The sequence below is a fragment of the Papaver somniferum genome, chromosome 9 (assembly GCF_003573695.1).
Source record: "Papaver somniferum cultivar HN1 chromosome 9, ASM357369v1, whole genome shotgun sequence".
Classification (NCBI taxonomy): Eukaryota; Viridiplantae; Streptophyta; class Magnoliopsida; order Ranunculales; family Papaveraceae; genus Papaver; species Papaver somniferum.
Genome location: NC_039366.1, coordinates 126,197,881 through 126,269,969, shown reverse-complemented (window position 1 = coordinate 126,269,969; position 72,089 = coordinate 126,197,881). Strand labels below are relative to the sequence as shown.

The 72,089-nt window shown below is 36.8% G+C and overlaps 4 protein-coding genes across 6 annotated transcripts; all 4 read left to right on the top strand.

The window, feature by feature from the left end:
* The first annotated feature begins 30,023 nt into the window (after window positions 1–30,023).
* LOC113309915 (probable signal peptidase complex subunit 2) lies at window positions 30,024–33,172 on the top strand. The gene is made up of 5 exons (XM_026558436.1): window positions 30,024–30,228; window positions 30,329–30,480; window positions 30,586–30,667; window positions 32,636–32,778; window positions 32,880–33,172. The coding sequence occupies exons 1-5, from the start codon at window positions 30,112–30,114 to the stop codon at window positions 32,974–32,976; spliced, it is 591 nt and encodes a 196-aa protein (XP_026414221.1). The 5' UTR covers window positions 30,024–30,111; the 3' UTR covers window positions 32,977–33,172.
* Window positions 33,173–34,168: 996 nt separating this feature from the next.
* LOC113309914 lies at window positions 34,169–39,623 on the top strand. 2 transcript variants are annotated; one of them, XM_026558434.1, is made up of 5 exons: window positions 34,169–34,729; window positions 34,835–34,950; window positions 36,599–36,676; window positions 37,627–37,870; window positions 37,964–39,623. In XM_026558434.1, the coding sequence occupies exons 1-5, from the start codon at window positions 34,301–34,303 to the stop codon at window positions 39,338–39,340; spliced, it is 2,244 nt and encodes a 747-aa protein (XP_026414219.1). In that variant the 5' UTR covers window positions 34,169–34,300; the 3' UTR covers window positions 39,341–39,623. The 2 variants fall into 2 exon arrangements, with proteins under 2 accessions (XP_026414219.1, XP_026414220.1); XM_026558435.1 differs by lacking the exon at window positions 36,599–36,676 and having other exon boundaries at window positions 34,171–34,729.
* A 275-nt stretch (window positions 39,624–39,898) lies between these two features.
* Window positions 39,899–43,396, top strand: LOC113309913 (titin homolog). 2 transcript variants are annotated; one of them, XM_026558433.1, is made up of 3 exons: window positions 39,899–39,924; window positions 40,153–42,990; window positions 43,093–43,396. In XM_026558433.1, the coding sequence occupies exons 2-3, from the start codon at window positions 40,393–40,395 to the stop codon at window positions 43,219–43,221; spliced, it is 2,727 nt and encodes a 908-aa protein (XP_026414218.1). In that variant the 5' UTR covers window positions 39,899–39,924; window positions 40,153–40,392; the 3' UTR covers window positions 43,222–43,396. The 2 variants fall into 2 exon arrangements, with proteins under 2 accessions (XP_026414218.1, XP_026414217.1); XM_026558432.1 differs by lacking the exon at window positions 39,899–39,924 and having other exon boundaries at window positions 40,090–42,990.
* Window positions 43,397–48,042: 4,646 nt separating this feature from the next.
* LOC113312554 (putative lysozyme-like protein) lies at window positions 48,043–49,937 on the top strand. Its single transcript, XM_026561298.1, has 2 exons — window positions 48,043–48,181; window positions 49,642–49,937. The coding sequence occupies exons 1-2, from the start codon at window positions 48,043–48,045 to the stop codon at window positions 49,935–49,937; spliced, it is 435 nt and encodes a 144-aa protein (XP_026417083.1).
* The last annotated feature ends 22,152 nt before the right edge of the window (window positions 49,938–72,089 follow it).

Genomic DNA, 72,089 nt, shown 5'->3' with positions numbered 1-72,089 from the left:
AACGCCATCCTACATGTTGTTTCCCCAAACCTTAGACATCATGTGATCTCATGCACTACGTCTAAAGAAGCTTGGGATACTTTAGAAAGCGTATATGAAGGTAACCCCAGTGAAAAGAAGGCTAGGCTTCAAAACCTTAATTCCGAATGAGAAGACCTTTCTATGGCATAAGAAGATTCGTTCGACGATTTTTATCACAAACTGTCTGAAATTGTTAATGTATCATGTGCATTGGGTAGGACAATTCCTGAAAAGGAAATTGTGAAGAAAATCCTTCGATCGTTGCCATCCAGATACGAATCTAAAAGACATGCCATCATTGAAGGAAATAACCTTAATACTCTTTCACGAAACACACTGGTCGGAAAATTTAGAATTTTCGATCCCGAATATATGGCAAGAGACAATCATCATTTGCTTGGAAACCGTGTCAGCTCTCCTGATCATAAATCTTGTCATCCAAAATTGACGAAAGAGAAAAGTAAGAATTGCTTTATTTCTACGTTGTCTTTGTTTATACAAAAACTTAAGAAGATCCTCAGACGTAGTAAAAGAAAGTCTCAAAAGGAAACTTCGTTAGTCAATATAAAGGATAAGAATACCAAGAAGAGCCGTACTAATGAAACTGGTCTTATGTGTGTTCAAGCCTCTTCGAAAAATCCTGAAACGGAGATAACTAAAGCATGGATGAATACTCTTGATTATTTTCCTGAGGAAATTTATGATTGCTCTCTCAGTCTTTTTGCTGAAAATCATTCTCATGATTCCTTCGCGACATGTCCGCCTGTGTTGGATCAACAAACCTCTCCTGATTTTGTGTTGAACTCCAGGAGTTTATCGGAAAAGAGTCTACCAAATCACTTCGTTCAATTGAGTTCACCTCAGAATCATCTTAGCACGAAAAATCAAAAACAGTCCTTCCTGGCTAACCGTAGTATGCTGAAAACAAAAAGGAAGTCTACCTTTCATTAAAAGGTGTTTTCAAAAACGGTGCAGAATTTGCAAAGATCTGCAGTCAAGTTTTATAAAACTGTGATCACAATGGATAAGCAGAAACCTAGTGAAATGGGTGGTTTCTCTCTTTGAAAAGATTATCCCAGTCCAATCTTGGATTGGAAGCCTTATGCTCAGTAATCTTGTTGAAAAATGATTCTTGTGTTCTCTTCCTCTTATACAAGAATCATAATATACAAGGGGACTGTAACATATATTTTTTTTTTGTGCTTTTTCAGGTCTTGTTCGTGAACGGCTTCAGCTTTTTTGATAACCAACTTCTGTTAGGATTTGGTAAAAAGGGTGTTTCTGGAAATTCTACACCTGTATTCCTTTTAAAAGGCTCCACCTCTTCAGCACTCTCATTTCATCCTCTCTATCATGTCCTCCTCTAGTCTTTCAAGTAAAGAAAGTTATGTATGGACAGTTCTATTTCCCTCAAAGAAGATTCGTTTCGATTCTTCTGACAATGAGATGTGCTATGACAAACATGTATCTTCTTCTGATGAGAACCCTTTTGTCTCTCAGTTTGATAAGCTCTCTCTAACCATGAATTTCGTTTTGGAACAAGTTCGTGCTCTGAAAAATGAACTTGAAGTGTCTTCCAAAAAACTTGAAGAGAAAATGGATAGTCTTGAATCAAGGATTGACCTAATCGAATATGAGCTTGAAGAATATAGGGAATACGAGAAGAATATTCAAGGTAAGTGAAATGATTGATAAGAGGTATAGATACCTAGTATGTCTTCTTTTTGGATTAGTTGGAAGAATAACTAGTGCTTTGAATAGAGATGATTGTGACTACACATAGCTATTTTTGTTTTCATCTTCTTATGTTATTTTTTAGGGTTATTGATATTAAATTCTAAAAATATTTGGAGGATGATGTTTATTGCAGTATTTTAATGGTTTGTGATATTGCAATATTTTTATGGGATATGTATAGCACTTTCAATTAAATTGATCACTTTTGTGGTTTGATTTAGTTGCGTATTCCAATTGAATTAATCATGGGTTTACTTGTGGTTAATTTGGTTGAGCTTTGGATATAGAAAATCATTCCTATGGTTTTTGGTGTCCAATAAAAAATCCATCTTTTCTTTCGAAATTAAGGTCGCTCTTGTTGTTCTTTCGGGAATGACATCAAATGGGGGAGAGTTCTTTTGAACTTGTGCTTGATGGTAATATCTTACGGGGAGTGCGGTTGTGGAATTTCATAGGGGTTATCTTGTATCTTAAAACTCCTTGATGAATGTTGTTAGCTTCGGCTATTAGATTGCATCTAAATTAAGTTGGTATGTATTTTTCTTTTGGTCATGAAATGTCTCTTATGGAAATTTCATTATGATCACATTCTTGTACCTTTGCCAATTTTATTGACAAAAAGGGGGAGAAATATTGTAGTTCACACTACAAATACATATGGTTTTCGGATCATTGTGTAAGGGGGAGTGGTTTCCATGATCGAGATGGAGTATTGACTAAGGGGGAGTGATGCATATCACCGTAGTATTATTGTTAAAGTCGTGATACAATTGGACTTTGATGTTATATAATAATAGTATTGTAGTTGCAGGAAATCCTACACTACACCCCTTACAAGATTTCATTAACATTCAACTCATTTTAGATTAACAATCTTAATTTTATTGATGAATCTTTGAACAATCTTACAAGAAAAGATAAAGGAATCAAGAATAACCACTGCTCTAGATTTTCTCTCTCCTATTTACTTACTTCTCACTCAGAAAAAGATCTCTATCTTTTCCTTCACAACTGAGCGACTATTTATAGGGAATTACATAGTGGATGACAGCTAATCTGTCCTTTATTTTCGGATATGGCTTGCGATATTCTCGCAACCTTACAATGGTTAATCTCGCAGACTCTCTAATTTTCGCAGGATCATCACATTTTTCTCATGATTTAGCTGACGTCGTGTATTATGTCATTTCTGAAATTATTCTGCGACACTATTGTGTTGTGTTGTTGATAATTTCGCTGAGGCATTATTGTTGCGAGATTCTGATCCTACATCTTGCTGATGTGATTTGTAGATAGTGGTAAAAGTGGTTCGATTCTCAGACTTGCGAAGGATAAAATATAGACTTAAATTCTAAAACTAAAATAGAAAACAAACTAAAAATTGTCACAAACTCAACCAAAGATGATATCAATATTAAAAGAACACTGAGGCTAAGATTCCACTATTTTCCAAGTTCAAAGTGATTTAATCCCAATATTTATATTTATGCAATTTTCTCGTTCAAGTTGATTCTAACTATTGCAACAAGTAGATTCTCAAAATAACAAGTGTAAATCCGAAGCATAGAACATCAAAAACCTAGGTCCAAGTATGCTCTATCAAAAGAAATAACAATTGCTTAACAAAAATCATTCAAACAATTTTCAGCCAAGGCAAATAATCATTAAATAATTGAAAATAAATAAAATAGAATATACCACTTCTTGTTGGAAAAATAGCTTCCTCTATCGCCTCAGCAATGAGGTTTAGCTCCTCATATTAATCACTTGCTCAAAATATTTGTTTATGGTTCAAAATTTGATTAAAAGATTAAAAAATATAACACTGATTATTTGCAACGATGTAATGGCGTTGCAAAACAAAGGAATGACTGTGACAAAGAAGTCACTGTAGCAACGTTACAAATTTGAGACGTTGTTCTTATTTGGAACGTTTGTTCTTCAGCAGCAGCAGCAGAAACACGGGTTTTCCTGCAACTTGATCAATTCAGCTCTGTAATGTTCTAAACTTCTCTGCGACTGCTCCAATGACTTCGTAACCCTCCCTAGGACTCGAACACACCTTTTATACTGCTCAGAAACCTAAAAATAGCGATTAAATTTATCTTTTTCTTTTCGTGCAAGAGACGGCAATAATATTCTCTGCCGACTTCCTTACGCGTTTCTAAGACTTCCAAATCATCTGAAACTCTTCCTTAGACAGAATCTCATCTTAGGAAACAATATCACGCCTTTAGTCTCCCTGAAATTCCTAAAATAATTCCATACAGTTTCCGTGTACAACTCAACCTCTGTTTCCTTCTTCCGGATTATCCAGCCCAATTTGATCGATTCAATCACCCATACCAGGCCTGTTTAGTTGATTCAAGTCCATCCAAGCAAAAAAAAGCGATTGAATCTCCCTAAAATACCCTAGAAATCCAACCCTAACTCTGGTTCCTACGCTGGACTTTTTTCCCGCCAATTTTTTTGAATTTTTGAGAAGAAAGTGGTCTCCCCCTATCAATTACGGGGGTGCGAATAGTAGATTCCATGCAGGGATGCCCCTTAGTAATTAGGTTACCCCTTATCCAAATTGAGAGTCCGAATAGCAAATTTCCTCCGGGGGTGCCCCGCGCAACTTTTCGAGCCGATTTTTCCAAAAATGTTTATTGGCCAAAAATACCTACACACATATAAAACACCATAATAAGTACAAAAATGAGCACTATCAATATATAGAATCGAGACAAATTAGACACAAAAATGTGTCTATCTAATACCCCCAAACCTATTATTTGCTAGTCCTCGAGCAAAAATAAAATAAAATAAAATCCTAACTCACTGACGCAGGCATCGTCGATTGCATTTAGCATATGCAATAAGCCTTTAAACCCCTAAGTGTCCCTAGTGGCGGAGTGTTGTCTCCGGAGGGCTTACAAGAGGTATACCCACAAAACCTTTACTCCAGACCTTAGCTATCTACGCAGAACCTTGGAAGGCACTAAAGAATCTCCTTGGTTGGCATACTTATTGACTACAGGAGGAAGTACCCTGATTCGAAATTCCAATTGTTGTACACGAGTTTGCACTCAAGCATACTAAAATTCATATAAAGTGCAAGAGCTCTACTCAGATAGTTGCACTATGGACATCAATATCCGGAGTCAAAAACTAATCACATGGATAGATCAAGAAGATGGATATTGAAAAACATAGATGGTTTTGATGTTTTCTAAGTGAACGACGTTTCCCATATCTGTCTGAAGGCCTCCTCCAAAATGAACCTATCCTAATGGATTGAGATACTAGTCTGACTAATATCAACACACTGGCATATACAAGGGAACCAGTGGTCGATAACCTAACTCTAGGTCAACACAACTGGCATGTACAAGGGTACCAGTGGTCGACTTTATTGAATTTATTCCTTTTGGTCAAATGGTCTGGTCTCAATTTTTTTTTCATGGTATCTCAATCACTCTAATTCACCCTAGCATTGGTAACAACTTGAATCGTGGGCCCCACCAAATCAGTTAGAAACATATTTAAAAAGAAAAATAAAAACAGAAGTGAAAAGGACTCAACGAGATATGGCGAAACTACCATGTTATTTCTAACACCCGAGCTCTGTGCTTTTATGAATAGACTCTTTAGATGTTTCCATCTAATCAGATTGGTTCCTCAACTCCTACGATCAAAATGCTTCCATCCACTTAGATTAGTTAGTGCGATCCTTAATATGCATAAATTTCTAGGCTCTGGAGTTTATTAATGCAACTAAAAAGTTTCTCCCATACCCTCAAACTTAAATCTAACATTGTCCTCAATGTTCTAAAGATGAAATTAAAAGCATGAACAAGGAGAAACTATTACCATTGAAGCAAAAGATTTAAGGAAAGATATTACTGTGTTGCATGAGATTGGGTTACCTCCCAAAAAGTGCTAAGTTTAACGTCTTCAGCCAGACATAAGAAATAATTAATCACCTCGTATCATAAAGTAATAGCCGAAATATCTGTGGGTCATCAAAACCAAATAGTGCTATCACAAGTAAAAGGAATCTGCAACATGCCGAGAAAATTAACAAATAAAGCGCACCCTTGTCTAGTTTCATGTTTAAGACAACTACATCTAGCTGTGGTTCAGGTTCTATGAAAGGGTCTAGATAAAATATTTTCATGCGCTGGAATTCCTCAAAGCTAAGGTCCGGTTCAGGTATTAGAGTCTGGAAAAACTCAAGTAAAAACTTAGAAGCACATAATAATAACCTAATAATTGTGGATCCTTAAAGTCAATCTGTTTTGACTCACACAGCTGACCACAATGAGAGTGGTGGTCTTCCTTAAACAAATGTGTCGACCCTAATCTCCTAAAGTAATTAGGTTTAGTCTCAAAACTTAATAATTGACACATATGAAACTTATACGTTCCCACAATCGGTTGAAAACTATTTGGTGGGAAAATAAAGTTAAACTGGATATCATAGCCTGGGTAAATCACATCAACCAAAGGATGGGTTTCTAACAACTGAACTTCCTTATGGACATCACTAGGTTCAGGAAAACGTGTATGAAGATAATCTTGTAAAATGGTTGAGGCACATATGTCAAGTCCCAAGTGAGGGACATTTATAATAGTTAAAGCACATGGAGAATGATAATCACCCCCAAACTTAGAGTTTTCAGTGTCTCTAGAAAGACTAGTCACAACTTCCCTAATTTCAAGGTCATTAGATTCCTGAAAATGGCCAATTGATTCTTCTAAGTATGGTTCATCCTCACTCATCTCTACGAGTTCACTTTCTTTGTCTAAGACTAATGTTTCTAAATCGCTAGACTCTAAAACAATATTCTCAGAAAAAACTCGTTCCTCTAAACCATTATTAGCTTCGTAATCAAAAGGAAATACTACATCGTCTAAAACGGGGGTATCTCGAGTCAAGTCCTCATCCTTTTGAATAGGTGAATAATTATTAAAATTATTTGGATTTGAACTAGAAACATTATCATTATTAAGCTCAATTGGAGTAACAAATTCCTGATCATTATGCCTACTTATTTCCAATTCTTAATCAACACTATCCTCATCATAATCATCATTATAATAACATGAAAATGGTTGAACCTCATCTAAACAAGTAGTGTTACCAATTTTATCCTCGTCATCTTGATTATGTGAATAACTATCTTCATTTTCAAAGGTACTATTGGAAACACTATATTGGAAATTAAGAGCATTTATGTTCTAGGCCTCTAACAAAATATTTTGAGTCGACTCACATGACTTCCTGATTGAATCTAGGAAAGAAAGTTCACTCGTTGCATTGCTTTCGTCCATAACTAAGTTATTCATTTCTGCTAACTTACGTGTCGACTCAGCTAACTTACGTGTTGACTCTAGTAGAGAGGAATTTTGCTCGTATGACCGGTTGGCGTGTGGATAGTAATTTGGCTCACCCATGGTATGGACCATAACCTTCAAAAGGATGATGTTCCCAACCATTATTCATACTATGGTCAAAGTAGTAACGTCCATTTTGAAACTCAGTCTGATATTCGTTGTATTGGCTATTGTAATACCAGTTCGACATTCTATTGCAGGGGTGTGAGTTGTCACACAAAATAAAACCCACTGACAGGGGATTCGTGGGTGAATAGAGTCTTACCTCCCGTACCAGACGGGGGATGAACCGTTGAAGTCGACTCAGGCCACCGACTACGATGTCAGTGTACGAACCCGAGGGGCCGAGACAGTATCGTAACTGTCGTCCTTCGCTGCAAACAGTTGATATTTAATTTTGATCCTTCTTAGGGTTTAAAAATAATGTCCAAGAATGTCCAAAAAGTCCAAAAATAAAAATGTCCAAAAAGGAAAAGAAAAACTACAAAAATAACACCCTATTTACAGTTTCTAAAAATAAAATAAAATAACTATATACAAAATCTTCTTCTTCACTCCTTTCGGATTCCTCTTTTCTTTCCTTCTTTGGCGATGCTTTCCTTTTATAACACTTTTTCTTCCCTTGTAGCTTCGCTCTAAATCTGAAAAGAATCGAAAAATACAAAAACGCGTAAAAAAGAACAAAAAATAATAAAAATAAAAAGAAACCTAAAACAAATCTAAATACAAGTCCGCGTCGGCGGCGCAAAAAATTGATGTGATTTGTAGATAGCGGTAAAAGTGGTTCGATTCTCAGACTTGCGAAGGATAAAATATAGACTTAAATTCTAAAACTAAAATAGAAAACAAACTAAAAATTGTCACAAACTCAACCAAAGATGATATCAATATTAAAAGAACACTGAGGCTAAGATTCCACTATTTTCCAAGTTCAAAGTGATTTAATCCCAATATTTATATTTATGAAATTTTCTCGTTCAATTTGATTCTAAATATTGCAACAAGTAGATTCTCAAAATAACAAGTGTAAATCCGAAGCATAGAACATCAAAAACCTAGGTCCAAGTATGCTCTATCAAAAGAAATAACAATTGCTTAACAAAAATCATTCAAACAATTTTCAGCCAAGGCAAATAATCATTAAATAATTGCAAATAAATAAAATAGAATATACCACTTCTTGTTGGAAAAATAGCTTCCTCTATCGTCTCAGCAATGGGGTTTAGCTCCTCATATTAATCACTTGCTCAAAATATTTGTTTATGGTTCAAAATTTGATTAAATGATGAAAAACTATAACACTGATTATTTGCAACGATGTAATGGCGTTGCAAAAAAAAAGGACTGACTGTTACAAAGAAGTCATTGTAGCAGCTTTACAAATTTGAGACGATGTTCTTATTTGCAACGTTTGTTCTTCAGCAGCAGCAGCAGAAACACGGGTTTTCCTGCAACTTGATAAATTCATCTCTGTAGTGTTCTAAACTTCTCTGCGACTGCTCCAATGACTTCGTAACCCTCCCTAGGACTCGAACACACCTTTTATACTGCTCAGAAACCTAAAAATAGCGATTAAATTTATCTTTTTCTTTTCGTGCAAGCCACGGCAATAATATTCTCTGCCGACTTCCTTACGCGTTTCTAAGACTTCCAAATCATCTGAAACTCTTCCTTAGACAGAATCTCATCTTAGGAAACAATATCACGCCTTTAGTCTCCCTGAAATTCCTAAAATAATTCCATACAGTTTCCGTGTACAACTCAACCTCTGTTTCCTTCTTCCGGATTATCCAGCCCAATTTGATCGATTCAATTACCCATACCAGGCCTGTTTAGTTGATTCAAGTCCATCCAAGCAAAAAAAAAGCGATTGAATCTCCCTAAAATACCCTAGAAATCCAACCCTAACTCTGGTTCCTACGCTGGACTTTTTTCCCGCCAATTTTTTTGAATTTTTGAGAAGAAAGTGGTCTCCCCCTATCCATTCGGGGGTGCGAATAGTAGATGCCATGCAGGGATGCCCCTCAGTAATTAGGTTACCCCTTATCCAAATTGAGAGTCCGAATAGCAAATTTCCTCCGGGGGTGCCCCGCGCAACTTTTCGAGCCGATTTTTCCAAAAATGTTTATTGGCCAAAAATACCTATACACACATAAAACACCATAATAAGTACAAAAATGAGCACTATCAATATATATAATCGAGACAAATTAGACACAAAAATGTGTCTATCAAATACCCCCAAACCTATTATTTGCTAGTCCTCGAGCAAAAATAAAATAAAATCCTAACTCACTGAGGCAGGCATCGTCGATTACATTTAGCGTATGCAATAAGCCTTTAAACCCCTAAGTGTCCCTAGTGGCGGAGTGTTGTCTCCGGAGAGCTTACAAGAGGTATACCCACAAAACCTTTACTCCAGACCTTAGCTATCTACGCAGAACCTTGGAAGGCACTAAAGAATCTCCTTGGTTGGCATACTTATTGACTACAGGAGGAAGTACCCTGATGCGAAATTCCAATTGTTGTACACGAGTTTGCACACAAGCATACTAAAATTCATATAAAGTGCAAGAGCTCTACTCAGATAGTTGCATTATGGACATCAATATCCGGAGTCAAAAACTAATCACATGGATAGATCAAGAAGATGGTTATAGAAAAACATAGATGGTTTTGATGTTTTCTAAGTGAACGACGTTTCCCATATCTGTCTGAAGGCCTCCGCCAAAATGAACCTATCCTAATGGATTGAGATACTAGTCTGACTAATATCAACACACTGGCATATACAAGGGAACCAGTGGTCGATAACCTAACTCTAGGTCAACACAACTGGCATGTACAAGGGTACCAGTGGTCGACTTTATTGAATTTATTCCTTTTGGTCAAATGGTCTGGTCTCAATTTTTTTTCATGGTATCTCAATCACTCTAATTCACCCTAGCATTGGTAACAACTTGAATCGTGGGACCCACCAAATCACTTAGAAACATATTTAAAAAGAAAAATAAAAACATAAGTGAAAAGGACTCAACAAGATATGGCGAAACTAACATGTTATTTCTAACACCTGAGCTCTGTGCTTTTATGAATAGACTCTTTAGATGTTTCCATCTAATCAGATTGGTTCCTCAACTCCTACGATCAAAATGCTTCCATCCACTTATATTAGTTAGTGCGATCCTTAATATGCATAAATTTCTAGGCTCTGGAGTTTATTAATGCAACTAAAAAGTTTCTCCCATACCCTCAAACTTAAATCTAACATTGTCCTCAATGTTCTAAAGATGGAATTAAAAGCATGAACAAGGGGAAACTATTACCATTGAAGCAAAAGAGTTAAGGAAAGATATTACCGTGTTGCATGAGATTGGGTTACCTCCCAAGAAGTGCTAATTTTAACGTCTTCAGCCAGACATAAGAAATAATTAATCACCTCGTATCATAAAGTAATAGCCGAAATATCTGTGGGTCATCAAAACCAAATAGTGCTATCACAAGTAAAAGGAATCTGCAACATGCCGAGAAAATTAACAAATAAAGCGCACCCTTGTCTAGTTTCCTGTTTAAGACAACTACATCTAGCTGTGGTTCAGGTTCAGGCTCTATGAAAGGGTCTAGATAAAATATTTTCATGCGCTGGAATTCCTCAAAGCTAAGGTCCGGTTCAGGTATTAGAGTCTGGAAAAACTCAAGTAAAAACTTAGAAGCACATAATAATAACCTAATAATTGTGGATCCTTAAAGTCAATCTTTTTTGACTCACACAGCTGACCACAATGAGAGTGGTGGTCTTCCTTAAACAAATTTGTCGACCCGAATCTCCTAAAGTAATTAGGTTTAGTCTCAAAACTTAATAATTGACACATATGAAACTTATACGTTCCCACAATCGGTTGAAAACTATTTGGTGGGAAAACAAAGTCAAACTGGATATCATAGCCTGGGTAAATCACATCAACCAAAGGATGGGTTTCTAACAACTGAACTTCCTTATGGACATCACTAGGTTCAGGAAAACGTGTATGAAGATAATCTTGTAAAATGGTTGAGGCACATATGTCAAGTCCCAAGTGAGGGAGCTTTATAATAGTTAAAGCACATGGAGAATGATAATCACCCCCAAACTTAGAATTTTCAGTGTCTCTAGAAAGACTAGTCACAACTTCCCTAATTTCAAGGTCATTAGATTCCTGAAAATGGCCAATTGATTCTTCTAAGTATGGTTCATCCTCACTCATCTCTACGAGTTCACTTTCTTTGTCTAAGACTAATGTTTCTAAATCGCTAGACTCTAAAACAATATTCTCAGAAAAAACTCGTTCCTCTAAACCATTATTAGCTTCGTAATCAAAAGGAAATACTACATCGTCTAAAACGGGGGTATCTCTAGTCAAATCCTCGTCCTTTTGGATAGGTGAATAATTATTAAAATTATTTGGATTTGAACTAGAAACATTATCATTATTAAGCTCAATTGGAGTAACAAATTCCTGATCACTATGCCTACTTATTTCCAATTCTTAATCAACACTATCCTCATCATAATCATCATTATAATAACATGAAAATGGTTGAACCTCATCTAAACAAGTAGTGTTACCAATTTTATCCTCGTCATCTTGATTATGTGAATAACTATCTTCATTTTCAAAGGTACTATTGGAAACACTATATTGGAAATTAAGAGCATTTATGTTCTAGGCCTCTAACAAAATATTTTGAGTCGACTCACATGACTTCCTGATTGAATCTAGGAAAGAAAGTTCACTCGTTGCATTGCTTTCGTCCATAACTAAGTTATTCATTTCTGCTAACTTACGTGTCGACTCAGCTAACTTACGTGTTGACTCTAGTAGAGAGGAATTTTGCTCGTATGACCGGTTGGCGTGTGGATAGTAATTTGGCCCACCCATGGTATGGACCATAACCTTCAAAAGGCTGATGTTCCCGACCATTATTCACACTATGGTCAAAGTAGTAACGTCCATTTTGAAACTCAGTCTGATATTTGTTGTATTGGCTATTGTAATACCAGTTCGACATTCTATTGCAGGGGTGTGAGTTGTCACACAAAATAAAACCCACTGACAGGGGATTCGTGGGTGAATAGAGTGTTACCTCCCGTACCAGACGGGGGATGAACCGTTGAAGTCGACTCAGGCCACCGACTACGATGTCAGTGTACGAACCCGAGGGGCCGAGACAGTATCGTAACTGTCGTCCTTCGCTGCAAACAGTTGATATTTAATTTTGACCCTTCCTTAGGGTTTAAAAATAATGTCCAAGAATGTCCAAAAAGTCCAAAAATAAAAATGTCCAAAAAGGAAAAGAAAAATTACAAAAATAACACCTTATTTACATTTTCTAAAAATAAAACAAAATAACTATATACAAAATCTTCTTCTTCACTCCTTTCGGATTCCTCTTTTCTTTCCTTCTTTGGCGATGCTTTTCTTTTATAACACTTTTTCTTCCCTTGTAGCTTCGCTCCAAATCTGAAAAGAATCGAAAAATACCAAAACGCGTAAAAAAGAACAAAAAATAATAAAAAGAAAAAGAAACCTAAAACAAATCTAAATACAAGTCCGCGTCGGCGGCGCCAAAAATTGATGTGATTTGTAGATAGCGGTAAAAGTGGTTCGATTCTCAGACTTGCGAAGGATAAAATATAGACTTAAATTCTAAAACTAAAATAGAAAACAAACTAAAAATTGTCACAAACTCAACCAAAGATGATATCAATATTAAAAGAACACTGAGGCTAAGATTCCACTATTTTCCAAGTTCAAAGTGATTTAATCCCAATATTTATATTTATGTAATTTTCTCGTTCAAGTTGATTCTAACTATTGTTACAAGTAGATTCTCAAAATAACAAGTGTAAATCCGAAGCATAGAACATCAAAAACCTAGGTCCAAGTATGCTCTATCAAAAGAAATAACAATTGCTTAACAAAAATCATTCAAACAATTTTCAACCAAGGCAAATAATCATAAAATAATTGCAAATAAATAAATAAAATAGAATATACCACTTCTTGTTGGAAAAATAGCTTCTTATATCGCCTCAGCAATGGGGTTTAGCTCCTCATATTAATCACTTGCTCAAAATATTTGTTTATGGTTCAAAAGTTGATTAAAAGATGAAAAACTATAACACTGATTATTTGCAACGATGTAATGGCGTTGCAAAACAAAGGACTGACTGTTACAAAGAAGTCACTGTAGCAGCGTTACAAATTTGAGAAGTTGTTCTTATTTGCAACGTTTGTTCTTCAGCAGCAGCATCAGAAACACGGGTTTTCCTGCAACTTGATCAATTCAGCTCTCTAATGTTCTAAACTTCTCTGCGACTGCTCCAATGACTTCGTAACCCTCCCTAGGACTCGAACACACCTTTTATACTGCTCAGAAACCTAAAAATAGCGATTAAATTTCTCTTTTTCTTTTCGTGCAAGCCACGGCAATAATCTTCTCTTCCGACTTCCTTACGCGTTTCTAAGACTTCCAAATCATCCGAAACTCTTCCTTAGATAGAATCTCATCTTAGGAAACAATATCACGCCTTTAGTCTCCCTGAAATTCCTAAAATAATTCCATACAGTTTCCGTGTACAACTCAACCTCTGTTTCCTTCTTACGGATTATCCATCCCAATTTGATCGATTCAATCACCCATACCAGGCATGTTTAGTTGATTCAAGTTCATCCAAGCAAAAATCAGCGATTGAATCTCCCTAAAACACCCTAGAAATCCAACCCTAACTCTGGTTCCTACACTGGACTTTTTTCCCGCCAATTTTTTTGAATTTTTGAGAAGAAAGTGGTCTCCCCCTATCCATTGCGGGGGTGCGAATAGTAGATGCCCTTTAGTAATTAGGTTACCCCTTATCCAAATTGAGAGTCCGAATAGCAAATGTCCTCTGGGGGTGCCCCGCGCAACTTTTCGAGCCGATTTTTCCAAAAATGTTTATTGGTCAAAAATACCTACACACACATAAAACACCATAATAAGTACAAAAATGAGCATTATCAATATATAAAATCGAGACAAATTAGACACAAAAATGTTTCTATCACTTGCCTCTTCTCATATATTCTCTGCGAAGTAGAGAATGATGTGAGAAATGCCGCAGCTGTCCATCTCTTCATATTCTGCATTTATCACACGTATCCTTTTTTCCATCTATTTCTTGACACGTCTTTTCGTATTAATGGTGTTTATTTCTTCGAGTAAAAAAAATCTTCTCTATATATTCTTCTTACTCTTCTTTCCATTTTCTTTTTATTTTCTCTTCTCTTTTTATTCTCTCATCTCTGCAACTCTATTGTTCTTCCATAAATTCTGCCATTGCAACTTTTTCTTCTTTCTTCTTCTTTTAATCTTTTTAATTTCTTATTCATCTCCATTCTGTTCCATCTTCTTCTATTTGAAATGGTAGGTTGTTTCGATTTTTCTTATTCTTTGTTTAAATGGTCTCACATTCTTGTTAATCTCCAGCTTGTGACATGCAATTGATGGATCTATTCCCGGTATCTCGTCCATGCTCCCTGCGAAAATGTCTTTATATTCTCGCAAAAGGTTAACAGTTCTTTCTTCTTCTTCTACATCCATCTTGGTTCCAATTCTCAATATTAGAGGTTCTTCTATAGTCCCAACGTTTACTTCTTTTGTTGGTTATGCGGCAGTGTAACTGGACTTGGGTTCTCCCATTGGTGTTGGTTCTTTTATTGTTTTCACGGGTCCTTCTCCTTCTTCCGAAATTTCGCTGGGTATTCCCCTGCCTTCTTTTGCCCTTATCGTGTACACTCTAAATTCTTCTTCTTTCTTTGCCTCCTTTGCTAACTTTCTGCGAAATTGTTTCTTTTCTGTTCGTCCTTCATAATGCTTTACTTCAATTTGATGACATAATTTCGCATTGTCAACATCTCATCTGATTTCACCTATTCCATTAGGTGTGGGGAACTTAATACATTGATGCAACGTTGATACTACAACTTTTATCGCATGTATCCATGGTCTTCCTAGCAACATATTATATGGCGATTCCATATCCACCACGCATAGTGTCACGTGTGTTTCGATCTCTCCTAGTGGAATTCGTACCACTATTTCTCCTTTAGGTTTTGTTTTGGATTTTCCAAAGCCATGAACAAGATATGTTGAACTGGACATTTCTTCATCTTTAAATCCCATTCCCCTGAACGCATGATAAAATATTATATCCATTGAACTTTCTGTATCGACTAAAGTTCTGTTCAATGTCCATTCTTCCGTGGATTTTGTTGTTGTCTCCATCTCTTTTCGTGTAATAGGCACTGTAATAACCAATGGAGATGTGTGGTTCAAATTTTCTTTTGGTATTTATGCCGCCATGAATGTGATTTTTTGCTTTTCCCAATCTTTCAAGGGTGATGTCTTTTCTACCGCCATAACCTTGATTCCTTCAAAATCTTGTTTATGTATCCTTCCTTTGATGTTTTCATGGAATTCATTAACCATTGTTTTTGTTATCATATTACACTCCAACCTTTTGTCATCTTCATTGACTCTAATCATTTTTCTTTTAACTGGTTCACTGATTTGTTTAATCACTTTCTTGATTTGAACAATCTCAACAACAATCTTCAACTTTCAATCTTCAGTGTCCCTGTTTCTAGCGTCATTATGTAGTTGCAGCAAATCCTACACTACACCCCTTACAAGATTTCATTAACATTCAACTCATGTTAGATTAACAATCTTAATTTTATTAATGAATCTTTGAACAATCTTACAAGAAAAGATAAAGGAATCAAGAATAACCACTGCTCTAGATTTTCTCTCTCCTATTTACTTACTTCTCACTCAGAAAAGATCTCTCTCTTTTCCTTTACAACTGAGAGGCTATTTATAGGGAATTACATAGTGGATGACAGCTAAACTGTCCTTTATTTTCGGATATGGATTACGATATTCTCGCAACCTTGCAAATGTTAATCTCGCAGACTCTCTAATTTTAGCAGAATCATCACATTTTTCTCATGATTTAGCTGACGTCGTTTATTATGTCATTTCTGAAATTATTCTGCGACACTATTGTGTTGTGTTGTTGATAATTTCGCTGAGGCATTATTGCTGCGAGATTATGATCCTACAACTATGACATTGTATAATAATGATCGAGAGTCTTGATTTCTCTTATTCTTATAGCTACGGATCTTCAACAACGATGGTGCTAAACTTACAACCTTTGGGATCATTGGAGTACTTGGAAGGACGAAGATTTCAAGGAACGTTGAAGATTAGACTATGGAATAGGAGCCACTAAAGTTTATCTTTTTTGTATTCCATATGTATTAATAGCTTTGTCACTAAAATTGACAAAGGGGGAGATTGTTAGAGCATAGATCGGTAAACCTCGCATGTGTTGCTATCTCAAGCATGTTTGTCAATGTTAGTGATCAAAACTATAAGTCTTTATTTCTAGCCTACATAGTTAAGTCTAGGACTAGGATAGAAAAGTGTAGTTGAGCTCAAGGACTTCATGGCGATTCATCATACAACGACGAAGATCTATACAAGGAACCGTGGAACTTCATCAACAAAAAAGTATGTGGAGACTTGAACTTATATATTACTCAAAAGTATATCTCTTCTATCTCCTACTTCTTATGAGACAAAAGTCGTATGTTATATAGACTAGATCATACACATTTGATATTTCAAGTTGAGCATTCATTGCTTATCTATTATCTCCAAATCGTGTGTTGGTAAAGCGTTTCGCTTTGATCAAGTTTATCTTCACCTAGTGACGAAAGTCATGAAAAGTTTCAATCACTTTGAGAATTGCTCTGACGTGAATCGGTCTGTGAATAACGGCTACATAGTGTCCTCTTAGAATGTCTCAATGATTGAAATAAGAGTTTAGATTACATAACCATGTATTCCTTGAACCAAAGTTTTCGAACTTTGTTGATCAAAATAAATTGGGAGGATTATGGAATTGGCTTGCCAATTCCGCGAACCCAGTCCGCAGACTCAGTCCGCGAACTTTCGGAAATTCTCGACCGAGAATTTTTGCTGGATTTTCCAAAACTCGTTTGTGTGCTAAGTCCGCGAACTGGCGGAAGTTCTCTTTCCGAGAATTTCTGCTGAGTTTGGAAAACTCAACCGATTAACTTAAGTCCGCGAACTTGTTTGTGAACTTAAGAGGTTATGATCTAAAAATGTGCTCTGAACATGAAACATTAAATTACTAAGGAATGCTTTATGCAAACCGTGGCTATAATGTTCATGAGCCGATTCAATCGAATCGAATCATCTTTGTTTCAATTGTGTCTTGTGTAGTTACATAAGATCTCATAGAAATTGAACAACTCTTTAACTAGTTCATTTGAGTCAATTGAACTAGTTATGGTGAAGAAGAACAAGGTTAATATGAAATGCTCATATGGTTAACCTTTTGGGTTACTATGTTGAACCAACATACACGTACACGTTTGGGCATGGTTTTCACGAACCCAGTAAACGTCTACCCAAGTGTGTGTGACAAGCTAAGTTTTCGATCTAACGGTTGAGAAATATTAGCTTGAACCTAAATCAGGTTTTCATCTAACGGTGAATATGGATTGCTTTGTAACTAAGGCAAAAACCCTGATTTGAAGGCTATATAAAGGAGACATCTAGCATTATGAAAAACTAATCCCCACACGTCTGTGTGCTACTAGTGCGCCCGCTAGAGTCGATCTCCATTAACCTTTGATTTTCTTCTCTAAAATCAGATTAACGACTTAAAGACTTCATTGGGATTGTGAAGCCAGACAGATACTACTTTATCGTAGTTGTGTGACCTGATCTTGCATCTTCTATCGTACGAGTACAATCGATTGATTGCTTGAGATCGTGAGAGTTCCCCGATAGGCAAGATAAAGAAGTAACAAACATCTTCGTCTCACTGTTTGTGATTCCTCAACAATCCGCTTGTGTAGTCAGGAAGGATTGTAGAGAGGTGATTGATTAATCTAGGCTGTTCTTCAGGAATATAAGACCGGATTATCAATTGATTCCTGTTCACCTTGATTTTATATCAAAAGACGGAACAAAACCTAGGGTTTATCTGTGGGAGACAGATTTATCCTTTGATAGACTTTTCTGTGTGAGACAGATATGTTTAGTATCAAGTCTGCGATTTTGGGTTGCAGCAACTCTTGGTTGTGGGTGAGATCAGCTAAGGGAATCAAGTGCGCAATATCCTGTTGGGATCAGAGGCGTAGGAGTAAAACTCTAACTTGAATTAGTGGGAGACTGATTGGGGTTCAACAATAGTCCAGTCCGAAGTTAGTTTGCAGGAGGCTAGTGTCTGTAGCGTATTAATACAGTGTGTATTCAATCTGGACTAGGTCCCGGGGGTTTTCTGCATTTGCGGTTTCCTCGTTAACAAAATTTCTGGTGTCTGTGTTATTTCTTTTCCGCATTATATTTTATATAATTGAAATAATACAGGTTGTGCGTTAAGATCATCAACTTCTCTAATCCAACTTTTGGTTGTTGATTGTAGTTGATTGATCCTTGGATATTAGTCTTTGGTACCGTCCAAGTTATCTCTCTTTGATAAAGACTCGCAGATTTCTATTTGCTTGAGTAAATATAAAATCGAGAGATTGAGATATAAATTCTTTGATATATATTTTTATTGATTGAGTCTGACTTTCTAGTTGATTCTCATAAAAAGCATATTGGAGTTTGTCCATACAGATTGCTAAGCGAAATATTGGGTGGTGTTGTTAGACCCCCGCTTTTTCAATTGGTATCAGAGCAGGCAAACACGTTTAAGACCTAACAAGTCCGTGTTTGTAGCGATCTGACTCTATGGATTATAAAGTCTCAATTAACGCTTCACCAGGTTTGAAAAACAACCGCAAGAAAAGGTCTGACAAACTGATATCTCTTCAAAAAGGGTTGGATGAACAAATCCGGATCAACTATGGTCTTGTTGTTGAAATTGCAATTCTTAAGGATTTGATATCCGGAAATACTTCCCTTGAAAGGTTGAAAATCTCAGTTGTTCCTCTCTCAAGAAAAGTCATAAGTCAGATAGTAATCAACGGCAGGATGTTGAGAAAACTGATATGACAAGGAACCAGTCAGACAATCTTGAAAGCATAGGCTCATGTTGTGGTCCATCCGATTATACCGCAAGTTTGTATGTCCTTTAAAAAGAGTCTTAATGTTGCAAGTAATCTTTGTAAGAAAGCTAAACAACTGTATGACTCTATAAAAGTTCATACAACTCTACCAGGAAACTCTAAATCGAGAAGTACTAGTAGTATGGGTGCCTTTGCTTTAAGATCTACATCTCCTTTTCAATGGTTTCTTGATAGTGGATGTAGTCGACATATGACAGGAGATCTCACTTGGTTTGTATCATCGGTTGACCACGAAGGAGGTCCTGTAACGTTCGGAGATGGAAGTTGTTGCTACATTAGCAAAAGGGAACGATCAAGCTACTCGGTGTTCCAGAAATTCATGATGTGGTATACGTTAAAGGTATGACTGATAATCTTCTTTCTATTAGTCAAATTTGCGACAAGGGCCATCGAGTTGTCTTCAATGCGAATGGATGTGACATTGTTGAAAAATCCGGGAAGGTAATCTTTCAAGGAACTCGTGGTAAAAACAACTGTTATCTTCTTGATACTCAGTTTAGCAACCGCTGCAATTTGACTAAGGTGGAATCTACTTATCTTTGGCATGAGCATTTTGGTCACATCAATTATCTCCTTTTAACTAAGATCATTAACAAAGAACTTGTTAGAGGCATTCCCAAAATCAATGCAAAGATTGAAGGTGTATGTGGTGCCTGTCAAAAGGGTAAGCAAATGAAAGTTCACCACAAATCATCACGAGATATTCTCACTAAAGCTCCACTTGATTTAATTCATATGGATCTCTTCGGACCAATTCAACAACCCACTGTTGCCAGTAAGAAGTATGCTTTAGTTATGGTAGATGATTACACCAGATTCACTTGGGTTGCATTCCTATCTCATAAGAATGAAACCCTGAGTGAATTCAAGATTATTGTTAAAAGGATCCAGAACGAACAAGGTCGCAAACTAAAGAAAATTAGAAGCGATCGTGGCACTGAATTCAAAAACACCAAGGTATTCGAATTCTGTGACGAACTGGGGATCATTCTACAATACTCACCACCAATTACTCCTCAAGCTAATGGAGTTGCTGAAAGAAAGAATAGGAACATTCAGGAAATGGCCAGGGTAATGCTCCACAACAAAAACTTACCTTTAATATTTTGGGGAGAAGCTGTCTTCACAGCATGCTACTTGATCAACCGTGTATATTTGCGGTCTAAAACCCTTAACACTCCTTATGAGTTATGGTATGGAAGGAAACCCAATCTACACTATCTCAGGGTTTTTGGAAGTAAGTGCTATATTCTGAAATATTGAGAACAGAAAGGGAAATTCGACACCAAAAGTGACGAAGGAATCCTTCTTGTCTATGCTTCTAATAGTCATGGTTTTCGAGTTTTTAATCTCAGAACTCAAGTCATGATAGAATCTGCTAATGTTATCATCGACGACATTAGTAAATTTCGTCAAGATAGTCCTCCTGCTGAATTGCCTCCAACAAAGATAATTGAGAAAGTCAAATAAATTCTAGAATCAGTTGAAGTTATCCCAAATGTTACTGATCCTGACATTTCTACTGACGAGGAGAAGAGCACTGATCAAGCCATTCCTAATGAACAAGTACGTGTTCCTCCACGACATCTTTGGGTTCAAAGGGATCGTGACCCCAACAACATTATTGGGAGAAAGGATTCTACAACCAAAACAAGAGGTCAACTTCAAAATATATGCAATTTTGGTTGTTATCTTTCGCAGGTGAAACCAAGGAATATTGATGAAGCTCTGAAAGATCCTTTTTGGGTGAATACAATGCACGAAGAGTTAAATCAATTTGAAAGACAAGATGTCTGAGAACGTGTACCTTTTCCTCCAAATGTCAATATTATTGGTACCAAATGGATATTCAAGAACAAGCCTGATGAGTATGGCACAATTATCAGAAATAAAACTAGACTTGTCGCTCAAGGATATTCACAGATTGAAGGAATCGATTTTGATGAAACCTTTGCTCCTGTGGCACGTCTTGAGTCCATTCGACTTTTATTGGCCCATGCCTGCTTTCTCAAGATTAAGTTGTTTCAGATGGACACAAAATCAACGTTTCTGAATGGAATTTTAAAAGAGGAAGTCTATGTTGCTCAACCTAAAGGGTTCGAAAACCCTGATTTTCCCTGATCATGTGATGAAGCTCAAAAAGGCATTATATGGATTGAAACAAGCACCAAGAGCCTGGTTTGAGAAACTCACTACCTCTCTTATTAGAAAAGGATTTTCAAGAGGAGGAGCTGATAAAACATTGTTTACCAAATGGAGTGAGAAAGATGTTGTCATTGCTCAAATCTATGTAGATGATATCATCTATGGATCAACCTCTGAAAATTTTGCAAAAGACTTTCAAGTCTCCCTTGCTAAAGAATTCGAAATGAGCAATGTTGGTGAGTTAAAATTTTTCTTAGGATTACAGATTCAACAACATAAGGAGGGTATTTACTTATCCCAAGAGAAGTACGCACGTAAACTTGTGTCAAGATTTGGTCTGGATAAGTCATCTCCTAAGCTGACTCTTATGCCTACTACTGGTAAATTGCACAGGGATGAGAAAGGAGCAAAAGTGGATCAAAAATTATATCGATCCATTATAGGTAGCCTTTTGTATCTTACAACTACTAGAACTGATATTTCTTTCAGTGTTGGTTGTTGTGCCAGGTTTCAGGCGGATCCAAAAGAATCTCATCTTGCAGATGCGAAGAGAATCATACGATATATAAATCACACTGTTGGGTATGGTCTCTCGTACACTTTTGATACTAATGCTGATCTTTCTGATTATTCTGATGTTGATTGGGCAGGTTGTGTAGAAGACGGGAAAAGTACATCAGGGGGCTTCTACCATGTAGGTCTCAATCTTGTAGCATGGCATAGCAAGAAGCAAAATTATCAATCCCTGTCTACATGTGAAGCAAAATATATTGCTTCCAGATCATGTTGTACTCAACTCCTATGGATGAAACAGATGCTTGCTGATTATGGAATTGATACTGGGATAATGAAAATCTTTTGTGATAACTCCATTACGATTCGAATTACTGAGAATCCTGTTGAGCACTCAAGAACAAAGCACATCTACATAAGGTACCATTTTATTCGTGATCTTTATGAAAATGGTATCATCGGTATGGAATTTGTGCCTTCCGAACAACAATTGGCTGATATTCTCACCAAACCCTTAGACACTGCAACTTTTCAACACTTGTGGCAGTCTATTGGTGTTGTTTTGGTTCATTAAAACGTTTCATTGACTCCATCCCCTATGCTTATCCTTATCTTTTGGGAAATTGAGTCTGAAACCCCAGTAGGTACTTTCAAGTTCTGTTTCTGTAGGATTGTTGTTGTTATCTTTTTAGTATCTCTTTAGTGTTTCAAAATCCTTCTTTTCTTTTGAAATTAAGGTCGTTCATGTTGTTCTCTCGGGAATGACATCAAATGGGGGAGAGTTCTTTCAAACTTGTGCTTAATGGTAATATCTTGCGAGGAGTGCGGCTGTGGAATTTTATAGGATTTATCTTGTATCTTAAAACTCCTTGATGGATGTTGTTAGCTTCGGCTATTGGATTGCATCTAAATTAAGTTGGTATGTGTGTTTTCTTTTGGTCATGAAATGTCTCTTGTGGAAATTTAATTATGATCTCATTCTTGTACCATTACCAATTTTATTGACAAAAATGGGGAGAAATATTGTAGTTCACACTACAAATACATATGGTTTTCGGATCATTGTGTAAGGGGGAGTGATTTCCTTGATCGAGATGGAGTATTGACTAAGGGGGAGTGATACATATCACCGTAGTATTATTGTTAAAGTCGTGATACAATTGGACTTTGATGTTATATAATAATACTATGACACTGTATAATAATGATCGAGAATCTCGATTTCTCTCATTGTTATGGATACGGATCTTCAACAACGATGGTGCTAAACTTACAACCTTTGGGTTCATTGGAGTACTTGGAAGGACGAAGATTTCAAGGAACGTTGAAGATTAGACTATGGAATAGGAGCCGCTAAAGTTTATCTTTTTGTATTCCATATGTATTAACAGTTTTGTCACTAAAATTGACAAAGGGGGAGATTGTTAGAGCATGGCTTGGTCAACCTCGCATGCGTTGCTATCCCAAGCATGTTTGTCAATGTTAGTGATCAAAACTATAAGTCTTGATTTCTAGCCTACATAGATAAGTCTCGGACTAGGATAGAAAAGTGTAGTTGAGCTCAAGGACTTCATGGCAATTCATCATACAACGACGAAGATCTATACAAGGAACCGTGGAACTTCATCAACAAAATGGTATGTGGAGACTTGGACTTATTTATCACTCAAAAGTCTATCTCTTCTATCTCCTACTTCTTATGAGACAAAAGTCGTATGCTATATAGACTAGATCATACACATTTGACATTTCGAGCTGAGCATTCATTGCTTATATTGTATCTCGAAATCGTGTGTTGGTATAGCGTTTCGCTTTGATCAAGTTTATCTTCACCTAGTGACGAAAGTCATGAAAAGTTTCAATCACTTTGAGAATTGCTTTGACGTGATTCGGTCTGTGAATAACGGCTACATAGCGTACTCTGAGAATGTCTCAATGATTGAAATGAGAGTTTAGATTACATAACCATGTATTCCTTGAACCGAAGTTTTCGAACTTTGTTGACTAAGAGAAATCGGGAGGATTGTGGAATTGGCTTTCCAAGTCCGCGAACCTGGTCCGCAGACTCAGTCCGCGAAATGTCGGAAGTTCTGGACCGAGAATTTCTGCTGGATTTTCCAAAACTCGTTTGTATGCTAGTCCGCGAACTCAGTCCGCGAACTGGCTGAAGTTCTCTTTCCGAGAATTTCTGCTGAGTTTGGAAAACTCAACCGATTAACTTAAGTCCGCGAACTTGTTTGTGAACTTAAGAGGTTATGATCTAAAGATGTGCTCTGAACATGAAGCATTAAATTACTAAGGAATGCTTTATACAAACCGTGGCTATAATGTTCATGAGCTGATTCAATTGAATCGAATCATCTTTGTTTCAATTGTGTCTTGTGTAGTTACATAAGATCTCATAGCAATTGAACAACTCTTTAACTAGTTCATTTGAGTCAATTGAACTAGTTATGGTGAGGAAGAACAAGGTTAATATGAAATGCTCATATGGTTAACCTTTTGGGTTACTATGTTGAAACAACATACACGTACACATTTGGGCATGGTTTTCACGGACCCAGTAAACGTCTACCCAAGTGTGTGTGACAAGCTAAGTTTTCGATCTAACGGTTGAGAAATATTAGCTTGAATCTAAATCAGGTTTTCATCTAACGGTGAATAAGGATTGCTTTGTAACTAAGGCAAAACCCTAATTTGAAGGTTATATAAAGGAGACATCTAGCAGTACTTTAAACTAATCCCCACACGTCTGTGTGCTACTAGTGCGCCCGCTAGAGTCGATCTCCATTAACCTTTGATTTGCTACTAGCATTACATTGGGATTGTGAAGCCAGACCGATACTACTTTATCGTAGTTGTGTGATCTGATCTTGCATCTTCTATCGTACGAGTACAATCGATTGATTGACTTGAGATCATGAGATTTCTCCGATAGACAAGATAAAGAAGTCACAAACATCTTCGTCTCGCTATTTGTGATTCCTCGACAATCCACTTGTGTAGTCAGGAAGGATTGTAGAGAGGTGATTGATTAATCTAGGCTGTTCTTCGGGAATATAAGACCGGATTATCAATTGGTTCTTGTGCACCTTGATTTTATATCAAAAGACGGAACAAAACCTAGGGTTTATCTGTGAGAGACAGATTTATCCTTTGATAGACTTTTCTGTGTGAGACAGATCTGTTTATTATCAAGTCTGTGATTTTGGGTTGCAACAACTCGTGGTTGTGGGTGAGATCAGCTAAGGGAATCAAGTGCGCAGTATCCTGCTGGGATCAGAGGCGTAGGAGTACAATTGTACCTTGAATTAGTGGGAGACTGATTGGGGTTCAACTATAGTCCAGTCCGAAGTTAGTTTGCAGTAGGCTAGTGTCTGTAGCGGCTTAATACATTGTGTATTCAATCTGGACTAGGTCTCGGGGGTTTTCTGCGTTTGGGGTTTCCTCGTTAACAAAATTTCTGGTGTCTGTGTTATTTCTTTTCCGCATTATATTTTATATAATTGAAATAATACAGGTTGTGCGTTAAGATCATCAACTTCTCTAATCCAACTTTTGGTTGTTGATTGTAGTTGATTGATCCTTGGATATTGGTCTTTGGTACCGTCCATCTCTCTTTGATAAAGACTCGCAGATTTCTATTTGCTTGAGTAAAGATCAAATCGAGATATTGAGATATAAACTCTTTGATATATCTTTTTATTCATTGAGTCTGACTGTCTAGTTGATTCTCATAAAAAGTATATTGGAGTTTGTCCATACAGATTTCTAAGCGAAATATTGGGTGGTGTTGTTAGACCCCCGCTTTTTCATTCTCGGCAAGAGAACTTCCGCCAGTTCACGGACTGAGTTCGCAAACTGAGTTCGCCGGACTTGGCAAAGCCAATTCCTCCAGTTTCTCTCAATCAACAAAGTTCGCAAAATTCGGATTAAGGAATATGACTTATTCACATATGTGTTTCCACACAATGCTTATATCCATTATTGGTTACATAGATCTAAACTCTCATTCCAACCATTGAAACATTCTTAGAGGACGTTATATAGTTGTTACACTATTTCTCGTCAAAGCGATTTTCAAAGTGATTGTAACATTATGACTTTCGTCATTAGGTGAATATAAACCCGATCAAAGCGAAACGCTTTACCAACACATGATTTCGAGATATAGATAGGTGAGATATACTCGGCTCGAAATATCAAATGCGTATGATCCAGTCTATATAGCATACGACTTTTGTCTCATAAGAAGTAGGAGATAGAAGAGATAGACTTTTGAGTGATAGATAAGTGCAAGTCTCCACATACCTTTTTGTTGATGAAGTTCCATGGTTCCTTGAGTAGATCTTCGTCGTTGTATGATGAATCGCCATGAAGTCCTTGAGCTCAACTACACTTTTCTATCCTAGTCCGAGACTTAGCTATGTAGACTAGAAATCAAGACTCATAGTTTTGATCACTAACATTGACAAACATGCTTGAGATAGAAACGCATGCGAGGTTGACCGATCTATGCTCTAAAAACACCCACTACATTGCTACGTAGAATTTGATCCAACGGCCATAAATCTTCCCCCATATAAATACCAAATTCCTCTTCCATTTTAACTCACACCTTCTTCCTATTTTCTTAGTTTTTTCAATGTCTCAAAACATGTATATGACTCAATTCATAGAAGAACAACATGCGGCCGAAAATCAAAGAGTTGAACTTCGAGCTAGTGTGCAAAATGAAATAAGAAGAGAAAGGAGTTGGAGAGTTGCACATCAGCACAAATTTAGCACGTTATAAGATGAATGCATCTGCAGGAATTATGTTCTTATCACTAATCATCCAATCGTTGATAGCGCATTACGTCTTATTCCGTTTTGGGGACGCGTTTTACTGAAATTTGAAGAAGAAACAACGAACCTCAAAAATCGTGATTCTATGGTGTTGAGTGCTCAGTTATCCATAATTTCTAAGAATGTTAACAAGTATATTGGTATGATAAGAGAAGAGGCTCGAAACATGAGAAGTGGTGAAACCCTGCTGGAGATTTCTAAGAATGTTAACAAGTATATTGGTATGATAAGAGAAGAGGCTCGAAACATGAGAAGTGGTGAAACCCTGCTGGAGATTGATCAAAGATGTCGTGCAAAGTGGCTCCGTGACAACGGAAAGCATTTCCGATATGGAAGTTGTTATGAAACCTTAAAAGTGTTGCCCAAATTTAATCTAATGTATCAATTTTAAGTTCTCAGTTTTAACTTAAATATAAAACTTTAAATGAAGATTATTATTTATGAAACAAAAGTACAATTACATTAACGACTTAAACAAACCACGATTCATATTAATGATCAACATTTATTTATCAAACTAACGATTACCAACTATATATTCTCATACTGTTTGATCTTGTGAAAACTCATTATTTGGACTCTGAGATGGTGGTTATAGCATCAGGTGATTCATAACCTTGATATGGTACCAAAGATGGTTGAATTGGAGGTGCTTGAAATCGGTGAAATGCTGAACTTGCTGGGGTATAAATTACGGATGTCTATGCATCCATATTTACGCCACCACCAAGAGTAAGTACAAGACCTTGGGGCATGAAACCAATAGGAGACTGGAAATCCGTCTCCACGTTTGTTGCTGCTGGTGGTAGCCGAGTCTCTTCCACCATAGTTGGAGTGTCATGATGACTTCTACGACCTCCATGACTTCCACGACTTCCACTTCCACGACTTCTTGCATTGCTATCACCAGGCATTTGAGAACTTGACCCTAACGGAGTCTCAGGTAATTCATAACTCATATTCTCCCTCTGTAGTTGCATCTGTCTCTAGTGAAAATTCTGAAATTGATTGATAAAAAGCGAAAAATTGTTCAACTGGTTCTGATACTCTTCTTGTGATGCCACCACACCATAGTATGGATAGCTCTGTTGCGGACATTCACTAGTAAGTGGAACTGTAACAATATCTCCACTTGGTGATAAAGTATGGACATCCCAAGATATTGGAGGCATATTTGACGACCCCATTTGACAGCTAGGATACGTATATGCTTCTCTCGTCGGTGGTGGAGGTTGGGATGGAAGATCTGTAAGTGGTAAATTTCCAATTGCTGGAAAGTCAATACTACCTAAGTTTTGTGGATGAACAACAATATTTAGCTTGCATACCTTTTGAAACCAACTGAAGTAATCATAGTCATCTTCTGGAATTTGGATAAAATCTTCAGCTTCTTCCCAAGGTTGTCCATTATTTATCAACTTTATTCAATCATCATGTGAAATTATAGAGTTGGAAACGAGTTGATTGCTTTTACCTTTCTTCCTTGTAGCTGAAACAGATGTCTTTCTCCGTAGTACCAAATACCCTGACCACTAATTGGAACACAAGTCGCCTAAGGCTTAACTGTAGCATGGCTTGTGCCGTTGGTTCATGGAACTCATCAATTTCTGTATACGACATTCGCGTAATGTTGATACTAGTTCTGCACAGTTGTTGCATCCTCTGAACAACAACAATATTTTGACAATCATTAATATGACCAATCCAATTATCAGCTTTGTACTTGTACACGATTGGAAAAATTAATCGTGTATCGTGAAGATCAGGTTCGCCGACCTTAAAGTAAGTATACCACTAATACTGAAAAATAACATTGACGAAAATTGATGTGTTAGTACATTCACCACTAGTTTGACAACTCGATAATAAATCTAATAAATAGAAAGGGATTGTGGTTCTTACCTCCAATACAACCCAAAATCCATTAAAGCTATCTGTCTTCTTACATCAGCAATCACCGAGACTTATGTATAGCTCAGTTAAAATTGCAGAACCCCAATCATAATTTGGCGCTTTAGTTAAATCTTCTAAAGAGACCAGAAAACCAATTAATTTCATTGAACTACCATTGGGGAAAAAAACTTGACCTAACATCCATAATACAAAAATACGTTCAAGCTCGGGATAATCTCCAGCTCTGTGTATCCCCTTGGCATGGTAACGGCTCAAGAAAGCCTTCAACCCAGACATTCTAATCCAAATGAGTGTAACTGTCTGGATTCTGGATTTCCTTCAGTATCATTTGAGTATAAGGGAAGTAATTGTTTCCATCTTCCTTCTGATATCCACTTTAATTGGTTAAATTGTACTATTTCACCCTCATTTTTTATTCCACTCAACATATACAAATCTAACGGTGTGAACCCTAAAAACAACATGGTCATAAAATTAAAGTTTGTATGTGGAACTAAAATTTGTATCAAACTAAAAAATTGAATCTTTAAAATTAAATTTTGTTTCTGAACTAAAAATTAAACTATGGAAAAATAGAACTTACCACACTCGAAATCCTAGAAAAAGAACGTATTTGCAGTGTTCCACCAACGTTCACAAATAACTCGCACAACTTGAGTCCTGTGGCTTTTGCCTTTCATGAAATATAAACGTTGCCAAGGGTATCTTCTCAAGGATTCTTGAACAGCTTCGGGGAGTAACCCAAACACTTCGGTTAGCTCAGACCACCCACCTCTTACTTTAGATAACAAAACTCGTTCGGGATGGTTACATAAATGCGTAGATAATACACCAGGTCTAATTAGTTTCCTAACATTAGCGAACTCTTGTTGTTTATCCTGAACTCATACGATATCACTATCTGCAACAGATTTTTCTTTTTCTTTCCTGTTTCTTTTCCTTTGTCTATTTGTTTTGGAACTACTCATTTTTAAGTAAAAAATCGCTTTGGTCTGCTCTCTAGAGAAGGGAAGAAAACTTCTTTGTGAATGAAAACTAAAGGGAATGTGATATTTATAGACGATAGAGCACGAAGATGGTCGATTTTAAATCGCTAACGGTTTAAACTAGACCGGACGATCGAAATGAGTCTCTAGCGGTGTAGTCTCGACCGCTAGGTGGCCTTAGGCATACGCAATGGAGTTTGTAACGCCTTGGGCGAAATGAAATCTTTCCCTTAAAACGTTACAAAGACACCCTCTCTCGCCTCTCTCCCTCTAATCTAAAGTCTAAACGCGACTCACTCGACTCATCCATTTCAGACAATCAGAAAGAAAATCTTGAAAAAGATAGAAAGAAAAAAAAAAGGAGAGAAAAAATGGCGACTGCTGATGATAACACCACCACCGCTGCTACTGTTACTAAAACCCCCAAAAAGACTAATCTGTTAGATCCTCATTCAATCAAACATGTTCTTGATGAAACTGTCAATGAGGTAAAACAATCTGGATTTATCTTTTTCAAAACCCTAGATCTCTCTTTCAATTTCTCATTATTCTAGGGTTTTGATTGTTGAATTCGATTGAATTTTGCAGATCGTACTTGCTCGTGGATACAAAGAAGATAACACGATGAGCAATATTAGATTGTTTTTGGGAACTATTATCATTGCTGTTGCTCTTGTTGCTCAATTTTACCCTAAGAAGTTTCCTGAGAACAAAGATTTCCTCATCTGTTGCATCGTATTATATCCTTTTTTTGGTTCCGTTCTTGGTTGAATTGAAGGATTTTTATGTTGTTGTTGTGATGTTGGGATTTAGATTTCTCTTTGTTGATCCTTGACTCTTCGCACATATATATTCTTGAATATAGTGTTGCAGGTGATCATTTACACTAAGGAGAAAGACGCAATTCTGTTTACTTATCCTCTCCCTGTAAGTTGTTTTTTCTGGTTTGACTTTGAATTTCTTTTGATTTTGTGTAAATGATTGTGGTAGAATTGTCAACGTGAATAAATTAGAACTTTGTTTTGGTTTGTGAACTAAATAGAATCATTCAAGGGGATTTGTATCTCGAAAACCATACTGTTGCATGCTTAGCATTTGTGAACATGTAGAATTGCACATGTTTCTGTGAGTAAAGTTTGTGATCGATGACTGAGGGATTTCTGTTTCCATAGTCTTCATGATGAGCTAGGTAGGGGAATTCAATTTCCATTATCTCCATTTAGAATTGTACATGTTTCTGTGAGTAAAGTTGGTGATCGACGACTGTGGGATTTCTATTTCCATAGTCTTCATGATGAGCTGAACAGGGGAATTCAATTTCCATGATCTCCATGATGAGCTCGAGAAATTCTTGCATGATAATTCTGCATATCTTCTTTTCGGTGTTTCTTGAAAATTGTTTTATGTATTTTGGTTTTGTTTCTCTTTCCACATCCATACGAATATGTTGTTGTACCAAACTTGATGGCTTTATCTACTTCACAGCCACAGGTTAGTTTGAGGAACATAGTCTCTTATGAATAAAGTTTTTAGTTTGCTTAGTTTTTTGGTGACTAAGATTAAAGTTACAAGCAGAGAGTAGGAGGTTTCTCCTTTTATTTTATGGCTGAATACTGAGAAGAGTGGCTTGCAGTTACTGAATGTCAACTTTCAATATCTAGATGTTTCTATTTATGTAATAATGCATTGACCACATAGAGTAGTAAAATCTCCTCTAATCATGGAATCACTCGTAACTATAAAACAATGATACACATAATCTCCTGAAACTATATAGTCAATAGATATTCATAATTCCCTATGGCTATGAATCTGTTGGAGTCAATAAATAAAGGGGAAATTGGACATCTTAATCAAGGAGGAGCCAGGCTTTTGTGAACAATGATTTTTATGTGTTTATAAGGAAGATAGTTGGAATTTTGCTCATAAGCTTGAAATTGGGACCTGAAAGAATATAGTATAGTTGTAGTTTATATGTGTATTTCTGTTTCTGTATACATTGTGTGTCGACTAAACAGTATTTGTTTTAACTAAATGTTTTTTAAGGTTAACACCATTTTGTCATTCCTGTCTGTCTTCCTTGTGTTGGCCATAACATCTGCTGTGCTGCATGTGATTATATCATGAAAAGAAACAATAGTTGAAAACTATAAGTACTACTTGTATTCTAGTCTAGTTAGATGAGGATCTTCGAGGATAGGAAACTGATACTTGGTATTCACATACGACCGTGGGATTTAAATCCTATGATATTTGCTTATGCCAATGGTTGAGTGTGTAGTCCAGAATCTCAGCCACTAGTTTGGCTGCTGTCAGTGCTGGTGTATGCTTCTTCCTGCCAAACAGCTCTGTCTTGGGTATCTAAAAAAGGTTTACACAGGGTTATAGGGAAACCAGGAAAAAAAGTTACAGACCTAGCAAGTGTGCAGCCAACCATTTTAGAGATGTTCGGCTGTGATACTGAATGCAAAAACGCTATATGAGTGAAAATATTACCAAGTAGTAGACATTTGTTGCATGTCATTTATCTGTCCCAGGTGGTTGGTTGCACATCTGCTATCTTTGGCTTAATCTTTTCAATCTAGTTTTACTGACTGCATCAACTTTATCAACGGGGATTTCCATTAAGGGATATAATGATCACATTGTTGGGAGAATGGAGATTAGATTGCTCAGCTGAAATATTCAGTTTTTACGGGTATCTCTTCGATAGAATTTGCTTTGGACTTTGTGAAAGTTGGATAGAAATAAATCAATAATACTAAGTATATGCCTTTTCTTTGGGTATTGTTAAATGCAGTTTAAGAGTTTAGTTTCTGTAATCTATTGTACTTTCATTGTACAGTATGAATGTTCTGTTAACCATGCTTCTTCCATTTCCTTTTTAAATTCTAGGGATCCTTCAAAAGCACTGGCTTAGTGGTGTCTTCCAAACTACCGAGGTTCTCTGACATGTACACACTATCAGTAGCCAGCGCTGACCCCAAATCTGCCTCTGCTAAGAAACCAGTCGAGCTTACCAAGAGTGTTACTCAATGGTCCATTTCTTTCCTCACATCAATTGTGTAACTCCTTTACTTGTTTAGAATTCTCTCCCAGGCCACATTCTTACCTGGTTTGAACAATGTGGGTGTTGCAGGTTCACCACAGAGGGAGTTTTGGTGGAAGGTCGCTTCAAGAAAGACGTTGACGGACTAATCAGCAAGTATTCTGGAGAATCTAAAAAGAAGAAGTGATGTATACCAGCTTCTGGATTTTAAATTCTTCTCTATTAGGACTCATGAAACACAGAATTTAGACAGCAAACGAGTTTAAAGTGGCAAAACTGCCTAGCTGAGTGATTGATGGCATTTTGTAATGCAATCAGGTATTATTCAACAAAAAGAAGATAAAATAGATTGTTTTAGTTATCATGTTATACATTTTGCGTCAGTTCCTTCTGTCCAAATATTGTGCACCTCGAGTGCCAATTTAGGCTCCAAGTATGAGTGCGGATGCATTTCGTAATGCCTAGCCGAATCACAGTTGTCGGTACTGAAAAGCAAGAGAGACACTGCTTTAGATTGTCATCTTACCTCTTTCTGAGTTTAGATAAGTGTAGCAGAATCAAACTGTTGAGTCATGAATAGACATGGTCCTTCTGACCTAGATACTCTCTTGTGAAGTGCCACTTAAGTTATGGGGCACATAGGCCCAAGTACGTTCCAGTCTTACAGAAGTAATAAAGGCCTAGTAGCTATCGGTTTTATTCATCAGATAGATTCTCCTGGGAAGGAAAAAAAAAATCAAAATTTGCAGAGAAAAATAAAATCAACAGCTAACGATCAGCATGGCTCACAAGTTAAAAAAATATACGGGATACTCTCAAGTAGATTAGTGCTACTGCTGAAATATGGCTGCTTTGTGCGTAGAGCTTTTTATTTCTTTGCTCGGGATCCTGGTGCTTGTGGTCGTGCGGTAAAAATTTCTGCATCTACCTCTACCGGTGTCAAACAGCTCCTCGATTATAGAACTGCCAACCCCATGGTGGGTGCACAAAATACTACTACTGACTAGGCTCCAACAATGGGCGTGCAAATTGACAACCGCCAATAGTGGGGTGTATCCTCACGTACCATTTGGGTTATCTATTAAAGTCGGGTGTACAGTACGTCCCCACCTATTGCGAATTTCGTGACCTGTGGTGGGTCCCAAGCAATCCCAAAATATCTTCTGATGACGTGGATCCTATTTGGTTGGTCCCTGTTATTCGTGTGAATCCCACGTATTATACAACTAACCCTACCTTCATACTGACGTGGCACAAATCATCGAACTCCGGACTTCAAAACCGATAATTAATCATATATTTGTAATAAATAACCTTTTGAAATCCGTAGGGGTCTTGTTCTTTATATTGTTTGTTTAGTTTCTTCTTACATTCTCCTCTCTTATCTCCGTCATCGATTTCGTGTTGTATATTCAGAAAAAAAAAAAAAAACCCTAATCTTAGATTCAGAAAGGAAACCCTAATTTCTCATCCTTTTGATTGAATTTGTATCTTGTTTGTTGTGTATAATAATGGTTAATTCAAAGGAAGATAAATTTGTTGGTGGTGGTGGTGTTGGTGATAATGAAATCGATGGTTCTGATCTTGTAAATCAAGTAAATGATGTTGAGGAGGATGAATTGGAAGTTGAAGTTGCTTCGATGGATTCGTCTACGAGTGTATCATCATCGTCGTCGTCATCTTCATCAAGACTTGTGGTGAACAGGAGGAGTGGTACAAATGAAGGTAGTTTTACAGAGAGGTTAAGAGATATACTTAGTGGTGAAGGAGGAGATGAAGATCTAGCGAATGATAGAGGGAATAATTTTGTTCAGTGGCTTCAAGCTTTGGATATACAGTTACTTGGTGCTTGTCGGGCGGATGAGAGGATGAAGCCTTTGTTTAAGTTGAATGTGTCAAGTGGTGTAGCTGAAGATCGATTGCTTGCTCAGTTGAGTCAGGTTTGTAGCTTCTTTTAAGATTATATGCTGATTTTATGATATGGGAGATTCTTTATTCTAGATTTGATGCTTATTGAATTGTGATTTGTGATTCATGGTGGACAGCATTTTGATGCAGCGGAGGTTGGGATACTAGCCAGATGCTTGTTTATGCCACTTGTGTCGATTCGTGTTGGAAAGGTCATCAAGCAAGGGTCTCTTCTTTGTCCGACTGCTGAAAGGTGATGACCTCTTAAATTAACCTATTCGTGTTATCTTTATTGCTATTTTGTTTGCATTAATTTGCAAATTGGGTGGCAGTCGATAGTTCATACATAGAGGCTATTTTATTTAGCCGCTTGGGTGTTACTTTTAGAAAAAAGTAGATTAGGAGTTGTGAGTACTTGAGACTGTTCTTGGAATGAAGGCACTTGATGAATATGTTCTGAATTAGGCAAGAATTAATTTTTCGTATTACCAACTATAGCTCAGTGTGTATGATTTTCTACCAGTTAGAAAAGCGTGTATAGAGTAGTTTAGGAGACATATGGCCAATGAACTTGGGAAGTTTAAAGACTTACATGATATGCTAAACGACAAATAATATTCTAGATTTTGTATTTCTATTAAATGACCCATCATAGTTTCTAATGATGACAATTTATCATCTACATATCTGTAGTGGATTACCAAATTACGTATTTCGTACTTCTCTGCTCAGTGTGCCTTTGATATTGTCCACATTATACTCTGCCGTACTACAGTTATTTATCTTAGTATCTCACCTCAGGTACTGGTCACTGCAATTTATCGTGCACTTAACCGTTGTTTCCTTGCATTATGCATGCCTGGTGATAGATATGCATTGATTATATTACCGTGGAGTTATACGATATTCATCTTGCTAGTACCAACTAAATTTTAGGCTTCCTCAATAGATGGTACATTAAGATCATATACATTTGTGCTATATGGATATTCTTCCTTGTGATTGTCGCATATCACTGCCTGGATTAGAAGTTAGTTCCCCAGTGAATTTGTCTGAACTTGTATGTTTACAAAATTTATCTCTGAATACGTTAGAAATAACCCACATTATAGAAGATTGTCTCTTCCTTGCTCCATGCATTGAAATTGTGAACTTGTATGTTTATGAAATGTATCTCTGAATACGTTAGAAATAACCAGTATTATAGAAGATTGTCTCTTCCTTGCTCCATGCGTTGAAATTGTGAATGTGCTAAAATGTTGCTTAAGATCTTTCATTATTTTAATCTAGAACTTGCTAGGGACATTTGTTGAGTGTCTTTGTATGCATTGCAGATGCATGTCCAGCTTGACCTTCTCATGAAAGTCTAGAAGTTCCTTTATGAGTATCGGGAGACAACATAAAGGTAGGTAAATAAATTATACAGCCACATTTCAAATCATAGGGTTGTGAGCTTGCAACCCTCGTAATAGTGTGTTGGAAATGATAAATGTTAGACTACAGTTGTATGATGCTTATCATGAATATTTATATGCCTGAAGACACTGTGCAACAATGTGCGAGTTCTTTTTTTGAAGAAGCCTTTAATTCATTGGAGTTCGCCAAATGAAATCTATCAGTAATGTATCTGTTGATAATTTACTACAAGTTGCTGGTTTCTGTTTACAGTCTGTTCTCAATTTATTACAGTTAACACTGTTCGAGTTAGGTAGTTTGTCCTTTCCAGATTCTTGTGGTGCACTTGTTGACTGACCTTTATTCAACGTTTGAATTTGAAATGCATTTTCTGGTTCTGGATGAGCGTTACTTCTCTAAAAGCATTGAGCTATTATGTAGTTACCTAATAACCTGAAGTTTAATGTTTGTTTGCCATTCTCTAACAGATAACATTCTGTAACCAGGATTATCTTTTCGTGTACATCTTGGTTCTCCTTTTTTTTTTTCTTACACAGAACTGGATCCACTATTGGAATGACTTGGTATCTCCCTTCTGAATTTGAACAATTATTTGGTGAATTCCTGTTGAATTTTATTTTTCTTATGTTTGATCGTATGATTATGATGCATTGAGATCTCCAGTTAGTTTATGTCTTTTTATGCTTAATAAATATCATGTGTTTTATATGATGATTCAGTTAGGTTTGGTTGAGAATATCATGGATAAACAAACTGTTGCGTTAGTCTAACTGAATCATCATATAAAACACATGATATTTATTAAGCATAAAAAGACATAAACTAACTGGAGATCTCAATGCATCATAAACAAACTGTTGCGTTAGTCTAATTCTGCATCTACTCAGTGTGCAACATTAAATGAAGTGGTACACAGCTTGCACACTAACGTAGAACCAACAAGCCAAAAGTGGTCATTGGAATACAAGTGTATACTTTAATGTGTATAAATTCATCTTGCCCTAATAGTTGCACGCGATTTCGTCATTCTTGCTTGTAGCTCTAAGCATCTGAGAAGCTAACCTATAGTCAAGTTAGAAGTTTGCAAGACACTAGGAGATTGACCTATAAAGTATAAACCACTATGCAGATAACTGAGGATCCTCTAGACTTAGGTGTTGTATACAAATTTGAAAACCTAAATGCTAAGCTGTTCCCAGGTATTACAAGTAGGAATTGGGAAAGTGTAAAAATGAAAAACCATCAGTTGTTCAATAAACTACTTTTGTTATTTTCCAACCAGGTCTGCATTTTGAACTACTAAAGGGGATAGTGCTCGATGTGAGAAGCATTAACACTGTTTATCTTAACCTACTGGAATACACACACACACACACACACACACACACATATTATATATATACATGTAAAGAGAGAGTGGAGAGAAAGAGCAGTTTTTCTTAAAACATTTTTTTATTAATTTTTCTCTTGAATAAATAGAAACTTCATGTTTCTTGTTCTTACCTTGTAACAGGGGAAATCTGAACCTGACTCTGTTACCAAACTCAGATTTGCGCATCTCGTTCGTTGGAGATGATGGTTCCACTGAAAGATTGGCTACGCTCAGTGGAGTTTCAAAAAGTTCTATGGTAGAAATCAAAGAAATCCAGGCTGATAGTTCTGGTCGTTCTTTTCTTGTGCAAGTCCTGGGTGGTCAAGACTCATATTTCTGGTGTTCTGAGAAGTCAAAGGCGTTCGGTCATCAGTTACTGGCGAAGGTATATTATCCTTTCTAACTACCTAAATGTCCAGTTGACAACCCAATAGAAATGCTTATTTATCTGTCGCTTTTCTACCCCCTTCTGAAACAGTTGAAGGATTTACTTGGGAAGAAACCATCTTTGTCAAAGCTAACTGGAATCTCCGAGTCACGACTTGACTGCTTTGCAGTGCATCTTCACGAATATCTTCTTGGATCATTGACTGGTGCAAAAACAAGCACGTCCGATGAAACGATCTCTCTATTAGGTTCTGCATTTGACGAGTCATCCGAATTTCATTCCAGCACCCTAGTCTCATCCTTGTCTTCAAAGCCTTTCCGTTCTCAACAGAACAACAGTAATGTGGCAGCTGCAAATTCGCTTAATCAGGGTACCTCAAATCGCTTAGTTCCCCTCTTGGAAAATCAGCTTATGGAAAACCTTAGGCTGCATGGAGACAGTTCTTGCAACTTGTCAGGGATTGATGACTTGCCTCTTTTATCTACATCCACGATCAACGAGCTTCCAACAAGGCAAACTGATAATATTCCAACAGAGTCCGGCACATTGGCTCCTCTCTCATCTGTTAGCTTGGAATCTCTTGGAGCGTTTACTCCTTTAAATGCATCATCCCAGAATCTTCCCTCATTTCAAGTTCCCACTCCAGGTTCTACTCTTTTCTCTTCCTACAACAACTGTTGGTATCCCCTTTCAGCACCAACCCTGCAATATACAGTTACAGCACCACATTTACCAATGACGTTGCCTGAATCTCTTTCTCTGCCACCATTAATATCAGCTGTTAGATCGTCCTCAAGTCCACCGATCCAACCTATGCCGTCGCTAAATTTGGCTAATTTTCCATCATTAGATTTCACTGATTTTAAGACAGATCCAATGGTACATGTACATTTGTCAGGCTCATCTTTCATTGCAGGGCCTAGCTCACAGCAAATTCCAGCTTTTACGCCTTTGTTCTGTGACTCAATTGTGCACATTCCTGTTCTTGATGTTTGCTCCTCCAGCGGTCAAGGCTACTTGGTAAGTGCAGGCCCAGCTATTTCAACCACGATCATCCCTCCTTTACACCAAAACATTGTTAATCCTTTGATGCCACAAACTGAATCTTCGGCGGAGAAGGGAGCCAGGGAAACCCTGCAGTTATTGCTAGCTTCAACGCAGATGGTGAACAGCCCACAGTTGATGATGCAGCAGGTTCTTACCCTAACTGAAGAAAAGCCATGTAGTAACAGTATCTCTTTTGCAGCAAGTCATGGTCTGTACAGTGGAAATAGAGATGTCAATGCTATTATTGCTAACAGCATTGCGACTATTCCTATGATGTCCTTGCCAAATGGGGTCTCTGGTGCAGGTCTGTTTACAAAGAATAGTCATGACGATGGCAGCAATGAATCAGAAGTTCAGTCTGGATTTGGAGGAAGATCGTATTTCTTGGATGATGGTGATGATGCAAGGGGTTGTTCTTGATTGAATCATGTCATATCCCGATTGATGATGGTAAACGCATTCAGATATAGGTATTAGTTGAACTTCATGTAGTAGTACAGAATATATTGTTACTAGTAGTAGTCATTTTGGGTGTAGCCTCTTTTTTGGCCCTTTTAAATGGGTAATAGTGTTCAAAGAAAAAGGAAAAGTAAAAGAAAGTGTAAATGTGATGTAAAAACTGTCTTTAAGAAAACATTTTCAACTAGTATTGTTGAAAAGGTTGTTGTTACTTAGTGCTATTAGCTATATTGTCTTGTTTTAATCTTAACTTTTATTTGCCCACTGGTCTCAAATTTCTTTTTCTTGAAGAAAAATTAAAGGGATGGAAATTTTACCATGGACAAATTTATTTTCCAAGCAATGACCATGAGATTGAACTTTTTAAAGAAAGTTTATACTTTATGCGAATCGCAATGCAATTTAGAGCCTTAGGTCAGGCCTTAAGCTGTGCTTCTGAGCTTTATTGTACATCCTTAATGGTTTTCCTCGCGCAGGAAGTTGGAAGACGGGAAGAGACTATTAGTCTACAAGACTACAACACGGGCAGCCAACTAGACTATCTTGTAAGTTTTCCTTAATGAAGCATTATCTTGCATGTAAGTTGATAGTTAGAATTGTTCAAACCTTACAAAATACAAATGTCTAAGAAAAGGCCTTGAATCAAGGGATCAAATTTTCAATATTAATCCTCTAGTTTTTCAGTTTTTCTTTTTTTGGTTTGGTTTGGTTTCCAAACAAATGAGAATTCAAACCCCAAACATGGAAATTTGATGCTTGTTTGTTTGTTTCAGAGAAAGAAAGAAAAACAAACCATGGAGATTTGATCGTTCTTTCTTCTTGCCTTCATGATCTCGGTAGTTAATCTCTGTTTGGTCTGAATTGGTTCCCAAAATATTAAACTTTCATTTCATGGAGACCCAAAGCTGGTTCATTTTTGTTCCAAGGAATTCAGCATTTCGCTTTTAGAGGTTGGTTTCATATCCAGTAATCAGTTTTTATACTAGATTAGCTTTTTCCTTTGAGAATTCAAAATGGGTATGATTCATTTAGTAATTCGTCTATGGAAATGTACAATCTTTTCGGTTGTAACTTGTTATCGGTCAGCTCGTGATCATCCTTTGGTTTCTTTAATGGTTATAATTTTATACCTGTTATATACATTTCTTCCTTCTGTATTTGGGTTTTTGGTTTCTTCCTCTCCTATTGTTGTTTGCACTGTTGTGCTTCTTGGAGCACTTCTGAACATCGGGTATCCTCAAACACCCGAATTCAAACCGAAGAGTAGTGCCACCATCAATGTTCCTTCTTTAGAAGATGATAAGAAAGAACAGGTTGTCGAAAATGTGGATGTGCATGAGACTGCAGGTGTGTTACCAACAAAGGAAGATGCAGCAATTGATAATAGAAGTGTATTGGTTGAGGAAAAACCTAAACTCATCCATCCACCAAAGCCACCACTCCAGAAAGACAGGGAATTTCATAATATGGGATTCAGTAGGAAAAGAGATACTCAGCATGCCAATCAGCATAATGAAGGTGCATCCAATTCTAGCTCCACTAAGGTTTTAAAGAAAATGAAGAAGATGAAAATGAAGGGTCTTAAAGTTGATGTTCAGAAGCCTGTGCCCAACAATCCGTTGAAGGAATGGTTAAAAGATCCGTCGCGGCTTCACAGGAACGATGAAAATGCAGAGTCTTCAGATTTTGGTTCAGACCAAGCTCAGTGCGCGTCTCCATTGGACTCAATTGCGGATATCATTCCGGTTCTTGATGAGCTTCATCCACTTTTGGACTTCAAACCACTTCATACTAATCTCGAATCGATTGAGGAGTCTGATGCTGCTTCAGAATGGTCTGGCCAATCTAACGATGGTAGTTTAGAATCGGAAGTGAGCGAGTCAGAGGATGGTAGTGAAAACCAAGAAGTAGAAGATGAAGAAGCACTTGAAAGTGAAGATGAAAGAGTTAAATCCGTCGTTACGTGGACGGAAGATGATGAGAACAATCTTAAAGACCTTGGTACTTCAGAGCTTGAGAGGAATCAATGGTTAGAGAATTTAGTTGCAAAGAGAAGAGCCAGAAAAACATTGAGCATGGACATAGACAGGGATTTGATAGACTTGGAAAGCATCGAGCCTCCAACACAAATTCCACCAGTTGTGACCACAAGAAACAACCCGTTTGAGTATTATACAAATGAAACTGGGGAGACACAACCAGTTCCTTCATCAGCTCCTTCAGTTTTGTTACCGAGACGAAATCCATTCGATCTTCCGTTTGATCCATTTGATGAAAGATCAAATTTAAATGGAGACAATTACCAGCAAGATGTTACTCCAGTTCACCTGGACAAGGACATGTCCTTCTGTAGGAACCAGAGCTTTACTTTAGGAAGCACATTTGGGTCGCATGCTGGGAGAGATAAACGCGAGATAAATTTGATTTCATTCCTAGCAAATGAAGAAAGAATGGGTTCAGAGGGTACAAGAGATCCTGTATTACAAAGAAGTGAATCTAAATTGAGTTGCGTTCATGAGACTGACACTGCATATTCAGGTTCAGATGAAGAAGCAGAACTATCACCAAAAAGTAAACTGGTTTCTGAAATTGGACACTCTCCTGATCTTGCTGAGCACCTAAGCCAAACTTCTGAAGATATTGATTCAGTGGAGGTTGAGCAAGAAGACAAGAAAGACGTATATTCGAGTAAGGCTGAGATCAACAGAGTAGACTCTCATTCGAAGATAGAATCGGATTCTAAGTCGTGCCCATCTTCACCATCATCAGCGTCAGAAGTGAATGAGAAAGGTCTACATGAACATACCAATGCTGAAAAGGAGTCGAAAAATGAAGACAAGGTAACTAAAGGTGAGTCAGTAGAGGAGGGAAATAGTGAATTTCTGGGGCCATCATTATCACAAATAGAAACTGAAGTGAAAAGCAAGGCCATGGAGCAGCATGATGAGACACAAGTCCAGGAGCCTATTTTTGATTCAAGTCCATCAGCGGCTACCGAGATACATTTTGAAGACGTCTTTGAAGATGCATTACTTTCTCAAGACAAGGGTATGGAGAATTCAAAGATAGGTGAAAAAGCTGGCATGCCCACAGAAGAAAAACCCCTGGGATCTGAGAGTAATAGGAATGAGGATAGCCATAGCAATGAATTGGTGAAAGAAGAAGCTTCGTCTCACCAGTCTGAAGCAGAAGAAAATGTATCGAGACCAAGGGAATTGACTGAGGCTAGTGAGCAGAATCTCAAAGAAGTTGGAGTTTCTGAGGCCAAGGAAAGTGTGGATGAGGCCTCAAACTCAAAAGCTTCAGTGGTTGAGGAATCTTCAGCAGCGGAAACGGTTGAAGCTAATGATAATGTGGCTGAGACTACTGCAGCATCTGCCGAGCCTACATCCTCAGAATCAGAAAGGGTAGCAGATGGTCCAAGTAATGAAGCCCCTGCATCGTCTATTAATCAAGAGATTAATGCTGGGGTCCAAATACCCAATGTTAAGGAGGAGGAACAGCAAAATGGGACTTCGGATTCTTCTTTGTCAGCAGCAAAGGAAATGCCAAACTCTGTGGAGCAACAGGCAGTTCAGATATCGTCTAACGGTGTTCATAAAGAACCTGAGGTCAGTATAATTCTCTTAAGATCAATAGTGAAGTATGTAGGCATGTAATGTACTCATTCATTTCTAGAAAAGTAACACTTGCACTTTAATTTTGTTGTGCAGGAAGTATCTGTTGTTGATGAGAAGAAGCCAAAAGAGGAGGAAGCTAAAACCATAGACAGCCGAGCAAAAGATGGAAATGATCAAAATCTAGACGATAAGGAGTTATTTTATGATATGCCAGAGCTATAAATTCCATGGTGAAACCCAATCTCGTCCAAAAAAAGAAAACTGATGTTAGATTTGATGTACGGAATATCAATTTCTTGAAAAATCAATTCAACATATGTAAGAAAGTGGGCACATATGTATTCTGTATTTGGCAATTTTAACGACAAATTTTCTGTAATATATATCGTCGGGATTAGTGGGTGTTAGCAGGTTAATCTTCCCATATCAGAAAGACATAAATTTCTTTCATTCTCCTAACTCTTGTTTTTGTCTTTCGTGTGACTTAATCACGAAATACTCAAAATTTTAAAAGTGATCGACATCATATAAACCTAGATTTATGTTGCGAAATTTACATGAGTCATAGTTCCATATCCAATTCTCTTTTTTGAAAAGAGTCTGTGTGAGTCATTCTTAGTCAACTGGTGAATCTAGGGGATGTCTTTTTGTGACAACAAACACCATTGTTTGGGATTGCAGGTGTCAGACGAAATATGGGAAATCTTTTTACAAGAAAGCTTGGCCAAACAAATCATCATCTTGTGTATTTATATGTTTGTTTGCTATATCCATGTCCATCTTATAGTCAAGGAAGCTTGTCGGTAGTCCTCCTTCTCTAGGAGTATCATTTTGAACCTAGCCTGCAGTAGTTTTTTATCCTATCTTGGAGGGATCGCAGAAACCAGTCTTTGTAACTTTTGCCCCAAAAGTTAGAGGTTATGGTCTTTTTAACCGATGACCTCTATGAGGTTGATCCAAGATTTGTCTTTTGACCTAAGCTAAACCTTTTTTTTTCCCCTCGCAAGATAACCTCTCATTTGTATGATTGTATCATATCTAAAAGAGTGGCCAAGCATTATTATGTATTGTATTTTTCCAAGTAAACAAGAAGTCCTTTTTTTGGATGGATTTGTTGAGTAAACAAACAAGAAGTCTTTTGGAACTATATCGGCTGGATGCTAGAGCAAAGAAAGAAAAAATACCTCTCCTAATAAAGTAAAACCTATAGGCCGTAGCATAGGCAGTTAATAAGTCCGCATCAAATCTACAATTTCTCTAAGGGTGCGTTTGGCATAGACGGAGTTGGGAGTAGAGTTTAGTCAATGGGAGGAGTCAAGGATGGGTCCTAGGATGTTTGGCATGGATGGAATTGGAATTCAAGGTAGCTGATACTCCTTCGTTCAATGGAAATTGAAATCACACCTCCCCCATAGAAGTTGGAACTCCATCCTTCCAACTCCACCACTAACCATTTTGACATTTGAACTTATTTTACTTCCTTTTTTTTTTCTTTAAATAATAATTAATTTCCTATACTTATAAATTTATCTTGGTAATTAATATGTAATTATATTTTATTTTATTTAGAATCTATTTGTTTATCTAGAATTTTTCTTTTTTACCTTGGCCGGATAGATATTGATGTTTACATCCCTTTGGTTGGTAGTCTGGCAACAAGCTGAGCATCAACGCCTTTTTGAATAGCTATACCTAGTCTATAAAAAATAAAACTACCTAAGCCACTGCTAGCATCATTATTAACCAAACAAAAACAAGTATAATTTTTGTTTACATCCCTTTGGTTGGTAGCCTAGCAACAAGCTGATCCCCAACGCTTTTTTGAATCTATAATATTTTTTAATTAATAATTTTTAATACTTTAATAAAATAAAAATTTCATATTCAAAATGAATTATTTCTTTTCAAGTAAATATAAGATTACATACTTTTGGTTGGTAACCTTGCCACAAGTTGGGCTCCAACACCTTTTTGAATAGCAATACCTAATCTATGAAAAATAAATCTACCAACACCACCACTAGCATCATTACAAACTAAGCAGTTATTCAGACGCTTAAAAAAACATAAAGTATCCTCACCTAATTCCCCCAAAGTAGAGAAAGCTAAAATGCCAAGCCCATAACCAAGTGAAACGCACTTATCAAAGTATTTGGTACATTTTCGTGCAACAACATTAGAAATAGCTTTGCCTGGGACAAAAGAGCGAATACCTTCACCAGTGAAGGGAGATACCCTGTAACATCCATGCAGACATCCTTACCATTTTCCCAGTTGAGGACGAGGATATCAGCCGGCCGTAGGTCTTTGTCATCATCTGACAGGAGCCCAAGAGAGACTTCCTTACGCGCAGGCACACTAGCCTTGTAACAAATGTCGACAACCACATCACGTACAAAGTCATGTCGAAACTTAACCCCAACATCCTTAGCACAATGAAGCACATGATATCCATAAATATCCATAGATTTGTTACAACTAGAGCACAAACAATTCTCAACAAACAAAGGAATACCCAAGCGATAGCAAAGGACAGCTCTGAACTGTCTAGGCCCGAGACACTGATTAAGTCCACTAATAGGTATAACCAATAAATAATCTTGAGCATGCTTAACTTGGTTACACTGCCACAAAATGGAATCTCTTGTAGACATAGAAAACTGGTATGGGACGTTCCTCTTAATTGCATCAAAATAAGTAACTGCCAAGGAATGCATGGAGGGGGGGGGGGAGTATCATCAACGCAATAAGAAGAAGGTAATCCACATACCTGAATAAAATTCTGCAGTGCCAACTGATAAGCATAGCCTTTGTTTGTTAGGAATAAGTTACCAAGAATCACCTTTTGCACTGAAGTCGTCTGACTCTGAGAAGCGAGGTAATAATAGGCGCGAGTGTCAGCCATGGTGTAAATTCCCAAGCCAACATATTTGATAGGCAAGGTAGCTAATCTCTGCTGCAAAGGTCCAAAACCAGAGCCATCACCAATGATAAGAAGTCTCAAGTACTTGAGCAAATTATCGTCAAAGACCTCGACAGCTTGCTGAAGGGCAGCGGGATTGGTAGTGCGCAATGCAAAATATAATCTAGAAACACCGGTGCAGTTGCGAAGTAATAGCATCTCGCTTTGAGGATCCTTGAGTTTTTTGATGGAAGACATAAGTTGAACCGTCTTGTTCACTCTACTCAGCATCATGTCACTGATAAAGTTCAGATCCAAACTCACAGGACCACCCAAAAGTTTAACACCATTAGATGGCCTACCAATGTCAGGAGGGAAAACACCATCATCAATACTTCTGGGATCCATAGACGGCCAGAAGACTTCCGTTTTCTTAACATTGAGATGTAAACCTATACTTGGTCCTTCAGTTTCTATAATACGCAAGGCCTTAGACACCTCAAGAGTATCACTAATGATTGTACCGTCGTCAAGGTACCAGGCGTGCAGATCGAGTTTACAACTTGAAGCAATAGTCTTCACTAGAGGGTGAAGAGTCAAAGCAAACAACAAGGGACCGAGAAGGTCACCCTGTTGTACTCCAAGGGCAGACGACAAAATGTATTGATCATAGTAAAGTTTAGCAGGTCACATATAACAAAATTCTACCCATCGAGAAATACATGGACATTGGAGACGAACCTCCTTGATGAGCTGAGATCTGCTCACCATGTTGAAAGCGTTAGAGAAGTCAATAAGCAGCATTGACATCTTTTCCGAGTGACCTTTCAACTCAAGGAGACCATTTACAGCATGTAAAATACTTTCCCCTCCAGCAGGAACACCAACCCCAAATTGATAGTCTCCTAGATAAGAGGACATATCCTTCGCAAAAGAAAAGGCAGCCACTTTGGAAACCAATCTACGCCAAACCGTGCCAACTGCAATATGCCGAATACCCCCTCCAGGCTTGAGTAACGGAGTTAAGGGAACACTGGCTATGAACTCTCCCAACTCCGCGGGGAATTTGCCAGCCAACCAAAGATTGACAACTCCTGTAATCGAAGCGAGTAAAATATCTGCTACAGCAGCCGCTGTCCCACTCATCGCATCAACTAAATGTCGTTCCCTCGAACCATCTCGACCGCATGATGTTCCTTTAGGAAAACTCTTAATGGCTCCCAAAACAGCACGACAATCCACTGTAATTGGGTCCGTGATAAAGTCATCACCAGAAACAACCGGAGGAGGCGCTGCAGGGTGTTTGTCTTGCAATTCCAAAAAAGTTTGTTCATTGCAAGGAGCCTTTCCACCGGAAGAAAGCACTTTGATCGCAGCGCCAAAATGGCCACAGCTTATTTTCCTACGGCAAGCTGTCAAGTTAGCAAAACCTTGCTTCTTCTCATCTGATTGACTAGGCCTATTACGAGGGAGCTGTAGTATTTTTTCCACCAAAGCGCAACAACCATTGGGCTCCTTCCAAATTGATAAAGCCTGGTTTATAGCTGTTACCTGAAGCCGTTTCTGTTTCCCTGACTTCGCCTCGGCTGCACTTTCTGGCCTGTAAGGAGCTAAAGTACAAATGGGGAGAAGAATAAGCTGTATCCAAGACGTCACATTAGCTGGATTGGTGATGACTTTGTCGAGACAGGATTTCAGAGCTCTCGAAAAGGATAACCGGCACTGGTGAGGGATGCAAGTTACCGTCGCGAACTGTCGTTGGAGAACATAATTGAGCAGCTCTGTGGAAGGCTCTGCTACAACGTCTCCAACATTTTCCGCTGAAGCAATCTCAACTGAAGAAACAGGGGGACCAAGACAAACAACACTCGTCTCGGCAGAAAAAAAAAATACCGTGAAAAAGAAAAGAAGCACCATCTCCATTCCAGGGTCCTGCAACAACATCTCCATGAATTCTTCCTTCCTTACCTTTGCAAGGAATCGACCAGGCGTGTAGATGCATGCATCTACAACACAACCACATCTGTAAGAATATGAGGATCTTATCCCACGCGTGACGTATGAGTTGATTGTTGGCCATTGAATCTCTGCAAAACTCCTTACTAGCATCAGAAGAGAAATGCCTATCATGAAGATGCCGAATGATAGATCCTTTGGCATATCCCCTACCTTTTACACCGTCCGAACATCCATGGAAACCCTTGAAAGGGCAATGGAAAAAGTTACCAGTTGCGTCTTCAGTGGGAGGTGAAGGAGTGACGGTCAAAGAAAGCAGGGGAGGTGTAGGTTGCAAAAGGGTACGGGAAGACCTAGATGATCTAGCCATGGAAGTTGCGGAAGAACCCTAAAAGTGAAATAAGGGAAGCAAAACCCTAAGAGTAAAAGAAAAGCGGCAGAGAAAACCATGAAAACAAAAAAAAAATGGAAAAAAAGTTCAAGCATGGAAAAGAAAGCGAACAGATTACAAAAGAAAACTCAAAACGCGAAAAAACCATGTTGAATCCGTAGAACAAATCTGGCTTGAAGATGCCAGAGAAGTCGCCGGAGAGGCGGAGAGAATACTATATTTTTAAGAGTCGTCATAAAAAAATTATTCAAAATTGTAAAAAAAATATTTATTATTAAAATACATTAGTATTGTTGATAAATTATTAAATTTAAAATTTAAAATACCAAAACCGAGTATTATTTAATATTATATTTATTTAAATTAATAATTTAAATAATTTTTCAATTCAAATATAAAACTCTTTGCACTAAAATTATATTTACACAAAAAATTAATTATTATTGTTGATAAATTATTTTTTTATTAAAAAATAGTAGGTTTATTTAAACAATTCCAAGACCAATTATTATTAATATTATATTTACTTAAAATAATAATTTAAATAATTTTTTCACTTCAAAAATCACATTTATAATATATATATGAGGGAGGATCCATGGACACTCTTAAATGGAAAGGGTCAGACAAGATTCACGCCATTTTCTCCACAAAACCCAAACGACAATGAATTTAAGTGTAATATTTGATTATATGCTCCTCTTATAAGACTCGACATTCCTACAAAAAAAAATGAACGCAATTCGAGATAGAAAACCTTACCATCTTAATTTCAACCTTTAAATCTGAACGGATGATATTCAAAGGGGTAGATGGTCGTTTTATACATCTCGAATTGTGTTCATTTTTTATAGGAATGTGGAGTCTTATAAGAGGAACATATCATCAAAATATTAGTTTTGCAGAGAAAATGGCACAAATCTTGTCTGACCTTGTCCATTTAAGAGTGTCCACGGATCCTACCTCTCTCTCTATATATATTAATTTACCAGTATTTTATGTAGTTATTCATTAAAATATACATTATTAATGACAATCAAAATAAAATTTTATTTAAAAATAATTAAATATAATTTTTTAAAGAAATTCAGTGATTCAGAAATAAATTTACCAATAAATGATATATTAATAAATAAATATATTGAAGAAATAAATATTTGAAAAAGCAGAATGACGCAATTATCAATCCCACTAATAATCATGCCAAACACATAAATTTGGAAGGATGAAATTCATTTTCTAGGTAGTTTGAATTCTAGGTAGTTGGAACTCCCTAGAATCCAAACTCCTTTCGTGCCAAACGCATCCTAAGCAAAAATCTTTTTTTTAGAAGACCCAACCCCTATATCCAAATTATCTTTTCATAGAAGATACTTTTGCTTCTACTCCTAAGGCCAAGCACAATGCTCAAGGATTTTCCTTAGTTATAGCTTATTTGAAGCTAAGCCAAATGGGTGGGAGGTGTACCTCACACGGAAGGACATAGTAGTACAGGCTTCTAATTTTAAGAATATTTTGGTGGGATGTATTTCCGGTGGTGGCGGTGCTAGTAGTGGTGGTTGCGGCAGCAGTTGGGGTAGCAATGTTGATGGCTATGGCGGTGGTGGTGAAGCCAACGATGGAAGTGGTGCTGGTGGTGGTGGTAGGGGCAGTGTTGTTGGTGGTGGTAAAGACAGTGTCAGTACCTGATGTTGGAACTAATGGCGTTATTAGTGGTGGTGGTGTTGGTGGCGGATGTGGTGTGGAGGTAGGGGTGTTGGTAGCAGTGGTGGCTATGGTGATGGTGGCGATAGTGGTGCTAGCTTATAAACAAAATATAAGAATCCACACGTTTCTGCAAAAATATTATGAGTTGCGGAAGAAAATAAATACATTATTTAGTCGTGTAATATTCATAAGATTCCACAGAAGTCTTGGGCCATAACAAACCACAACAACCCAAATAATTTGGATACCTCAAATTTTTATGGAGTCTAACATCCATAAAATTGAATACCTTGGAAACTTAAGAAATCCAAACGAATCTAAATCGAATACCAAGGAAATTTTAGGAATATTATATATCCTAATTTAATACACCCCTGCAAATTTAAGAACGACAAAGCATTTATCAGTACACTATCTAACCGTTCATCTAAGAGCAACTACGATGATAAAATCTACAAGGTATCTTAATATGGTAAATATAAAAATTCAAAATAACCATTTTGTATGTTAACCAAAATCGACAAAAGCTATCATCCTAAACTGGTTAATTTAGAATAATTCTCGTTTTTCTCTCTTGGGATAGAGATACTTTAATCCAACTTTCATATCGAAATATCTCTTGGATGACAACTAGTATTACCTTGCATACAACATAATATAGCAACAAGTACTTATCAATTGGGATATGGAAAGCATATACATTCGAATATCTAAAAGATATTTAGAATATTTCGATTTTGGTATCTACCTTGAGTTTCAAGGAAAATACTTGAACATTAAGTAACAAGATTTTAGCACATGTTCAAATACTATGTCGACATCTTTTGAACTTTCCTTTTTAACCAAATACATTTTTGGTATCTATACAAACCCTAAAGTAATAAACAAACCGAAAATGTAAACTTGACTAACTAAGGATTAATTCTACTAGAGATCCATACAATCAGTCTTAGTTGATATCCTTATGATCGGTCCTAGTAGAGATCCTTAGTAATGGGTCCGTCCTACTAGATATCCTTATGATCGGTCCTAATAAATATCCCTGTTTAAGGGATCGGTCCTAGAATATATCATTTGAATCCTTTTCAACTACGAAACAAGTTTCAAAAGTCTACCTCCTTAAACTATGAGTGAAAAAGCGGGGGTCTAACAACCGCACCCAATATTTCGTTTTGGAAATCTGTATGGACTAACTCCAATATATTTCCAAGAGAATCAACTAGATAGTCATACTCAATCAAGGAAAATACATCCAAGAGTTATATCTCTGTTTCTCAACGTAATTAGCAAATCAAACAGATAGAAATCCGCGAGCCTAATTATTATGAGAAACAACTTGAATTGTACCAAAGACCAAAGTTCAAGTGTCAATCAATTTATATCAACAACCAAAGGTTGGATTATCTAATTGATTGAACTACGTACAACCTGTGATATTTCAATTATATAAAAAATATAACTTGGAAAAGAAATAACACGGACACCAGAAATTTTTTTAACGAGGAAACCGCAAATGCAAAAAAACCCAGGGACCTAGTCCAGATTTGAACACCACGCTGTATTAAGCCACTACAGACTCTAGCCTACTATAAGTTAACTTCCGACTGGAATGTAGTTGAGCCCTAACCAATCTAACACTAATTAAGGTACAGTCGCGTTCCTTACGCCTCTGAATCCCAGCAGGACTCTACGCAATTGATTCCCTTAGCTGATCTCACCCACAACTAAGAGTTGCTACGACCCAAAGTCGAAGACTTGATAAACAAATCTGCCTCACACAGAAAAGTCTATTAACTAGATAAATCTGTCTCCGCAGAAATACCTATGAGTTTTTGTTCCGTCTTTTGATAAATCAAGGTGAACATGAACCAATTGATACACCATACTTATATTCCCGAAGAACAACCGAGTAATATCAATCACCTCACAATAATCTTAATCGTATGGTAGAAGAACAAGATATTGTGGAATCACAAAGAATGAGACGAAGAGATTTGTGATTACTTTTTATCTTACCTATCGGAGATTAAATCTCGAACAAATCTTAGAGAACATAGTACTTAATACGATAGAAAAAAGTAATATCTAAACACATAAATACAAAGAAAATAGTTGGGTCTGGCTTCAGAATCCCAATGAAGTCTTTAAGTCATTAACCTATAATGGTTTTAGAAAAACCTAGGTGAAAGGAGAATCGACTCTAGTCGCAACTAGTATCACACAGGAGGTGTGGGGATTAGATTTCCCAGTTGCTAGATTTCTCCCTTATATAGTCTTCAAATCAGGGTTTGCAATCAATGTTACCTTGGTAACAAAGCATTCAATATGCACCGTTAGATGAAAACCTGATTAGATTCAAGATAATATCTTTCAACCGTTAGATTGAACTTAGCTTGTTACACACAAATGAAATGTACCTATATTTAGATATAGGTAACCGTACCTAAACATGTACACTTAGTTGGCTCAACAATAGTTAACCGAAGTTATCCATATGAACACTTTCATATCAACCTTGTTCATCTTAATCAGAACTAGTTCAAATGGCTCAAATGAAACTAGTTATAGAGTTGTTCAATTGTTTATATTCTTATAGAAGTATACAAGACACAATTGAAGCAAAATCGATTTTGATTCACTCGAATCAATTCACGAACATTATAGCCACGGTTTGCAAAGATTACATTCCTTATTATGTAAATGTATTTGTTCATGAATAAACCGAGTTTAGAAATTAACCCACTCAGGTATGCAAACGGGTACGCATACCTAAGTTTCCGGACCTGGTCTGTTCACCAGTATGCAAACGAGTACGCATACTGTCGTTCACGACCGAACTCAGTTGAAATCAGTACGCATACGTGTATGCATACTATGGTTCCCGGACTTCAACTGTTGAATCAGTACACATACGGGTATGTGTTAGAGCACTGCTCGGTCGAACTTGCATGCGTTGCTATCTCAAGCATGTTTGTCAATGTTAGTGATCAAAACTATAAGTCTTGATTTCTAGTCTACTATTAGCTAAGTCTCGGACTAGGATAGAGTGTAGTTGAGCTCAAGACTCCATGGCGATCATCATATAAAGACGAAAAACTACTCAAGAAACTGGTGGAACTTCATCGACTAAAACGTATGTGGAGACTTGAACTTATCCATCGCTCAAAAGTCTATCTACACTATCTCCTATCTTGAGACAAAATTCGTTTTGCTATATAGACTTTAATTATACACATTTGCTATTTCGAGCCGAGTTTATCTCGTTTATCTATTGCTCGCAATATGTGTTGGTAAGCTTTCGCTTTGTCCAAGTTCATCTTTACTAGTGACAAAAGTCATGTTAAGTTTCAATCACTTGAAAATGGCTTTGACGAAAAATGGTTTGTGAACAACAACTATATAACGTCCTCTAAGAATGTTTCAATGATTGAAATGAGAGTTTAGATTATATAACCATTGTTGGATATAGCATTGTGTGATAACTCATACATGTATAAGTCCTTATTCCTTGAACCAAAGTATACTTTATTGATCAGGAAAACCGGAACAGAGTCCGCGAACCCAGTCTGCGTACTTCGAAGGTTCTCTTCCCGAGAAAATCTGCTGGAGTTTGTGAACTATTTACAAACTTATTCCGGGTACTTAAGTACGTGTACCAGTCAGCGTACTTAAGTTGGTTATTTTCTAAAAACGATTATTCGTGAACTTAAACTTATATAAACTAAGGAATGCAAGTTTGCAAACCGTGGATATAAAGTTCATGAATCGATTCGAGTGAATCAAATCGTTTTTGTTTCAATTGTGTCTATTATAAAGATCTAAGCAATTGAACAACTCTCCAACTAGTTCATTTGAGTCATTTGAACTAGTTGTGGTAAAGAAGAATATGGTTGATATGAAAGTGCTCATATGGCTAACCATTTGGTTAACTACTGTTGAACTAACTAGATGTACAAGTTTGGTTACGGTTACACAAACGTGCATTTCATTTGTGTGTAACAAGCTAAGTTTTGATCTAACGATTGAAAGATATTAGCTTGAATCTAATCAGGTTTTTATCTAACGGTGAATATTGAATGCTTTGTTACTAAGCTAACATTAATTGCAAACCCTGATTTGAAAGACTATATAAGGGAGAACTCTAGCAACTGGGAAACCTAATCCCCACACCTCCTGTGTGATACTAGTTGTATTAGATAGTGTTGATTCTCCTTTAACCTTAAGTTTCTATCGAGACCCTGTAGGTTAACGACTTGAAGACTTCATTGGGATTGTGAAGCCATACCGATACTACTTTCTCGTGGTTGTGTGATCTGATCTTGTTGTTTCTATCGTACTAAGTACAATCGTTAGGATTGATTTGAGATTGATTTCTCCGATAGGCAAGATATAAAAATAGTCACAAACATCTTCGTCTCATCGTTTGTGATTCCACAATATCTAGTTTCGCCATCATACGATTTAGATTATTGTGAGGTGATTGATAATACTAAGCTGTTCTTCGGGAATATAAGTCTGGTTTATCAATTGGTTCATGTTCACCTTGATTTATCAAAAGACAGAACAAAAACTCGTAGGTGTTTCTGTGGGAGACAGATTTATCTATTACCGTAGACTTTTCTGTGTGATACATATTTTTTTATTAAAGTCTTCGACTTTGGGTCGTAGCAACTCTTAGTTGTGGGTGAGATCATCTAAGGGAATCAGGTGCGTAGTATCCTGCTGGGATAAGAGACGTAGGTACGCAATTGTACCTTGGATCAATGTGAGACTGATTGGGGTTCAACTACAGTCCAGACCGAAGTTAGTTTGTAGTAGGCTAGTGTCTGTAGCGGCTTAATACAGTGTGTGTTCAACCTGGACTAGGTCCCGGGGTTTTTCTGCATTTGCGGTTTCCTCGTTAACAAAACTTCTGGTGTCTGTGTTATTTCTTTTCCGCATTATATTTTGTTATATAATTGAAATATCACAGTTTGTGCGTTTGAATCAATCAATTGGGAAATCCAACTTTGGGTTGTTAATTGAAATTTATTGATACTTGAACATTGGTCTTTAGTACCGTTCAAGTGATTTCTCTTGTATTCAATTAGACTCGTAGATTTCTATTTGCTTGAGTAAGTATTGAATCAATAAAGAGAGATATAACTCTTTGATATACTTTTATTAATATTGAGTCTGACTGTCTAGTTGATTCTCTTAAAAGTATATTGAGTTAGTCCATACAGATTGTTAATCGAAATATTGGATGTGGTTGTTAGACCCCCGCTTTTTCAATTGGTATCAGAGCAGGCATACACGTTTAAAGACCTTATAAGTATGTGTTTGTAGCGATATGACTCTATGGACAAGAGTGCTATCTCTGATAAACGCATCACAAGAAATAAAAGTTCCGTATCTACTATATCTATTAAAGAGAAAGATTCTTCAATCTCAAATATAGACGAACCTAGTGTTCTGATGAGACAGACAAACACTGACATGTGTTGCTCCGATTATCCTTCAAAAGAGTCTATCTCCTATAATGAAAGGGAAACAGCCGAAGAGAGTCAACTGATTCTAAATCTTGTTAGAATCCAAGATGATAGATTTAATCGGTTGAAAAACCATGTCAATATCCTTCTTGCTGTAGTAAGAGACTGCAATTCCAAAAACGCTGAAGATCAGTCTTCACATATCCTACTCAAGGCAAGTCTTGAAAAGGATGTTTTGGAAATTGAACATCGCTTGAATAAACTCTCTATTCAAGGTTGTGTCAAAAAGTCCTCTACACCATCTACTTCTATTGAAACCAAAGCTCCAGGTTTAGAAGTAAAATCGGAATCCCTTCCTATTAAAAAGGATGTGCCTGAAATATCCATTGATCAAGGATGTTGGACATCAAATGGAAGGAAGAAATATTCAAACGATGATGTTAAGACGAAACCTTCTAATCATCCTCATGATCAGAAAGTATGTCTCTTTTGTGATTCTAAAGAGCCGGTTAAGCTAAAGAGAAACTCTAGATTGAATAACAATTCCATTGTTCAACTTCAACACACCTTAGACTTAATTCTCAAAGGTGTAACTGACATTCGCATGTCTAAACCAATTGGTTTTAGTACTTACCCTGTGTTTGATACCAAGAGAGTCAGTTCAATGAGTTTCTCGAATGCTCAAAAGCAGAATAGATGTCTTAACAAAAATCGTCTAAGGAAAGATCAAGTTGTTTCCTCTGGAAATAACATTACCTTTGATGTGAACGAAATCCCAGGAGAAAGAAGAAAAATTGATGATATGAGAAATAACCTGAAGGAGATAATTGAAGGCTATAAAGAAATTGTCAACAGGTTGTCATCCTCTTCAAGTCAAAATTCTTCTGGTAAGAACTCAAACTATGTCTCATATTTTGATGACAATAAGTTTTATGATAATTTTTCACATCAAAAGAGATTTTTTCCTAGACTTGAAAGGAAAAAGAAACTCAACCATGAACTTCATTCATCTAATGAGTTGAAAGCTCATTCTTGTGCTAATTAATCACAAGGGTTGAGAACTTACTCATAAAAATCATGTTGGGTAAGTCGTGTTTGATACAGGTGTATCCGTACTTCTTTAGGGAACTTAGTTAACCTCAAGCTAAGATGAGGGAAGAATCCTATTCTAGGCAGGAATCTTTGTTTAGGCAGAATTCTTAGATAGGGAATAGTTTTGTTTTAGGCAATACTCTTAGTTTAGGAAATAGATTCCTAATAGAAGTCCTTGGTCCGCTGAGTATGATAAAGGCTATAAATAGAGATCTTTGGCTAATAGCTAAAGACACACATGAAAACCTAGAGAAGTTTGTGAGACAATTATCCATTGTAAAAGCAAGCTTAGCAAACAGTTTAGGGTTAACTACTGTTTAGAGAGATTGTGAGCGTAACAAAGAGAGAATTGTAATAGTTTTCTTTTTCATAATCTAGAGAAGATATATTTTTTCGAATCATTACTTGTGTTCTGTTTTCTCAGTTTCTCGTCTATTATTATTCTGAATTCCGCCTTTATAGTAATAGCTACCAAAGTATAGAGATCATACGTACCAGTGTTAATAATCGAGTATACTTCTGTCAAATTTTTTTTCTGTTTAGTTGGGTTGTCTTCTTATCGTTTATGACTCAACTATTGACTGCAGACAACTTTGCCTAAAGTATTAACTGTGTCTAATGTGATTCTTGGTTTTGCCTTCTCTTTTTCGATGAAGTTTTTTTATTTGCAACCATGTTGCTTGCTACTTTTGTGCTCTAATATTGTTTCTCTACTGAGATATAACATTTATTGAGCCAAAAATATTGTGATACTTTTCACATAGCAAAAACTCTGTCTTGTCGTAAATTTACGACCGATTGCGTACCTTTTGTGTTGGGTCAAGATTGTGTTCGTACGAGTACCCGTGTTACTGTCACGAATCAATTTTTAGAAACCCTAAAAGTTACCTTCTCTAAGAAACCATTTAAATACCAAAACCCTTGAGTCTCGTACGCATACTCTGTGTTTTCGTGGTCTGCCAAGAATGTCTTCTTCTAACTCTAGCGGGTTTGCAAAAGGGTTTCTTGATAAAGGTATTGGTTTCGAGTCCAAGAGAAGGAAGAAAATAACCATAGTAGAAGATGATCATCCTAATGCCTCATGTTACTATGCCTATACACATCAGGATGTTGAGAATGAGGATATGGTTTCTGCCGAAGTGGTTCATGATTTTCTTAAATATTTTGAGGAAGCAAAACTGCAGCTCGTTGATACTTTGAAGAGTCTTGATGTGTTAAAAACTGAGTTGAAAAAGGTTAATTCTGACCTTGTTCTCATGAAGACACATGTTAAAGAACTTCTCAATGTGGATATTTTCTTTGAAGAAGCAGTTGATGTTGTCAATCACAAGCTCAAAGACCTCAAGGCTCGTGAGGATCCCGAATTGTCTATCTAGTTCGTGTTCTCCTTCGACATAGGAGTCCACTTTGTATTTAGCTTGTTGATTTTATTTTGTCTAGTAAATCTTCTTATGAGAATTTTATTTTTGTGTTTTTAGGAAGAATAACTAGAGTTTGGAATAGCCATTATTGTGATTTCACATAGCTATGTCTAACGTTTTCATCTTTATTGTTTTTAGATTTATTTGTTTAAATTCTAAAAAATTGTTTGGAAGATGATTTTTGCAGTATTAATCTTTATGATTTTATATATTGCAAACTTGTTATGGGATATGTGTGTTTGCGTCCGTGAACTATGATTGTCCCATACTTTGTCAAAAATTAAGTCTTTCATATGTCGATATGCATGTATTGATAAAATAATGAATGAGCTTTTGACATTACAAAATTTTTAAGCCTATTATGTCATTATGCAAATATTGATGAACTTTTGTTTACAAGGATTATGTCTATTGTATGTCATTGTGCAAATAGTGATGGGAGATAGAATGAATCCTTGTCTATTCTGCAGTATTGATCTTCCCTGATCCATATTTTATGTATATGTTGTGCGGCTCCGTAAGTTCTCTTATGTCGAGCACGACCAATTGAATTGATCACACTCTTGTGGTAATTTAGTTGTGTATTCCGATTGAATTAATCATGGGTTTTCTTGTGGTTAAATTAATTGAGTATTTTTGGATTCAAATTCATATTAGTATGTGATTTATTATGTCCAAAGAAATCCTTCTTTTCTTGTGAAAGTAAGGTCGCTCTTGTTGTTCTTTCGGGAAAGACATTTTATGGGGGAGATTTCTTAATTGAACTTGTGCTTAATTGCCAAATCTTTGTGGGGAGTGCGGCTGTGGAATATTATAGGGGTTATCTTGTATATTTATAAACTCTTGATGAATGCATTTAGCTTCGGCTATATGATGGCATCTAAAAAGTTGATATGTGCTTTCTTTTGGTCATGAAATGTCTCTATGGAAATTTCATTAGGATCCCACTAGTTTTCGTACCTTTGCCAATTTTATTGGCAAAAAGGGGGAGAATTAATGCGTAGTTCACACTACAAATACATATGGTTTCTGGATCATTATGTAAGGGGGAGTGGTTTCCATGTGAGATGGAGTATTGACTAAGGGGGAGTGATACATATCACCGTAGTATTGTTGTCGAAGTTGTCATACAATTGAACTTTAATGCTGTATAATAATACTATGATATTGTATAACAATGATTGATAGTTCTTGTTTTCTCATTGTTATGATTAAGGATTTTCAACAACGGTGATACTAAACTTACAATCTTTGGGATCATTGGAGTACTTGGAAGTGACGAAGATTTCGAGTAATGTTGAAGAACCAAGAAGATCAAGCATGTGGAAGAGGAGCTACAAAAGTTTGTTTATCTATTTTTGTATTCCATATATATTGATAGTTTTGTCATTAAAATTGACAAAGGGGGAGATTGTTAGGGCACTGCTCGACCGAACTCGCATGCGTTGCTATCTCAAGCATGTTTGTCAATGTTAGTGATCAAAACTATAAGTCTTGATTTCTAGTCTACTATTAGATAAGTCTCGGACTAGGATAGAAAGTGTAGTTGAGCTCAAGACTCCATGACGATCATCTTACAAAGACGAAGAACTACTCAAGGAACTGGTGGAACTTCATCGACTAACAGATATGTGGAGACTTGAACTTATCTATCACTCAAAAGTCTATCTACTTTATCTCCTATCTTGAGACAAAAGTAGTTTTGGATATAAGCATTGTGTGATAACTCGTACATGTATAAGTCCTTATTCCTTTAACCAAAGTATACTTTGTTGATCAGGAAAACCGGAACAGAGTCCGCGAAACCAGTCCGCGTACCTAGTCCGCATACTTTCGGAGGTTCTCTTCCCGAGAAAATCTGCTGGAGTTTGTGCACTATTTAAAAACTTATTCCGGGTACTTAAGTCCGCGTACCAGTCCGTGTTAAGTTGGTTATTTTCTAAAAACGATTATTCGTGAACTTAAACTTATATAAACTAAGAAATGCAAGTTTGCAAACCGTGGCTATAAATTTCATGAATCGATTCGAGTGAATCAAATCGTTTTTGTTTCAATTGTGTCTATTATAAAGATCTAAGCAATTGAACAACTCTCTAACTAGTTCATTTGAGTCATTTGAACTAGTTGTGGTAAAGAATAATATGGTTGATATGAAAGTACTCATATGGCTAACCATTTGGTTAACTACTGTTGAACCAACTAGATGTACAAGTTTGGGTATGGTTACACAAACGTGCATTTCATTTGTGTGTAACAAGCTAAGTGTCGATCTAACAGTTGAAATATATTAGCTTGAATCTAATCAGGTTTCATCTAACGGTGAATATTGAATGCTTTGTTACTAAACTAACATTGATTGCAAACCCTGATTTGAAAGACTATATAAGGGAGAACTCTAGCAACTGGGAAACCTAATCCCCACACCTCCTATCTGATACTAGTTGTATTAGATAGTCTTGATTCTCCTTTAACCTTAAGTTTCTATCGAGACCCTGTAGGTTAACGACTTGAAGACTTCACTGGGATTGTGAAGCCAGACCGATACTACTTTCTCGTGGTTGTGTGATCTGATCTTGTTGTTTCTATCGTACTAAGTACAATCGTTAGGATTGACTTGAGAATGATTTCTCCGATAGACAAGATATAAAAATAGTCACAAACATCTTCGTCTCATCGTTTGTGATTCCACAATATCTAGTTTCGCCATCATACGATTTAGATTATTGTGAGGTGATTGATAATACTAAGCTGTTCTTCGGGAATATAAGTCTGGTTTATCAATTGGTTCATGTTCACCTTGATTTATCAAAAGACAGAACAAAAACTCGTAGGTGTTTCTGTGAGAGACAGATTTAATTATTACCGTAGACTTTTCTGTGTGATATAGATTTGTTTATTAAAGTCTTCGACTTTGGGTCGTAGCAACTCTTAGTTGTGGGTGAGATCAGCTAAGGGAATCAAGTGCCTAGTATCCTACTGGGATCAGAGACGTAGGAGCGCAACTGTACCTTGGATCAGTGTGAGATTGATTGGGGTTCAACTATAGTCCATGCCGAAGTTAGTTCGTAGTAGGCTAATGTCTGTAGTGGCTTAATACAGTGTGTGTTCAATCTGGACTAGGTCCCGGGGTTTTTCTGCATTTGTGGTTTCCTCATTAACAAAACTTCTGGTGTCTGTGTTATTTCTTTTCCGCATTATATTTTGTTATATAATTGAAATATCACAGGTTGTGCGTTGGAATCAATCAATTGGGAAATCCAACCTTGGGTTGTTGATTGAAATTGATTGATACTTGATCATTGGTCTTTGGTACCGTTCAAGTGATTTCTCTTGTATTCAATTAGACTCGCAAATTTCTATTTGCTTGAGTAAGTATTGAATAAAGAAAGAGAGATATAACTCTTTGATATACTTTTATTAAGATTGAGTCTGACTGTCTAGTTGATTCTCTTAAAAGTATATTGGAGTTAGTCCATACAGATTGCTAATCGAAATATTGAGTGTGGTTGTTAGACCCCCGTTTTTCAGTATGCATACTAAATTCCCGGACTTGGAATATACCTGCAACAGTTAGCATACAAGTGTGCATACTGTGCTATATCCAATCATGGTTAATTGTTCTAAACTCCCATTCTAATCATTGAAACATTCTTAGAAGACGGAAATAGTTATCTCATACAAACTATTAGCTTCAAAGCAATTTTCAAGTGATCAATTGATCAATACGAAAAATTTTGAGTCTAAATCAAATGATCGTGTCACACAAATCACTAGGGATGCATAAACCGAACCTAAACCGTGAACCGAAACTGACCTTTTTAAACCGATCGAAACCATAACACAATGGTTTCATTTTGGTTGTCAGTTCTGAAAAACCGACAGAAGCAGTTTCAGTTTCGGTTGGTTCCAAAAATCGAACCGATAACCATCAGTTTTAACCGATTAGTATAGGATGTGAATTTGAGTGAATACTGGCCGTTGATTGAGAAATAACAATCTTAAGATTCTTAACCTAAGAAGCGTTCTCTTCAGTTCTCACTCTCAGTTTTATCTCTTCACTTCTTCGCTTCTTTCCCATGACTCAGCCTCCATTAGCAGTCAGTCGAGCTCGAGCACCAAACTAAGACACCAACCACACCACCGCTCTAAAACTAATAACCAGTCACTTCTTCGGTGCTTTCCCACTTCTTCTTCTTCTTCTTGTTCAAGTTTAACCAAGCAACAAACTAAGACTAGAAGTTACTTCAGATTATAAAGGTATTAAATGTTTGATTTTATCTTCTTTTCTTAAAAGGTTATGATACTATGATTATGAGCGTTAGGTTTGAACATATTTTGATATTATGAGGAAGATTTGATTTTATAAATCTGCAAATTAGGGTTTTGTGATGTTAATTTTTGTCGGGGATATTTCAAAATTAGGGTTTACTTTGGCTGATTTACATAGTAATATGAATTGGATTATGCTTAATTAGGTCAATTTATTTATTATACACACAACTAGGTCAGAAATCAATAATTATGATTTGTATTGTACAAGCTCAAAACTAGTTTAGTAAAACTATAATTCAGATTCTGAAATCGATGGAAACGATGGATCAGATAGCATTGGATTAAGTTTTGTAAACATAGTCCAAAATGAGGAATAAGGAATTGATCTAAAAGCAGAGGAATTCATATATAAGTTTTATGCTCAGATGAGGTTAGCGCTAAGTTTTTCTAGTTTGTAGTTTTAGCAGTTGATATTTTTTTTTTAGAATAAAACTTAGATTTGTTTAAGCATATGCATATCCAAGTTGAAACAATGAACTGTCAATAATGTGAGTACTCTCCTTTACGCCAGAATAGCTTAAGCTCAGGTCATTGCCTTTGAAGGCAGATCATCTTGGTCAACTGTTATGAATGTTCAGGGCTTACTTTACTTGTAACTTCTTCAATATCAGTACAATTCTATTGCAGTTTCATTGGTTGAGGTGATAACGTAACATTCACATTAGAAATGCATATTCCAGTAAAAGGATCATCCTCAACTCCAGCTAAACGAATGCTTATTGTTTAGTGCTTGTCTAACATAGTGGTTGCTAATCTTGATGTTCTTAGTTACATTATGTACCATTGCACTGATCATGATTGAGAAATTCATATTTAACTCGAGTTTGTGTACGTGCAGGTTACCATTACAACTACCTGTGGAATACCCAATTTCTACACATGCAAAGTGTATTCATTGTAACAAACTATTTCCTGTCGACCCTTTTAGGAATGAGACCTCTATGTTGATTTTCCATCTAAAGATATGTAGTCAGTTATGATTATGAATTTTTGATGTTTTTTCGTTTTTGTTATTAAGGAAAAACTAGACTCTTTAAAATTTAATGTTTCTATCAATATGTATTGGAAGTTGGAACATTTGATGTATTTGAAACTTGAGTGACAAGCTCAGAAAAAATTGCATGTCAGTTATGTGAGACTGATAGCTATAAAAAAATTCAGTGACTTAGCTGGTTAACCAAAAACCGAATGGTTTTATACAGAACTGAGTTGGAACCGAACCGAACAATACCGAACTACCTTAATGGTTTCATTGGTTTTCATTATTGGAAAACCAATTACTTTGGTTTCGGTTTTGGTTTCGCCAAAAACCGATGAAAACCGAACCATGTGCATCCCTACAAATCATGTAAGATGTTACCAGGCGATTTTCACATGATCATCTTTTGACTTTCGTCAAGAATAAAAGATGAACTTGGTTAAAGCGACTCAGCTCGAAATATCAAATGTGTATAGAGTAAAGTCTATATAGCTATACGACTTTTGTCTCAATAGGAGATAAAATAGAAATAGACTTCTGAGTGATAGATAAGTTCAAGTCTCACATAACTTTTGTTAATGAAGTTCCACAAGATCCCCTTAGTAGTTCTTCATCTTCAGTCAATGAACGTCGTGAAGTCTAAATCTCAACTACACATTCAATCCTAATCCGAGACATAACTATAAGTAGACTGGAAATCAAGACTTATAGTTTTGACAACTAAACTTAACAAACAAGATTGAGATAGCAACTCTTGCGAGTTCGACCGAGCAGTGTTCTAACAATGAGAACATTGTTTCTGAGATATGAAATCAACTTGAAAGTTCAACACACTAATAATAATGAAATACCAAATAGTATCATATCGAATCTACGAAGTCCAATAGATAAATTATACTTCGTAACTCCATATACCAAAGTTGTGTAAAACAATTAGTATATATTTCCTCGAAACTTTGATCATAGTTGAATGATCAAGTTACCAGTACGAGAGACGCATAGGCAAACTTCGCATGTTATGTTTTCAATATCAACGACTTCAAAGAAACTCAGATATAAATGGAACAAGTCAAGTTTGTGTTACTGACCTCGAATGGAAGGATGATGTGTTCATTGATGCATATACGTCATTAGGTTCGTCAGAGTAACAAGAGCGACTCTCAATATTTCTATTTTTCTTAACTTCCTAGTCTGACCTGACGAAGTTGAATCTATTAATCAACTCAAGCAACTTCGAGTTTTGGAACTAAAATATGACATCCAAACTTGACATACCAACGCGTGGTGTATTCAACCGAGCAATATCCTAACACCAGTAACATGAGAATTCATAATATCTCAAGTTTTTGAAATAAAGCTATGAAGATTTACAACTTTATGTTGGAACATTATATTGCATCTCCCTATCCATAAACTTTGGTAGCTCTTTTATCAATATCAGTGTCTGTTATCTATCCACTTGTACCATCATTGAACTAGAAAATAATCCAATCTTTAAGATTACTATGACTAACAGAATGGTTTCTAACTAAAGCTATCCAAGCATCCCTCGCAAAGTCACACTGCATTATGATATAAAAGCACTTTCACTAACATTACAACCCATAGGAAAATTTGTTTCTAAACCACTAATAACAAATGAATTCCTGTCTCTTATAGCTAGAGTATTGGTAAGACAATTTTAAAGGAAGTGCCAAACTATAGGTAAAGCTGGGATCTTCTATAATTTAATCCAAATTCTTCTCATAGCAGGAGCTTGACTATTTTTCTCTTCATACATCTTCCTATAAACAGATTTCACAGAATTTTTTTCACTCTTCTCCAAATTTCAAACCATTCTACAATATCTTTTTGGTCGGGATAGACAAAGATTTTGCTGATAAGATGTACCACCTCAGGGGATAAGAGTTTATGCAGGAGGGAGTAATCTCAACCGATACCAGAAGAATTGAAAACAATGTTTACATGAATAAATTAGTGGGAGATCAGGGATCCATCTATCATAACAAGTCCGGATTCTTTCACCATTACCTAAATGCAAACACTTATTTACTTTGACAAAACTCAACTCCGAACTAATACTCTTCCAACTACAAAAAGAATCATGTTTTTCCTCAGGACTAATACAATCCTCATTAGTGAAGTATTTATCTTCAAGAGCTTTGACCCATACATATCCTCCGTTCTAGTACAAAGTCTCCAAGCAAATTTTGCAAGTAACACTCTGTTAAACAAATGCATATGCCTGAAGCTCAAGCCTCCATCATGCTTATGCTTAAGTCTGCAGGTGCAGACCTTTATTGTTCTTCTTTCTTTTCCAAAAACTAGATTGAGCGGAATTCATGTTGGAGATAATTGCATCGAGTAATTTAAAGGATGTCATATTGTGCACCTGGGTAGAATTAAAACATTCTTGACCATTACAGTCTTATATGCTTCAAATAAGTTTTTCTCTTTCCATGTATCAAGTTTCATTTTCATCTTGTCCGCTAGACTGGAAAATGGAATCTTCTTATTCCTTCCAATGACAAACCAGATATCGGTATTAGATTTGCTCTAAAACTCTTTTACACATGTTTTTTGTTTGTTTGTTTGTTGAGAAAACATGGTTACGATTTTATTGATTAAGAGAAAAGAAATATACAACTTTCGGCCCAGTTACAAGCCCATTATGACAATTTCCAATTTCAGTTACAACTCATAACCATCTCCCGGTAAGTAACCAATTCCCTAAAATTGTGAAATCGAGACCAGTTAGGAAATGATCCACATTGAAATAAAAGTCTTTTGATCTCAATGATCACTTCAACTATATCTCCACCTCTTTTCTTCCCCATCACTCTTGTATTTCTGTCAGACCATAATTCCCATGCCACTGGAAAATGAAGAATATCCCACACCTTTAAATTCAAGATCTTCTCCTTTCTATTTTTCCAGGATTCAAATTGGCCTTTCATTGTTGTCTTTTGAAGCCAGTCTTGTCTCATTCTTGTTTTTAAAGAATTCCATATATCTCTTGAAAAACTACAGCCTAGTAGAATATGATCCACTCCTTCTTCATATCCATTGCAAAATCTGCAATTGGAATTTCAATATCACAAATACAATCCCTCTTGTTCAGGTTATCCACTGTTGGAATTGCATTTTGGGTTGCAAACCAAACAAATACCTGAGCCTTGGGTTGAACATATTTTCTCCGCACAATCGGTTGTAACTTAGGGTAGGTTGCAACCAAGGTAGTTAATATCGCGTATCGGTATCGTATCGGTCGGTCCTATACACCTATACAAGTGATAATATCTGTTTTTACAGGCGATACATCATTTAATATAAAATTTCAAATAATTATAAAAACATAGTAAAAAATAATAAGAATCATACACATATCTCAAATTTCCAAAATACAAGGTGGTTTATTAGCGAACGTTGTGATTGTTGTCCCATTATGCCGCTAAATATATTTTATTATCCTTCATATTTATCTTTTATATTTCTCTGTCTTACAATCGAAATATGGTTTTCATCGTATATCTTACCATATAGTCATTGATTTTATATTATAAATATATTAGGGCTTTTACCTTCTCCAATTGACATTATACTTGTCTATAAAGACTAGATGCATGTTGATGAAAAATTTATTCATGAAACCGATATTATCGGTGTACAAGTAAAACCGATATTATCAGTGTACAAGGAAAACCGATATATCGGTTTGTACTAGCCTGTACAACCGATAATATCATTTCATCTTTGTATCGCCGATATTTTTGATATCGTATAGGTATTTTCCGATATCTGATAAAAACCTGTAATATCGGCATGTACAACCGATATTGACTACCTTGGTTGCAACTAATGTTGTTTCATCAAACACTTACATCCCTCTTTGGTGTTATAGGATGTGCTTGATTGGAAGCTGATTGAGTCTCTCTCATCATTTAGTGTAGGAAGATGTCCTAGAAATTCTATTAGTTGAAAGAGTTTATTTAGGTAAACAATGTGAATCTTGGAAATGCTCTTACATACTAAGGCCAGTTCCTATGGGTGTGGCAAACCAAAAAGTTTGCCATTTTTGCACCCACTATGGAGCTGGAAAACCGTCCTAGCTAAGTGGCAAATTTGCCACTTAGCCAGGCCAGGTTAAGTTTCTACTTAGCGGCCGAGTCTCGACCGCTCGGTCAAGTCTACACTGTTAGGTGTTTACTACACCGCCAACGGCTCTTATAAGACCGGCCGGTCTAGTTTACACCGTTGAGTAGAATCTGATCCAACGACCATAAATTTTTCCCCTATAAATACCACATTCCTCTTTAAGAAAACCATTTTAACTCACACCTTCTTCCTATTTTCTTAAATTTTCCAATGGCACAAAACATGTCTATGGATCAATTCACAGAAGAGCAACATACAGCCGAAAATCAAAGAGTTGCACTTCAAGCTAGTGTGCAGAATGAATTGAGAAGAGCAAATAGTTGGAGATTTGCACAACAGCGCAATTTTAGCACGATAGAAGATGAATGCATCTACAGGAATTATGTTTTCTACACTAATCATCCAATCGATGATGACGCATTACGACTTATTCCATTTTGGGGATGCGTTTTAATGAAATTTGAAGAAGAAACAACGAAATGCAACAATCGCAATTCGATGGTGTTGGGTACTCGGTTCTCCATAATTTCCAAGAATGTTAACAAGTATATTGGTATGATAAGGGAAGAGGCTCGAAACATGAGAAGTGGTGAAACCCTACTGGAGATTGATCAAAGATGTCATGCAAAGCGGCTCCGTGACAACAGAGAAAGTTCCGATATGCAAGTTGTCATGAAATCTTAAAAGTGTTGCCCCAATTTAATCTAGCTTATCAATTCTAAATTCTAAATTTTAACTTATGTAGAAAACTTGAAATGAAGATTATTATTTATCAAACAAAAGTGCAATTACATTAACTATTTAAACAAACCAGGATTCATATTAACGACTAACAAAACTCTTGAACTAACGATTACCACCAAATACATAATCCCCTAAGCCTGTTGGATCTTGTGAAAACTCATTATTTGGACTCTGAGATGGTGGTTGAGTAGCATCAGGTGATTCATAACCTTGAAATGGTACCAGAGCCATTGGAGGTGCTTGAAATCGGTGAAATGCTGAACTTGTTGGGGTATAAATTACGGATTGCCTAAATGCATCCAAATTGACGTGTCCACCACCAGTAGTAAGTACATGACCTTGAGGAATGAAACCAAGAGGAGACTGGAAATCCGTCTCCAAGTTTGCTGTTGTTGGTGGTAGATGAGTCTCTTCCACCATAGTCTCTTCCATCGGAGTGTGATGACGACTTCTACGACCTCCACGACTTCCACTTGCACGATTTCTTGTATTGCTCTCACTGGGCATTTGAGAACTTGACCCTAACGGAGTCTCAGTCAATTCATAATTCATACTCTCCCTCAAAGCCTACATCTGACTCAAGTGAAAATTGCGGAATTGATTGGTAAAAAACGCAAAATTGTTCAACTCGGTCTGATACTCTTCTTTTGTTGCCACCACATTATCGTATGGATAGCTCAGCTGCATACCTTCACTAGTAAGTGGAACTGTAACAACATCTCCACTTGGTGATAAAGTCTGGACTTCCCAAGATAATGGAGGCATATGTGACGACCCCATTTAACTACTATGGTACGTACATGGTTCGACCGTCGGTGGTGGGGGTTGGGATGGAAGATCTATAAGTGGAAAATTGCCAATTGCTGGAAAGTCAACACTACCTAAGTTTTATGGATGAATATCAATATTTAGCACACATACCTTTTGGAACCAACTGTACTAATCATAGTCATTTTCTGGTACTTGGATCAAATCATCAGCTTCTTCCCAAGGTTTCCATTATTTATCAACTTTATCCAATCATCATGTGAAATAATTGACGTTGGAAAAGGGTTGGTTGCTTTTACCTTTCTTCCTTGTAGCTGAAACAGATGTCTTTCTCCGTAGTACCAAATACCCTGACCACTAACTGGATTGTAAAACACAAGTCGCTTAAGGTTTAACTGAAGCATGGCTTGTGCCACTGGTTCATTGAACTCATCAATTACTGTATACGGCATTGGCGTAATGTTGATATTAGTTTTGCACACTTGTTGCATCCTTTTCATAGCAGCAATATTTTGACCATCGTTAATCTGGCCAATCCAATTATCAGCTTTGTACTTGTACACAACTGGAAAAATTAATCGTTTATCGTGAAGACCAGATTCGCCGATCGTAAGTATACCACCAATACTGAAAAATAACATTAACGAAAATTGATGTGTTTGTACATTCACCACTGAAAAATAACATTAATAATAAATCTAATAAATAGTTCTTACCTCCAATACGACCCAAAATGCATTTAAGCTATCTGTCTTCTTAGTTGAGCAATCACCGAGACATATGTATAGCTCAGCTAAAGTTGCAGAACCCCAATCATAATTTGGCGCTTTACTTAAATATTCTAAAGATTCCAGAAAACCAATTAATGACACTGTGCTAGCATTGGGGAAAAAAACTTGGCCTAACATCCATAATAAAAAAATACGTTCAACCTCAGGATAATCTTCAGCTCTGTTTATCCCCTTGACATGATAACGGCTCAAAAAAGCCTTCAACCCAGACACTCTTAATCCATATGAGTGTAAGTCTCTGGATTCTGGCTTTCCTCTAGTATCATTTGAGTACAAGGGGAGTAATTGTTTCCATCTTCCTTCTGATATCCACTTTAATTGGTTAAATTGTACTATTTCACCCTCACTTTTTATTCCAGTCAACATATACAAATCTAACGGTGCGAACCCTAAAAACAACATGGTCATAAAATTAAAGTCTGTATGTGGAACTAAAATTTGTATCAAACTAAAAAATTGAATCTCTAAAAATTAAAATTTATTTCTGAACTAAAAATTAAACTAAACTTACCACACTCGAAATCCGTGAAAAAGAATGTATTTGCAGTGTTCCACCAAAGTTCGCAAATAACTCGCACAATTTGAGTCTTGTGGTTTTTTCCTTTCATGAAATATAAACGCTGCCAAGGATATCTTCTCAAGGATTCTCGAACAGGTTCGGGGAGTAACTCATAAATTTCACTTAGCTCAGACCACCCACCTCTTAATTTAGGTAACAAAACTCGTTCAGGATGGTTACCTAAATGCGTAGATGTTACACCAGATCCAGCTAGTTGCCTAACATTAGCGAACTCGTGCTCTTTATCCTGAACCCATACGATATCACTATCTGCAACAAATTTTCCTTTTTCTTTCCTGTTTCTTTTCCTTTATCTATCTTTTTTGGAACTACTCATTTTTAAAAAATCGCTCTGGCCTGCTCTCTAGAGAAGGGAAGAAAGAATTTTTTTTTTGTGAATGAAAACTGAAGGGAATAGGGGTATTTATAGGCGGTAGAGCACCGACCGTGGACTATCGAGATTAAACCGCTAGCGGTGTAATCTAGACCTGACGGTCGCTAGTACACCTCTAGCGGTGTAGTCTCGACCGCTAGGTAGAGACTCGATCGCTTAACCTTTTCCTCATAGTGGTGTGGCCAGTTTTCCAGGCCACCTGGCATGGAAAATGAGTGGATTCACCACCCCCATAGGAACCGGCCTAAGAAATACTAATATTACAACTCATGTCATAGCCTAACATTTTATAGGACTGATCTGTAATGAAGAGTGTACAATAATAAGATTCACACTATAATGTTACATCATACGGCACATCTGGCTGGCACGCAATGCCCCAAGTATACAATAATAAGATTCAAAGCCCCCAACAAACATTTCAAATTGCTCTCCTTTTAAATCAAGAATTTAGTTGGGCAACAAAACATGGACTTCCCGGCTGCTCCCACAACAGTACACCACACATAAATAACGGAACCAGAATGCCATCAATCATATGGGTAAGTTGGACACCTCCACCTGACAATTGGCTGAAGATCAACACAGATGGATCGAGCAAAAGTGAACCAGGCGAGCGACAAGGTCCGGAGGGCGCATGGTGGATCTGCAGAAACCATCAAGGAGAGGTAGAAATGGCCATGGCGGCACCTATTGGTCTAGGGTCTGCCCTAATGGCGGAAACATGGGCTCTACTACTTGCTACAAGAACTGCGGTTTTCCAAGGATGGACAGACATCCACTTCGAAATGGACTCCAAAAGCCTGGTAACTCAGTTACAACAACCAACAACTCAAGCGCCATGGATCATTTAGAACATTCTACAGGAGATACACAACCATCTACAACATATTGGTCAATACACTATCAAACACATCTATCGAGAAATAAACCAAGTTGCAAACGGACTGGCAAAGCATGCAACCCAGCTACAACTACAAACAGGAGAGCACACACACACACATGTATTTGGAACCACACTATCCCTGAATTCCTGAATGTAATTGTAATGAGTGATTCAATGGGGCGCTCTTACAGTCTTACCCCGGAGAAGTTCAGTTTTAATAAACAATCTTGTTAAAGGGGCGGCATGTTCCATTGGAGGGGCGGCAAGTGTGATAGCAATGTCCCTCTTATTGGTTAGAGGGTGTCCTATAGGGGGTGTAAATTGACTAGATTACCCTCTTCTATTTTTGACCTAATGGAATCAGAAAAATCAAAACAGTTTTTATTTTATTTTTCATCTTCTCTTCTCTTCTCCTCCTCCACTAAAATTGAAATTTTCATCGTCCTCGATTAATCAGCGATTTAAAAAATTGATAATCGTTGATTGAAAACTATATTTCGAAAAGATGCGGTTAGGATTTAGTTTATTGTGTTTGATTTAAG

Bases quoted from the DNA above. Each gene is read 5' to 3' on its own strand.
- LOC113309914 (XM_026558434.1), top strand. From the start codon at position 34,301: ATGGTTAATTCAAAGGAAGATAAATTTGTTGGTGGTGGTGGTGTTGGT. The intron at 34,730-34,834 runs GTTTGTAGCTTC...CATGGTGGACAG, and splicing joins TGCTTGCTCAGTTGAGTCAG to CATTTTGATGCAGCGGAGGT. The intron at 37,871-37,963 runs GTATATTATCCT...CTTCTGAAACAG, and splicing joins GTCATCAGTTACTGGCGAAG to TTGAAGGATTTACTTGGGAA.
- LOC113309915 (XM_026558436.1), top strand. From the start codon at position 30,112: ATGGCGACTGCTGATGATAACACCACCACCGCTGCTACTGTTACTAAA. The intron at 30,229-30,328 runs GTAAAACAATCT...TGAATTTTGCAG, and splicing joins TTGATGAAACTGTCAATGAG to ATCGTACTTGCTCGTGGATA. The intron at 30,668-32,635 runs GTAAGTTGTTTT...TTTAAATTCTAG, and splicing joins TGTTTACTTATCCTCTCCCT to GGATCCTTCAAAAGCACTGG.
- LOC113309913 (XM_026558433.1), top strand. From the start codon at position 40,393: ATGGGTATGATTCATTTAGTAATTCGTCTATGGAAATGTACAATCTTT. The intron at 42,991-43,092 runs GTCAGTATAATT...TTTGTTGTGCAG, and splicing joins GTGTTCATAAAGAACCTGAG to GAAGTATCTGTTGTTGATGA.
- LOC113312554 (XM_026561298.1), top strand. From the start codon at position 48,043: ATGATAGATCCTTTGGCATATCCCCTACCTTTTACACCGTCCGAACAT. The intron at 48,182-49,641 runs GTGTAGGTTGCA...TCTACTCCTAAG, and splicing joins GGTCAAAGAAAGCAGGGGAG to GCCAAGCACAATGCTCAAGG.